Below are 72,089 nucleotides of genomic sequence, written 5' to 3'. Positions count from 1 at the left end.
AAAACAGTTTAATGCTTAAATATTGTAGTAGGCCTACTTTGTATTTAACCTTGAATTGAACTTGAAATCTTCTGTGTTTTTTTACAAATTAAAGTATGACCTATAGCTTAGTGTATCTTATTTGTTACAGTTTGTTAATTAGACTTTGGTCCACAGTTGACGTAGACTGTCCAATAAATTAGCTGAGTATTCTTAAGCCTACCACATTCAGGAGTTTTGCTAAGTAAAACAGAAAAAGTGACTCATGGAATGAGACACTTTTACAAAACGACTTTCCCACTCTAAGATCAGTCTCCTTTTAAAATAATGAAACAAAGCATTAACCATACTAAAAAGGACAAACTAAAATATGCTACTCATCAGCTAAAATGAGCTAAAGGCTTCCCGAAAAAACAAAGTAGACAAAATTGAATGGTTGATTTCATTCCATTGGTTGTTTACATAGCAATCATCAGACAATTATATTTGGGCTGCGATAGGGAAGAAATTTGATGAAATTGTAGAGTTGGGTTGAACTAAAAAGCGATCCTGTTTATTTGCTTTTCGTGCACTGTAACTAGACACATTAAAGTGATTCAATTGAAAGAGTTTTTGTAGTTAACAAATAAGCTGTTCTGGGCAGCCGTATAAGTGAATGTATCAACCCTGACACCTCTGCAGATATTACACATAATATAGTGATTACTGAAAATACAGTCTACATTATTTAGTTATAGTGATGAACATTTTATTACAATCAATTTTAGTTTAATCAGCATGAAATGGCAATCCCAAACATTTTAAATCTCTGATACCCTGTTTAAGTTTTGGTCCATAAATTTCCTTGATATGACCATTGTTGATAAATTAAATTGGCCTTTACGTATAAAATACCTTCAAGTACCATTAAGGTTAGCTTGGGAATGAGCCATCAAAATTCATTATGTTTTCTATAAAGTCTGCTAATTTTGTCTTACAATAGTTTTGTCAATAGTAAATTGTATACTTCTTAAGAGTTTGGAATGAAGCATCAACTACAAACCTGCCAAAATATTACCAGTTTAGGAAAAACTTTATTCATTTTATTCTACAACCATGCTGTCTAACTCATTAAAAAAGCTAAAATATTTTCAATCTAACAATTTTGCCGACTGTCTCTTAGCTTCCTTTGCTCACAAGAATAAACTAGATGGCATACCATACTATGGCACACACAACTATCAACTATCAGTGAGATCATCCAATTTTTACTGTCTTCATATGGCTACAGACACATCACATATATTTCAATACATATAATCTTCTTCTCTCCCAATTAATTCACCTTCTTTTCTTTAATTTTACAATTTTTGGGAACTGGTTTGGAGTGTCGATATAAAGTACCTGCTGAATTTGCTGACAGAGTGTCCTTGTTGTATCGAGTAATCAGCTGTCTACACAGATTTGGGCATTGATTAGCCATGGTGTTGTGTAATTAGCCTTTGTATTCTTTCACTTTTTGTTACATTAGATTACTTTGAGTGTAAGTAAAAAGAACAGGTAAATACCCTGAAAGCTTAGAAAATAAATAAATCAGCACTTTAACCTGTTGGTTTATTGATAGCTAACAACTCATCAAAGTCTTTCTAAAACGGTTATTTAGTCACCAGTGCACCATGAAGTTATGCCTGTGTTCCTTAAATACTTACATTGGTGAACTTCAGTGTTTCACATGGCTGCTTTAGCTCATTGATTAAACTGAATAATATGGAGGTGGCAGCAATAGGGAAATCTATAATACGTTTACCGAGTGCTTGAAGAAAGTTTTTTTTTTAATTTGAGCAGCAGATTGTAAATAGCCAATAAATAGGGTTTTACTTACAATTCAACACAATATAAACGCTTGTTTTTGCCTCCATAGTTGTCATTAGTACAGTAAGCAGACAACTTTTATGTCTGATTTCACTGTAGGTTATCAAACTTATGAACAATTCTTTGAACCAATAATTTATATCAGAACTTCAACCCTCTCTATTACCGCAGTAGTCATTCTTACCTTCTATCGAAGCCACAGAAACTCAAGCATGACTATTAGAGAATTCTCCCTCAATGCTGAACAAACTTTTGCATATCAAAAGATATTGAAGTTCCAACAGCCCAACCACTGGTGAATAATTAACCAATCTATATATATATTTCTTAAAGTATGTCCGTGTGTATGTCTGTCTGCATTCCGGCTATAGCTATTATTAGAATAACTGCAGCTGGACAACAATACTGACGCAATGTCACGGAGTACCGTCACAAGAAGCCTAGCAGCTTACTGGAATTTTCCATTGGCAATGTGCCAGGCTAATAGCTTGAAAGTTACAGTTGTTTGGCAAAGTGTTAAAACCTTTACAGTTGTTTTCATTATTCTCTTAATTTATTTAGACTACACAAAACACTTATCTTATGATATGTAGTTTGAAAGTTAGAATAGTAAATGTTGTTATATGTTAAATACAAATCAATTTTCTGTCCAATCAATCAAATCAACTTTCTTATTACCCGGGCAGCACCGGGTAGCACAGCTAGTCCTTGAATATATGTAATGAGTATTGAACAATACTCTTAATACTCTCAAACTACTAGATAATTCTCCTTCAACGTTTAAAAGAATTTTTACTACAGATAATCTTCTCGAAGTTCCAACAGAAGGGAATGATTATTTCATCTTTGAATATATTTAATTTTTACATATTTGAGCAATACTCAACGAATGAGGGGAATGTAGTCTCATATATATGTAAAGATTTTAATATAAACTGTAACACCTACCGTTTGGATAAAAAATCAAGATGACAATTGTAACTATAGCGATGTAGATTTGATCAATTAAATATGTAACAACTTTTCATGCATAGTTATCACTGGCTATAATCGTCTCACCTCATTTCTACAGCTAATAATTGATAACAGAAATTGTTTCTGATTGCTCATCACTAGCGCAACTTCAGTGATAGCAAACTACTTTGACTAGCATTCTTATCAAAACAAAGTTTGTGTATGTTCTACTGTAAACACTAAACATGCTTTAGTCATAGATTTTCTTGTGGGATTAAAATTATCTGAATTCACAAGATTCAGATAAATGTAAATCTTAAATAAATCTGAATCCACAAGATTATTTAATAGTATATTAAATAATCCTTATTTGAATATGCATATTAAATAAAGACTATTTGTATGGTACTACAATGTATAATTGTATAAATGAAATGATAATTGGCGCTTTTGGATTACCTACGCATAGCCTTGAAGGATATCTGTGATAAAATATTAAAAATATTTATAGGGAAATGGGTCACACAGTAAGCACATATCCATAAACTTGGAGCTATTCTATACATGGCATTTTCATAGATGTGTAATTGTCATAGTAATTACTGCTATCATAACCTTAAAAAGCTAAAGTATTTATGTAGATCTTAGGCTAATTTTATTTAATGTAACATCATTGATGTGACGTTGATATTGCTATTCATGTTTTAGCTGATTGCAACTAGTTGGTTTGTATACCACAAAATTACATGACTAGACAGTTTTGTGATAGGGTATTAGCTGGTCTTAGAATGTCTGCTTTATTTAAAATTAGAAATATTACGATTAGCAGATAAATACAAAAACTGTACCATATAAAGCAGATAAATACAATAACTGTACCATATAAAGCTAAGCACAGAAAAGGCTTGTAAATCTATTAGCAAATATTTGCAGCAAATTAATAGTTAAAAAGAGACAAAGCAAAATCAAAGACATATCAAATGACTACAGACATAGAAAATAGATTTAAAAGAAATTTCTAATAAGGTTTAACCAGCACAGATAGCCAATAGCTGGTAGTAGGAGAAATAGTGATAGATCATCATAGCCAATAATAGCTTTATGATTGTCTTTGTGCCACACACATTGCTCAGCTCTGCTGTAGTTCATATGTGGCCTAGTCACTAGTTAAAACCGGCAATAATCAGCATTCTACATGCATTTGTTTTTAGGCTCTATAAAATATATTTACTTCATTCTCTGAATTTATTAAATTATTCAATTCCTTCCGCAAGATTATATGAACTATGTACATCTTCCCTCTGGATTTATTGGATTATGTACTTATTCTCTCTGGATTTATTGGAGTATGTACCTCTTTTCTCTGTATTTATTGGATTATGTACCTCTTTCCTTTGGATTTATTGGATTACGTACCTCTTCTCTCTGGATTTATTGGAGCATGTACCTCTTTCCTCAGTATTCATTGAATTATGTACCTTTTCTCTTTCTGGATTTATTGGATTACGTACCTCTTCTCTCTGGATTTATTGGATTATGTATCTTTTTTCTCTGTATTATTTATTATTTACTTCTTTTGTATCGATCCATTGAATTATTTATCTTTGGATTGATACAATTGATAGATGGGGTAAGTTTGGGCCATCATTCTGTTTGTTTGTGGAAATGAACACACGCAGTTTATCTCTTATCGAACGGTCTTTCTATTGATCAACCCATGAAGAATCATTGTGGATTGTGTGAGCAAAGATGGTGCTCCTAAGGATCATAACCCGTTGCTCGCCATCTCCAGCAAGAATTGATTTCCTAAACTATTTAGTCTGGTTATCTTGATATCTAAGTGATTGATGATTATCCAGAGCTGCTATTTTTCAACCCTGGTATCATTAATAAATCGAGTGGCTTAAAGGATGACTTGCAATAAAGATCACTTTACAGTTATTTGGTATTAGAAGACTCACCATGTTTCACTCTGCTGTGTCGTAGGTGCAAAATATATGGAAATGCGATTACAAGCTTTTGAAAGCTCAAAAATGAACAGTTAATCGCAGCCATCATGAAAACGCTGTAGAATGGAATCCCTTTCCAAAACGGCTCAAATGGGGCGTAGTTGAACACGATGGCTTCTGTTTACACTTTCATGCAACCTCATTCGCAAAAATATTTTTACAAATATACTTCACGCATTCAATAAAACCATGTCTATTGTCCGTACGCGTCTATTTCATCATCATTGTAATGCTGCCACTTTGAGCCCTGATATCTCAAAACCTTCCGTAAAAACTTGTTTAATGTGTTAACCTTAGCTCGAAAGAGTGCATATAATCCTCTGATAAACATGACGAGCCTGTTGGTCACCTGTGATAGTCGAAAAATACTGCAGAAGTTGTTCGCACCATTTGGCAGGAAGCATGGGTGACATGATCAGATTACGACTAGATGATTAGACCAAACTGAAACGAAACTGTATAGTAGCAAGCATCTATATTTGAAAAGGGCTTTCCGATAAAACCCAAAGAGTTTGTCATTAATTAGTGCACTACGAGATGTTTTATATTGAACTTTTAATTTCACGTGATAACATCACGTGTAAAACAATAACCACAATGTTTGAGTACGTCATCGAAATAAAGAGATTCCAATCTACGGCGTTTTTGTAATGGCTGCTATTAAATGTTCATGTTTGAGCTTTTAAGAGCTTGTAATCACATTTTCACATATTTTGCGCCTACAACACAGCAGAGTAAGACATGGTGACTCTTTTGATCCCAAATAACTGTAATGTGAATTTTTTTGGAAGTAAACCTTTAGTAAAAGTTGTGCTTACCAAAAAGTGGTAGTTTGCATTGCCAATAAATGAAGATGCAATTTTTATTTTAACCGCCAAAGTGATAGTGTAACTATAAAGTCAACTCAAAGGCGTAATTATGATAATAATGAGACAATGTGGGAAAATTTGAGGGGACTAATAGAAGCTTTACATCATCAAATATTTGATACTCCTTTGGGAATCCAACCCACACCTGACTTATCACCAGCGAGATTTTGCCTGTTAATATTACTTATCATCTATGTAAGTTATTTATCATAAGAATAATACTGAAGCTTGTGATATATTACTCAGTAACCTTAACAGTTATAATGACTCATTGAGAACAGGCATGGGTTCAATAGTCGTAGAGATTCATGTGATACTCTACTCTAGTTCCGTTAGAGTACAATAATATTCGACAACGACTAACTCATATTTTACTAAAAATTGTTAGCTATGCACAGCACAATGCCTTGTAGACGATAGATTAGTCACTAACCTTTCTGTTAACTTTATAGATTTTTAATAGAAAAATGCAAAACTTATTATTTCAAACTTACTTGCTCTATAATTTTAGGTACGGATTTGCCAGCTTTGCTTGTATCTATCAGAGAAATACTGAGCAGCTAGTTTTACCAGGTGTATTACGCTATAATTCACCCTCAATTCATTCATTCATGAAGCTCATCTGTTTAGGTTTTAAGCAAGTCAGTCCAACATATTACTTCGCAAAAACTCCTACTCAGTTCTGCCATGAAATGTATTAACTCGTTTTTGGTCTCACTTTAAAATCGATACTCGAAACAGTTACTTTGGTGTTCAAAGAAGAAAGAATTTGTGTTATCAAGAAAAGGCTTTTCATGGAATGTCTTTGCTTAGCTATAAATCCCTCAAAAAATAAACATAAAGAAGCAACAGATTTATGGAAGAAGAGAGCTTCAAAAATAATACCTATGCGATCATTGAATTCCTTGCTCAGTTTACATAGAAAACTGTATTAAAAGTTTTCAAATCTTTGAAGCTAGTAAAACTACTAGTCGCACCTAACGGGATGTGGTAATACCGATTATTTAGTAGATTGTACTAGTTCCCAGTGTCCTAGTTTCCAGTTCCTATTTGACACACACTTCTATGCAAGAACTGTTATTGTTAATTCAACATATTCAGGATTTTTATTTTGTTATCGCAGTTTGTATTAATTGTATCATTACCAAATTCTTTTTTACTGTAATCGTAACAAAACAGACTTAATTTAGCTATTACGTACTCGCTAATTATTTCACAATGACATTTAAACCCTTTTATATTTGTTTTTCTTTTTAATTTATTTGACCTTCACAAACCATTTTTTTCATGATATGAAATTTGAAAGCTACAGTTGTTTGACAACGTTTTAAAACCTTTACAGCTGTTTTTATTTTCTCTCGCGCGTCAAGTTTTGATGTAATCAATTGTAACTTTCAATATCAAGACTACCATAATAAACACCCATCTATTAAATAGAGTCTGTCAATTAAATCATCTGGTTGTGCATCTGATGGTTCTTTTACGACAAAGGTTAAGTAAGAAAATCAGTTTACCCAAGCAAACAAGCGAGAATACAAAACATAATGGCAAGTTCTTGAGAGCAAAAATTCTTCAAGTTTGACAACATTGTCTAACTGCTTAGTGGAACCAAAGGCTGTCACTAGAATCACCTGGTTGTGTGTCTGATGTTACTTCCAAAGCTGTCATGATAGTCATTAAATGGATAGATCAGTTTACCTCAACAAACAAGAGGGAGGGTCAAACTAGACTATGCAAAATCTATGCTCACACAGTGAACATGAGAGAATATTGATTTTCATGAGTATTAACTAATTATACACCATAACATAAAAAACACATAAAAACCTTAACGGCGAAGCGTTTAAGATTGTTAAAGTTAACAATAACTTTCTCTAACTAATCAGTGAAACGAAGGCTGTCGCTAGAGTCACCTGGCTCCAAGTTTGATGTAACTTCCAAAGCTGTCATGAAAGTAATTAAACAGAAAGATCAGTGAGCCTAAACAAAGAAGCATGGTAAAAATTCATCGCTGTATATGAATTTTGTGTTCTCACAGTGACCATGACAGATGATCAACTTTCATGAATGAAACTTACTCAAATACCAAAAAATAGCGAGTCAACTCTCAATCTACAAGATGATAGCAAACATTAAAGTAGAAACAGAATGTTATTAACAGACTTTGATAAATTTACCTTGAAGAATATGAAACGTAAACCAGGCGTGATACAGGTAATCAGTTTAGAGCTTGTATATAGAGAACATGGATATAGGAAACTTGGCAGTAGAGAACAAGGCTATAGAGGACATGGCTAGAAAAGATGATTAGAGAAAATTTAGCTAAAGAAAAATGGTTTTAAAAGATATGGCTATAGAGAAAATGGTTATAAATAATATGGTTAAAGAGAACATGGTTATAAATAATACGGTTAGAGAGAACACAGGGAAATAAATGACCATTTTAGAGGGCACCGCTGTTGAGAACACGGTTATAGGGAATATATGTATATCTTGGCATATGCGAGCTCTAGATCCTTGATATCATTTTTGCAGGTTGTAAACGTTTTCCTTCATTGCTGAACTAGTTGTTAGGCCCTTCATTTTTGCCTTTTTATAATTCTCCATTCAATATACCCTACGGCAAAAATGAAACTGCCTGTTCTTGTTGTTGGTGTCCTTTTATAAGTTCTCAAAAAACTTCAACTTTTACTGTTCCTAATTATATGATCTGAACTTTTATTGTTTGATAGCATAATTTATAAAACTATGGTATTTTACTAAAACGACTTGATAAGCATGCAGTAAGTTAATAGCCTACATGTACGGTATATCATTCCTAACCGATTGATATTCATTTAGAAAGTTGTCATATAAAAGGAGTTGTCCTCTTTGTTCAACATAGAGTTTCTCTCTTAGATTTTCTCTCCGCCAAAATACACTAAAATAAGCTCCGCCTCAAAGTCGCAACGAACCAAACAATCACATATTTGTCATTGCTATAAAACGGGGATTAGATTTGAGAACAAATATTTTCGTAAAGTTAAGGTATGGAAATTGATACTCGACTACTAGGAAAACTAAATTAACATTTTTCGACTGGGTCATAGAGATTACATATATTTTTATGTTAAGTACATGGATTTGCTTTTGCATTATTCAAAAGTATTCACTTTTATTGCGGCCGCCATTATGGACGGCTTCGTATATATAAAAAAACATTTGTTGAAACTGCAAAAAGTTTAATGTCTGTTTTTGGGACGAATATAAATTTATTGGGCATTGTAGATAATTTTTTTATTTTGATTTGTGTCGAAATGAAGTTTAGATTTGCATCTTTTGGTCGGTCTTACGTGATATGCTTAATCAATCGCTACAGGTTATGGATATTAACGTTTAATCCATTACATATTAGTCTATGACTGTATGTATCCGAAATTTGAATTGTAGGTTCAGTGGCAACACTCAGTTTTTTTAGTTTTAAGTTAGCATCAATTACAAAATTTTATTTAAGTTCTACATAATCTCCAGATATAGTGAATGTGAGGCCGTACTAATGCCATGAACAGAACATCAAGTTTTTCAGTTAGCTCAGTCAATATTCAATTGGATACTTACAACGATACATATATTCATTTGTTATTGAGTAGCACCAGTGCCAAGTGAGGCAAGCACAAGTATCGCAAGCATGGGTGAACTAATTCAAATTAAAGCATTTTTTATAATGGCTATTGTGAAAACATTTTGTTGGTTGCTATTACACTTCCCTTTAGATAAGCTTACTAGTAGGTCGTGGGCTATGAAAAATTGTGCTCGCAGCCAAAATCGGTGATAAGTAGCCTAGCAGGCCCGAGTTATTGTGAAACAGAAATCCGAAAAGGTTCTGTAACAAAGCTTGAAAAGGTAGATGATGTTAAGTTTTGAATATTTTCAAAGAAACTTGAAAGCTAAAGAGATTTTTTGGCACTTTAAGAAGAAATAAAATATGCATAATTCCAAACTAAGGAATATTTTGAAACAGATTAAACAAGTATCAACGATTCTTTGAATGCTAAAAAATTCACACTAGGCTAAATCGAAAGTAGTTAATGAGAAGAAAACTCCAGAAACAGCCAATGTTCTTGTTCTCTTTCGAGTTTCGTGTTAGTATGCAAGTATTTATGGATTTGACTTGCTGATGACAAGTGTTGAAATGCCCTAGACATAAAATCACAAAGTTCAAGCATTTTACATTGATAGATAAAACTGAAACTACATATAATCCATTTAATTATATACTTACATACCCAACACCTTGAGATCCCATACTTGGATAGCCAACAGCTTAATAAGAACAGAATTATCAATGCTTGTATAACAACAACAAAACAAAAATTTCACATTAAACCATAACTGTCACGAACAACTTTCATCGTATTTACTAGGTAAATCAGACACGGTGATTCCGATTTTGTACTCAAAATAAAGATTAGTCCACTAACCTTCAAAGTCATTTAGGCTTTTTTAAAGCGTTTCAATATCCGTTTTGAAAACGACACAATCGGCATTACAAGCTCCGCCCATAAATATGTGACGAAACCTAGCTTTTTCAGGAACAGAAGTTAGGAATGTTTGGTCCGATTTAGAATAATAGAGATGGGTGTCTTAAAACCCATTATTATCTAAATCATTGTTAATCTAAAATAATTTCAGTTTTTTATGAAAGGTATATAAACTATTTAAAATTGCTCGTAGTTTGTTACATGACGTTTAAATGGGCTGAACGTCGAGAAAAATGAGCTTAAAAAGCGCGGTTTTATCACAAGCTAGCATTGTTATCGCGCTTTTTTAAATATGCCATGCTAAATAGCTTATCTACCTTTCAGAAAAAACTGATATTATTTTTAAGGCTGAATTTAGATATTAATGGATTTTAAAACACCCATCTCTATTATTCTTAATCGGTCTAAACATCCCTACGTAACTTCCGTTCCTAAAAAGCTAGGTTACGTCACGTATTTATGGGCGGAGCTTGTTATGCCGATCGTGTTGTTTTCGAGACCGATAATAAAACGATGTAAAAAGCCTTCATTAGTCTGAAAGTTAGTGGACTAATCTTTATTTTGAGTACAAAATCGGAATCAGTGTGTCTGATTTACCTAGTAAATATGATAAAAGTTGTTTGTGACAGTTATGGTTTAAACCTAAACTGGTAATGTTCAGATATGTTTTTATTCTGATTACCTACGTGCCTATCAACTCGGACGTAGTCTGTAACAGATAACCTATACATCTATACAGATGACTTGCATGGAAAACAGTGTTCTGGTATAAACAGGTCATATAAACTGATGTACAGTAAGGAGTGAGCATCTAAGGTGATCCTGATTATTTTTGTTAGTAACTTTATAATACCCCTGTTTACAGGACTTAGCATATACGCCACATTTGCACAGAGATTTTGTGTTTGGCCCACACTGATCTCATGGCAAGCTTGGCCAATCTTTCTGCAGTGGCTGTACTGTTTCCTGTTTTGCAGCCTATTACGTAGGTTCATACAGTTGTTTTTTCTTGTTTCATTTATACTTCAAAACCTACAGTTCTAAAACAATACAATTGATAGTAGAGCCATTGTAGAGCTTGAATTGCTTAATGGCGGTTGTAATATTGTACACATTTTTTATCGCTACACAGACGCAATTATCGTTAACCCTATCATTTTACTTTCAAAGTCAGAGACGGTTTTCAATTCTGTCATTCAATCCATAACATCTTGTCATAATGGGGAAAATCAGCTTGTTTTTTTCTGTTACTGTAGATATAACACAGAAAAGGGAACGTCAGCATAACCCAGAAAAACTAGTATACCAGTGCGCTCTTGGATTATGATGACCGTTATATGGTTTTTTCGCCTTACTGTATAAAACACGATGTTTTTTTGCCCACACCATACGACATTTTTTCTGTTACACAATATCAACCAAAATTTATTTTGAAGTTTAAATTTGGTAGTTGGTGTGCTGAATACGTTGAAATAACAAAGATGCCGATATGGTATGGGTTTGAAATCCCTCCCACAACGCATGAAAGAGATACGATGCTTGGTCTCTCTTAAGGCTGGTTCACACTATATTGCCGCATCTCAGCGTTGATGTCACAATAATTCGGTGATCGTCAATGATAACAATGTTCACACTATTATTGCAAACCCATCCGCGTTTGCATCAGCAAATACTCTGTGATGTAGTGTTCTCATTTTTCTTTTTAATTTTTTGCGAAGATACCCTGTGTTTTCGCGTACTGGAATCAAATACTAGTCCTGCAGCAACTATCATAAATGGAAATAAATGAATCGCACTATCCGCAACCGTGAATTACTATCGCCGAAATAGTTCACATTGTAAAGGTGGTCGTCGACACTTAGCAAAATATTCGAAAGGTTTTTGACAGCTGCAAAGATTCCTGACGTGTCCGCGTTGTTTCGTTGGTGCCATTGGTTTACGGTTCATATAATCGCCGATGAACGCCTAGAGCTGGGGTCTGCAACCTTTTCCACTCAAAGAGCCATTTGAACTCTTTTTCGCAGGAAAAAACGCAGTGGGAGCCACAAACCCCCTATGATATTTTAAATTAAAAAATATATATTTTACATGTAACGTTTTTGTTCAGCATTTAATGCTTTTATACCATGTTCACACCATAAAACGAAAAGGTGTGGCAATGATTTAACATAATGATTTAACTGCTTAGAAAACAAAATTACACTTTTGCAAAGAACAATAAAGTAGCTAATAATAACTTGAACGTAACTTGAAAATATTACAGTGTTTTAAAGGCTACTTTCAAGAAAGATTGTAACTTCATGTTTAATTCAGTCCTTTTGTTAAACAAAACGCCAAACTTAAATTTTAATTGCAGCAACTGTGTGCTGTCATTTGGCTTTAGATTCATCACAAGCAATTGAGGAGGCCACAGCTTTATTGATGTCTTCTATTTGCTACCTGGTGATGTTTTCTGCCATTTGCATGGTCCTGTTTTTGACCGTCTCTGCAGACAGGGTCATATCTTTGATTTTCTGCACAACTTCAGTCTTATTTTTAAAATACGTGGACAGATGCTCAAGAACGATTCATTCATATATTCTCCGTTGGTCAACGGCTTTCCATGCCTGACTATTTCTTGAGCGGCCACAAAACTAGCTTATGTACTTGTAGTTAAATTTGCGGACTTCACCCATTTCTTGAAAGGATTTTTCTTAAATTGCCTTATGCATCAGTTCTGAAACGGCCTCTTTTCTCTCAGCTCTCTCTGGATATTTTTGAGAAAAGGCTGCGTGTTTATTCTGAAAGTGTCTTTTAATAAAACGCCGAACTTAAATTCTAACTGCAGCAAATTTCATTTATGCAGCAATTTTCTGCTCAAATTAGACTTACGCACCAGTTTCGAAGCGGCCTTTTTTCTCTCATCTCCCTCTGAATATTTTTTAGCAAAGGCATCTTGTTTATTTTAAAAGTGTCTTGCGACATTTGATTTTTTGTTGTTTGCAACTTTCTCATTACATATTAAGTAAACTGGTGAACCAGTCTCATCAGAAGTGAAAGCAAATGAATCAATCTGCGTAAGATTAAATGTTCTATTTTCCTTCTTTTCTTAGTATTCGCCATAGTTTGTTTACCTGGGGTAAAAAAAACCAAGTGTCGTGCCGGCTGGTGTAACCTTGACGGTTTTATTGGCGCAAAAATTGTTATAAGGTGTACTACCTGTATTAGTGTTGTTGTTTGTCAGTAGTGTTGTTGACGATATTGCGGACCTAAGTGGCTGGCTAGCCTTACTAGATTTTTTATATAATGTCTTCTTATATAATATCAGAAGGTGTCTCGTAGCAATCTGATCCTCCACGAGAATTCGGTAGTACGTTTTTCTGTACTTTTATGTTAAAGTTGAAGCTAGGTGACCATCATGTGATAAGGTACTATAATAATATAGCATAAATAATAACGCATAACACGCGCCAATGTTTGATTTATCACATTAATTACAATTTTTTAAATTATATTACAGAATCTAGTGATAAAACTTGTATATTTTCATGAATTACTTGGCACATGGTAGAAAAATGAGAAGAATCCAAAGTCAGAGGAAGTTGCAGTGAGGGAATGAAAGAGCCGCATTCGGCTCCGGAGCCGCGGGTTGCTGACCCCTGGCCTAGAGGAAAATGATGACATTCAACGATATAGTGTGAATATACATACAGCTTTTAGTTCAGTGCATTTTGTTATTAGTTACTGAAAACGAACCCGGAAACATAAATATAATTTTAGCCGATGACAAAGTTGAAGTTTAGTAAAATCCATACTAAAACTTAACTTCAAGTATGTGTTTAGTAAGCTAAATTCATTTAAGTTAAGTTCAACGTTTACGCTATACGTTGGTCTCGAAAGTAAAAACTCCTTACCGTCTGTATTGCACATACATAGTACATTGTAATGTTACATTTTCTTGAAGATCATAACCACTATATACACAAAAGTTACCATAGGTAACTATAGTTACTAAAGTTAACATTATTTTGTTACTAATTTTTAATGATGATGATTTTTCCCAGGAGGTGTTTGCATTAGATAATTAATATGAGTTTTTATACCACTCTATACGATATTTTCGCCTTTTGATGCCAACACAAACTAATTAAAATCATATAATTGTATACAACTAACTTTTCATTGTAATCATTGCGAAACAGACTATATTTAGCCATTGCTTGCTAATGATTTCACATTTACATTTAAACACCTTTACAGTTTTATTTTTCTTCCTAATTTATTTCAGCAATTCACTTCTTTCATGGTATGAAATTTAAAAGTTACAGTTATTTGAAAAAGTTTGAAAAAATTTAGTTGTTTTATTTTCCTCGTAATTCATTTGAACTGCAAAAATGCATTTCTCATTTTATGAAGTTTGAAAGTTAGAATGGTAACTGTTGTATATGTTAAACAAAAATAAATGGTATTACTAAAGCCTTTTTTATTACTCGGGCAACGCCGGGCGTTCACCTAGTTTGAATATAAAGCATGAAAAAATGTAAGTTCGTCTAGCATATCAATTTTTATCATTCAAAATATGATTATTGATAGTTAAACTTACTAAAATTAATGACATTGAGTGCTCCAACAAAGAATGGTTTAGAATTTAAACTATAAGAAATTGTAACAACATTAGACATAAAACACTATACAAAAATACAAATTCCTGTTTGTATGCCCAAAGGGGTGAGTTTGGAAAGATCTTGAAACGGATTAGGCACTTTGCATGTATTTTTCTGTTCATATTACGTAAATTCCCTATAGTTTAAAGGTTCCTGACACGGATTATTCAGCATTCGTCAGAAAGACTGGTAACTGTACAATATAAGTATAAAACATTGAGGCTGCCAAGAGATATCAAAAGCATAGAAGTTTTGTTTTGACACTATCAAGTTTGATAGGAGTTTCAACAGGTTGACTTCAACCAATCACCATCAATGATCCTCAAATCAATCTATTTATCAAGACTATTTTATTGTAATAACACGTGTTTTCTTCAATGTTTGCTATCATCTGCTTGAATACAAGTTAAATTGCTATCTTTTTATTTATAAGTGAGTTTCCTTCATAAAGATCTGGTCCTCCAGGATCACCGTGATGTGGAAACATGAATTTGACCAAAATGTAGTCTTATGTTCTTTTTCTATTTAGATAAACTGATCTCTCCATATAATGTCTGTCGTGAAAGCTTTGCTAGTAACAGCAGACCCGGAAGCCAATGGTTTGAGTGACGGTCTCTGTCTAACCGGTTAGTTAGAAAGTTTTACCAAACTATGTACAGTCAAACATGGATAACTCACCCTCAGATAGCTCGAACACGTGGTTAACTCGAACAGTTTTGTTTGGTCCGTTCCCACGCAATGATAAATTGCTTCAGATAACTCGACCTCAACTTCGTTAACTCGAACAGTTTTTTTCCCAATGGCTACCGAGACAGTTGTTATCGCTTTAGAATATCACTTTATTTCAAGCCAAAAAGATAAACCGCAACTTTTAGTAGTTCGTAGGTGTCGTTATTACTATCATTGGCAAAATATTTTTTTAACGACTTTTCTAAAGGTTTAGTGAAATTTGATTTTTACCAAACATCCGCTTAGCGATGGTCCTTCGAAAGCAAGGAAAGGCGAGGTAACCGCATAAACTTCAAGAAAAATCGGCAAAATTGATCTTGGTCAAAACGCTCAAAAGAAAAAGATGTCTTTTCTTTTGAGCATTTCAACAGCGATCAAGTTTTGCCAATTTTAATCTGAAAACGTCCTGGCAGTCACATCACATGAAACAACAAACAAATCTCAGGCGATAGAAAAATCTCTATACTTTCTGATAAAAAATTTTTAAACTGTACATTAATTTGAAACGAGCCATTCATACTTTTGATTTATATTATAGTTTGTATATGTACATGTATCTACTAATAAATACATGGCCTTATGACAGTGCTCTGATAACCTGAACGCTCTGGTAACTCGAACACTTTCACTCGGTCCCGTGAAGTTTGAGTTATCCGTGTTTGACTGTATATGATAAGATTATTGCCCTTGGGATTTTTTGTAACATGTATTCGTGTCTTCCTTGTTACCTATTTATTCCTTAGTCATGTCATCTATAGCCACGTTATCTGTACCCATTTCCCATTTATCGATGTTTCCTATAGCCTTGGTTACTTTTGTCATTTTCTCTATTTCCGTTTCCTCTTCGGTCATCTCCCCTATAAGCCTGCCCATTGTTGTTACTCCCTTTATACTAGGGGGAACCTTTTTCAAGTCATGGACCGGATAATTTTTACGGTGTTGTTAAAGTTTAAAAGGTTAAAGTTAAATGTGGGTTTATCTAAATTTCGAATAAACAGCAATCTAAATCTATACAGTCAAGTCTCCTATAGCGTGTAACTCCTGTAATTTATATTTGAAATAATGTAAAGGATTTACGTAAAGTTTTTGCTTCGTAGTACATAAAGAATTCCATATAATGTCAAGTGTCCGGTTGGGCGAGTTCTCAAATTTGATTTGAATGGTAACCTATCTCGCTGCACTTGCGAAAGAAAAAATATATAGCGTTGTATCTATTATATATACAACTTCCAAAACATTCTAGTTCGTCGTGATTGTCAAATGTGTCAGCAAAACAGAGAATAGGGTAACTGCGCAATTGTTCATCAATACTTGAAGGTGAATGATTGGTGCAGGTGTTACAGCGTTGAAGTATCGCCGAAAGTTATCTTTTATCCTAACCTTGACCCTCCTGGATACAATTAGATGATGATCAGGTAGTACCGCTTTTTTTAAAGTAAAATATTGTTTGTTTTGCTTAAATTTAGACATAAAATATTTGTTAGTTTTAATTTGCAGAATAGTCTTTGCTGTTTGTAAAAAATAAACAAATTGCTGTAAATGAATGTCGAAGATGTACGCACCCCATCAACTTGTGTTGAAATTATCCCCGTCATGGCCTATAAAATTACTGTAGTTGGTCAGAACCAGAAGAAAAGTTGTCGATGCAAACCGATAGTGCTGCAATTACTGTAAAGCACATAAAATAAAAAGTTAAGTCTAGTTTTTCTTTTTTGTATGGCCAAAGGGGTGAGTTTGAAAAGATCTTATAACGGATTAGGCAATTTACATGTATTTTACCGTTTGTATAAAGTAGAATCCCTGTAACGTGAACGTTCCTGGAATGGATTATTTACACTGTAGGAGCGCCTACTGTATGTATAAATCTCAGTGTTTGCCTTTTTGTCAAACTCTGTGTCCAGTTATAGCTATTATAATCTAGCATTGGAGAATCCTCATGGCGCTAAGTTTGATCCATAGATATATATACCTAGATTGGCCAATAGGGAAAAAGCCTGTCATACCAAAATAGCACGACGCAAAGTCACTGTATTGTACCTCACGCTTGACTGCACTGCTGTTTACAATGAATCTAATGGGAAGAAGGTAACAAAATTACATTTATTTTCACATAAAAACCTTCTTGTATACATAATCCAGTAAACTAAAGCAATTCTGTGATAATATCTGATAACCACCATAGATTAAAACTATAAAAGCTATGAATTGTTGCACACAAATCATGAGCCATCATGGCTTTATTTGCAACACTCTCTTATCCCCATTCTCTCTTTTCCCCTTCTCCAAAGAATAAGTTAGAAGGGGAAAAGAGAGAAGGGGAATGGAGAGGGGAGGGGAAATAGCCCACCCACTCAAAGAGCCAGACCTTGGCTAGGTAAATAGACTAATATGCTGAACTAAACATGACTAAATATGATGAGTATGCAAGTATGTCTGAAGTCAAAAATGAGACAGAATGATGATTTTACAGCTGGCTAGGTCACCAAAGCTGAAGTGTAATGATTGTATCACTAGCATCGTGGATGTTACCAACGTTGATGTAAACCAAGCAACGAATTCCCTAATTACAGTTAAGAATCAGGGTGGTTTGACTTTGTCTTCGCCTGTGGTGATTGAGGTTTGCAACCACAGCGAGAAAGCGACAAGAGTGTTGCTTAGTAGTGCTGGATTGATGAAAAACTTTGCCAGGCTAGCACTAATTGCCACCACTAAGAAGCCAGTCACGAAAGGACAATACCAAGTTATTTGTACAATATGCATAAGCAAGTTAAAGGTTGACTTGCAACAAAATTCACATTACAGTTATTTGATATCATAAGATTCACCATGCCTTACTCTGTTGTGTTGTAGGTGTGAAATATATGAGAAGGTGATTACAAGCTCTTAAAAGCTAAAAACTTATACAGTCGTACTTCAACTTACGAGCTTAATGCGTTCCGAGACTGAGCTCGTATGTTGATATACTCGCATGTTGGTGCAATTTATTTATATATCGAACAATTAAATATATATTGCTTGGTTTCCATACTCTAAAAATGCAAATAAAACACTCAAAACAAGATATTGTAACAGAAAGAAGATGTTGGTTATTGTCATAATTTACCACATGCTTTCAAAAAGCAACAATCAAAAAATAATACAAGGAAATGTGATTATTTAAAATGTAAAATTAAATACATACAATAGCAGCTAATGCTAGCATTTACGAGAGAGGGAGATATAAGTTATCCTTCATTACAACAGTTGTCTTTGATAAATTTGAATTTTATCAATGTCTTAAAAGACAAACTCTAATGTTGGTATGGTATTGGCCTTCAATCTAGCTTTTTTCCCAATACCAGGTGATACTTGGTAGCTTTCACTAGTGAAGTGGTCTGAACAAAGTACAGAAGATTTACTTGGGGTCCACTGTTCTCGTCTCACTGCTTTAATCCAGGCATCCTTGCGATCAGCAGCAGTAGGAAAACTTAACAAGTAATAAAAGATACATACAATTAGTGGTGTTTTTTGCTCATTGGATTATTGACTTTTTGCCTTTGAGAAGTGTAGCATTAACCTTGTCAAATAATGGAAACTTTTAAGCCTGATTATAGCCAAAGATAACCATGCTCCAAGCCATGCTCATGTAGTATGTTCATGAATTCTCCCAACGATTAGCAGGGTGAATGTTTGTTATATTGTCCTACCTGTGGAAGCTTTTCTCTGGGCATTTTCTTGGATAATTGGAACATCCAAAAGCAACGCAGCAATTCTTACTAGTCCTCTCAGATGACTGTGAGCTTGATGAATAATGGTGAGATCGCTGCCAAAATAGCAATGAATATGAATTCCATTCTGACTTAGTGATTTATAGCAAGATGGTATCCAAATTAATGACTCAAGCATCACAAAGTAGCAGTATTACACAAGCAGCTCCTTGGGCAAAGTTAAGGAAACCTTCCAAGAGAGAGTCAATCAGTTAATGAATCAAACAAGTTGAAGTTGATAGTAACTTGACAAACAATGATGTCTGCTGATTTGATTGTCTTCAATAATTTTTTCAAAGTGTCAAATATGGGGAAAATATGTCCACTATTGGTATGAAAACTGTTCTAGTTTTTACTATAAAGCCTTACAGCTGATATTTAGGAGTTCCAAGCCTATCTTTGATATTAAAAGTAGTAAAAAACTCACCTTAGTAGCAGCTGACACACCCTTCTCAGCTTCAGCCATTGTAAACTAATGATGAATCTTGCGGTCAGTCAAGCGTAAGGTACAATATGATTACGTTGCGTCATGGCATTTAAGTCTGACAAGGCCACCAATGGGGCTAGCTATTATTGGCCAATCTAGGTATATATATCTATGGTTTGATCTCAGGACATCTAGATCTAGAGACTGCGAACTTAGACATTAAACTACACGGATTACAATGGATTCATTGTGCAAATAAATAGTCATTACATTGGTCCATTCCAGCGCTTGCTTGGGGTTAATAACTAGCACTGCTGACCATTATGCGTAACGATTGTTAAGTTGGCCCAACATGCTGGTATGGTTTTAATAAAGATGGTTTTAGTATAGATCTAGCTTTCCGGGTGAGTTCCTTAAATTCGTGAGGCAATTATTCTATTACCCTTGCAAAGCTGGGCATATAGCTCATCTCAGTTCGGAATGATTAGCTTATTAGTGTGATTGCTGGAGCTGCTTTTGTTTGACTAACTGTAGTTGTTATGTATCCGATGATGAAAGCGTTTTGCTGCTCAATATTACCGCCGTGGTCTCGCAATCGATATGGGAACCAGGCTTTAACCAGCCAGTGTAAGGAACTATTCAGACTTGCCTTGTTGCAAACCTTCACTAAAACAGTGTTTTAATATAATTATAACTGTGTTGATAGTAAATTGTCAATATATTATATTGTAGATATCGAGGTGAAAGTAGAATTTGATGCTTCATCAGTCAACAATGACAGCGATGAAGGTACCCAAATCTTTTCAAGTACCCATTCAGCTAGTATATACATGTATCTATATATTTTTCTCAAACTTGGTGTGTCTGTGTATGTCCCGCTATAGTTATTAAGATCTTGGGGAATTAAAAGTTCGCATTTGGCAGTTCTGCATTCTTCAGTCAGCATGGATTTGAACTCATGGAGATTGCAGCCGCAAATTTTAAATCCACACTCTCTACCACTGAGCTATACAAGGCACATTGATCGAAGACATGATCATATACCGTATGATAAAGCACGGTGGTGCTTGAAAACATAAGAAGATAATTTGGCGACTATATATATAATATATATATAAAGTATATATAATATATATAGCTATATATATACTTTATATAGATTATATATAGCTCGTAGCTATATATATATACATATATATATATAGGCACATGCTCGGCATTGTACTGGTATTAAACAACAGCTTATAAACAGTGGCAGGTAATGTAGTTGCTTGCCACTTGCCATTAACCTGGCACATTGCCAATGGCCAATTTTAGTAGGCGTAAGCGAGTATATGTATTGCTAAACTTACTAATAAGAGCCCTGAGAGCAAGCTTTAGTTACATAACGTAGTTACATAGTTGCCTAACGTAGAGCGCTATGCCTATTTTAACCCGGATAATGACTCATATTGCCCAATGTGATTGAGCTATGCGAGATGCAATAAATCATTGCATATCACGCAGCTTAATTGGTTATCGCCTGGTGATTGGGAGGTTCCGAGATCAAATTTTCCGCGATGCAAAGTTTTCATTGTTAGATACTGATAGCTATAGCTGGACAGACCAGATGACAGATGACAAACTGAGATTTATAGATGTAGTAACCGAGTTATCTTTCCGGAAATTTCATAAGAACTGCCCCACGGCATCTTATGGCAACTATCTGTTACAGCCTAATGAGCGCCAACAAAAACGTTGTTTTTGTTGGCGCTCATTAGTTGTGAGCGCGAAACAACGTTGCAGCTGCCGCTGGAAAGTTTTTGTTAAAAATCCTCTAAAAATATATATTATATGGCTATAATATGTCACATGCTATTAGCCTCCCTGCATGGCATCACTTTTGTGTCAGCACATTCACGTTCCTAAAGTCAGCGAGGCAACTTACTTGTTTCTTGGAAGGAAGTGAACTCTCATTGAGACTTAGATGTATCTGGCCTGTGAGCATTGAGCTGCACTGGATAAAGCTTCAATAGCCAATACAGGACTGTCTGTAACATGAGTATATATATATATTATATATATATATAATATATATTATATATAATTTATATATATTATATATATAATATTGAGATTTATATATATATATATATATAAATCTCAATATTAGTCGTTGGTCGTCAGTCCAGCTATAACGATTACAATGTAGGAATGAAAAGTGCGCTTCTTACTGGATTTAAACTCATGAAGACTGCAACCGCAAGTTTGTAGACAAGCGCATAACCACCAGGCTAGGCCATTCTTACAATTTTAAAGCCTGTTATATACTGTATATAACCTTTTCACGATTGCACAGGCTAAATTATTAATTAATACAGTGTGCCCACTGACTATGATACTATTAATTAATACAGTGTGCCCACTGATTATGATGCCCCTGTTATAAGATTCTTTTTGCCTTGCTCTATGAAACACAATGCTTTTTTTATTCTTGCCATACTGAAGCAAATTTATTTTCACACCATATCGACAAAAGTTTCTCTTGAAATTAAAATTCAATAGTTGGGCGTACTGGTTATGACGAAATAACAAAAATATTGATGTGGTATTCTTCTACATTGCTCGGTATTTCAGTTCAGTGTTATTCGTTAAAACGAATTCGAAAACAGATAAGTGATAACATTTTAGTTTGAAAGTTAAAGTTTAGTAAAATACATACTAAAGCTTCCTTCAAGTATTTGTTTAGTAAGCCAAAATCGTTTAAGTTAGATTCAGCGTTCATGTTATACGTCTGTCTCAAAGGTAAGAACCCCCCCACAGTACTTACTGCATTTTAATGTTGCTTTGTTGTACGTGTTGCATCATAATGTGCTATGCATTGTAAAGGCCTACATTAAAATGTTACAGTTTCTTGTAGATCATAACCACTAAATACACTAAAGTTACTGTAGGTAATTATAGTGTATTTAGTTAAGGTTAAGCTAAGGTTAACGTATATTGTTTTGTTAGTAATTTTTAATATGTTCAATATGTATATAAAATTTTGATGATTTTTACCAGGTGTTTGCATTAGATTATTACTATAGTTTCTATACCGTTCTATACGATATTAATATACCAACACTGGAACGAATTAAAATAATATAATTCATGAATAAATCATACCAAATAGTTTTTTGTTGTAATCGTAGCAAAACAGACTTTATTTAGCTATTACTTGTTAATTATTTCACATCTACACTTTTATTTTTTTCTCTTAATATGTTTCAACGAAACACTTTTTCACGATATGGAATTTAAAAGTTACAGTTATATGAAAAGTTTGAACACCTTTACAGTCATTTTGTTTTTTCTCGTAATCTATTTGAACTACACAAAACACTTTTCTCATGATATGAAGTTGGAAAGTTAGAATGATAACTGCTGTTATAATTATGTCAAACAGAAATAAATTTTCTGTGCAAATTTCTTTGTTACTTGGTTAACGCCGGGTAGTACAGCTAGTGCATGCATATATATAAAATTGTAATGAGAATTGATATATGCAAATTCTCATTACAATTCTCTCTATATGAACTCTCATATTGTAAGGGTATTACTTGTATTTATTGCAGGGCTAGTAGGAGTGAAAACTGAACCAGGATCTGATGATGCTGCTGATCCTCTTTACCCAACTGGTTAGTTTGAAATTTATCAGATAGTAGTGATACCTGGCATTGATAAGCTCTGATATCTGTTAGTTGACTAAATATGATAATCACCTTCCTCTATTGTCTTACTAACTGGTTTGTTAGTAAAGATAAATACTATATCTTACCAAAGTTACAGTGTAAGTTTTAAGGAGGAATTCTGAACTACGGTGCACCTTCAGAATACGATTTTGATTCATTCCAGGGTTGCCATTGTAGGGTGAAAAAATCGTATGTAGGGGTGTAAAAACCATAGTAGTTATATAATGCAAACACCCCCTGGTAAAAATCGTCAAAATTTTATACATGTGCTGTACATATTAAAATTAGTAACAAAATAGTATGTTAACCTTAGTAACTATAGTTACCTACAATAACTTTATTGTATTTAATATATTTAGTGGTTACAATCTGCAATAGAATGTAACATTATAATTTATCATGCGCATAAAGTACCACAGAGAGTTCTTACCTTCAAGACAGACTTACAGATAACATAAACTTTGAATTCACGTCAAATAAGTTTAGCTTGCTAAACATACGCATGCACACACACAGCATTATTTAAAAAGAAATCCTAAATAATGCTGTTTTGGTAATGAAGCGAATTTTGTTAGCAGGTTAAGGGAAGTTGTCTAACATTCTGTTTAAAGGGATCGCAACTTCAACTTTCTACTGGTTTTAAAGGGAAAATATTACCGTTTTACACACGAGAATTGATGAACTGAGAGAACATGGTCATCGTGTCTCTTTCAGGCGTTGTGAATGTATTTTCGACGAATTTTGTATTTTGAGGTACGTAATAAGCACATCGACAGCCAAATTTGAGCTTGGACGAAATTTTGTTGAATTCTTATGGTGAAATAAGATTCGTAGGGTGAGGTGAGAAAATCATCATTTTCCACATCGTAAGTGAAAAAAAATCGTATATCAGGGTAATCCTATCCTGAGGGCGCATTGTAGTTCTAGGATTTGTTTAACTACTACAGATCCGTGTGAGCTAATAAAACGAGAGTCATTTTCTGAAAGTTGTGACCTTTGATATCAGGTGGTATACTGACTTTCTAGTCCTAATAAATTATATAGCAGATATGTTCATGACATTTTATATAAATGAAATCATTCAATGTATCTAGAAATACAGAACCTAATGTGTTTCAAATCATTCACTGTATTTATGTATCCAAATTGTTCATTTTGCAGACATTGAACTGAATCAAGAACCAGAGAGGCGTTCAGTCAACATACACAGTGATGAAGGTGAATATAGCATAGGTTTAATGGAGATAATTATGGGATATCTATGTGGTTGCATTAGCAGTGCACTAGCAGTAGTAAGCATCTAACAACTGTGCAATATGCAGTATAATTGCATTGTGTACTTTGGCTACTGCCCAGTAACCTGTATACATGTAGTACAACCATTAATAATTCGTGGTAAGCACTTTAGTGGTTAGCACTATTGGCACAGTAGTGATCTTGCCTACTACACAATGTGCATCGTTGGATGCAGTGGGAGCATTGCTAGCACACATCTCACATTACTAGATGCAATAAGAGCCTTTGTGTTACACTAAACATACGTGCACATTTTTCATGAAAATTCATCACAGATACAAGTATTGTGTTGGCTCTGCAGCTGCAACACAATTACAAGATGTTAACGCTCTTCTGTCTTGGTATGAGTGAGCCAACCAATCACAATTAGCATGCTTTATATGGTTGAAATGAGGATCTAATATGGTTATAATTTATAATGTTAATGGGAAAGCTATAAAAAGACCCCAATTTTATAGGAATGGTAATAATGCCTGACTCCCTAATTCTAAATGATATGGGAGTTAGAACACAAATTCATGCGCTTGCTAATCAACATCTGACATTTTACACAATATGGTGCATATAGTGAGAGTTTATCCACAGTATCACCTTCAGCCCGATGAGCAGTTTCAGTACATGTACAATTCAGGTTTTGAATAAAACACACACACTGTATGCATGAATTGCTACTTTTCAGGAAATATCACTTGGAAACAAATGTGCAGTTGATCCCGGTGGAAAATTTTCAGTTGCAGCAGTAAATGTTTACTGTACATTAGATAGTTGTAAGGCACTTTAAAATTGCTGCATGCTGTAATGCAATAACACAGTGCAGTTCTAATGCATCACATCTTTAGTCTTGATCTATTGATCGCTTAGTGGAAAGCATGGTCATCTGGTGACTCTGCTTAAGGACAGGCACAGGATAGCTCAGCTAGTCTACCCTAGTAGTAAGATTGTTAGCTGATCTGGGCTTAGCATCTGGTCACCATGTCGCTTTCTTGCGATAGGTAGTCTGGCTATCGCATCTGGTGCTTCTTGGTTTTGAAGCAGAATTTCTGTATAGTTAGACCATAGCGTCTGGCTTCAATCAAACAGTCATAGAAGGGATAATCAGGTCGTAGTCTCTGGTGGCTATCCATTCTAATAGGTTTGGTGCTATTCTAGCAAGGACAATTCATGACAATTTGATGGATAGTTGACTCCAAAAATGTATGCGAGTTCTCTATTTGGTGTAGGCATCAATCACATGGTTTTTATTATTTGAGACATGAGATTAAAGTGCTCAAATGTAATCTCTCGATCACCATTTTTCTTCTGCATCACTTTTCTCCGAGATTAGCACAGAAATGTTTTTGCATTTATCTACTTCTGCTAAATGACAAAAGTTAAAAGTGTTGGTATATGGTTTGGTTTTTTTTCGGTCAAATAAGATTATCAGATCTTATTTTAGATGCATATTCTCTGAAAACATGCTTTAGCAAAATCGTTGGGTTGGTGTAACACTGCGTAGTGCAATTGATTGGTAGCAGTACAATAATGTTGAAGTTGTTGGAAGTTCGCAAGCGTGTGATTATCCATGTTCTACGACGCATTCTTTACTTGGCCACCAGACAAATTTCATGGGCTGAGGTTAAACGTCAGAATAACAAGTCATCATCTAGTAATTTGTGACTTGTGATTTATTTTCATCAACAAAAATTAGCTAAAGATTGACTTGCAACAAAATTCGCATTACAGTTATTTGATATGAAAAGATTCACCATGTCTTACTCTTCTGTGTTGTAGGTGCCAAATATGTGGGAATGTGATTACAAGCTCTTAAAAGCTAAAAAAACGAACAGTTATTCGCAGCCACACGAGACCGCCGTAGTTTGGATTCTGTTTCCAGAACGGCTCAATTGTGACGTAGTTGTGGGAGATGGTTTCTGTTAATACTTCCATGCAAATATACTTTACGCATTCAATAAAACCATGTCTATTATTCTTACGCGTCTGTTTTATTGTCATTGTAATGCTGTCACTTTTAGCAGTGATATCTTATAACTTACCGTAAAAATTCGTTTAATTTTTTAGCCTTACCTCGAAGGAGTACAGATCATTGTCTGATAATCATGACGAGTCTGTTGGTCACCTGTGATAATCAAAAAGTGCTGCAAAAATTATTTGCGAAGTATTGGGTCACATGATCAGATTACGACTTGCCAAAACAAAACTGTAAAGTAGCGAGCATCTATATTTGATACGGGGTCTTCGGTAAAACCCGAAGTGTTTGCCATAAACTAGTGTTACGATAAGTTTTATATTGAGCTTTTTATTGGCCTTTCTATTCATCACATGACAACACAATAAATAAATTTCATGACTACGTCAGAGAATTAAAGAAATTCCAATCTACGGCGGCATTTCGTTTTTGAGCTTTTAAGAGCTTGTAATCACATTTCCACAGATTTTGCTCCTACAACACAACAGAGTAAGACATGGTGAATCTTTTGATACCAAATAACTGTAATGTGAATTTTGTTGCAAGTTAACCTTTAAGCAAAAGAAAAAGCTGGAAGAGTGATGAAGCCCATAATACGCAATAGCATAGCTAGTCGTGGCGTTGAGCTTGTCGTCATCGTGTAATCAACGTCAACTCAAGTAGATTGCATAAATTTGCTGTTGCTCTAGTCGTTCATGGTGAACAGTTGCATGACAGTATTCTGTACACAGCTTACAGGATACAACTAGCTCTTGATTTCCAATTTGTTGCTTCCCTGTTCACCGTGACTTGATTCAAATCTTCTCCTGTATGACTCGATAAACAGACACTGTCTAGGTTCCTTTAAATTTATCTAGCTATAAAAGTACCTCAAATGCAATGAAATACAACAACCATTTAGATATCTCGAAGCAATCATCAGCAGTTCAGTACATTTAGTTCTGTTTAGGTTGACTAAACTGGAGTGAGCATCACTATCGAAATATTTCAAGATTTTAGAGAGCTCTGAAGAGTCTTCAGTAGCAGATAGCAAATTGTTGTGATTTCTCTTGGTAATTGATATTAGCCATTTTTTATGTTTCATGTCTCACTTGGGTACCCCTTTTGGTGATTTTAGCATATTGTATTAACATGTTTTTGCATTGAAACGCTGATCATTCTTTTGACCTGTTAATAACATTTTGAACAATAACTCCTTCAAAAAACAATGTTCGATTTCTCATTACACTCCAAGGTTTTGATGGAATTATCAATGTGGTGTCTCAATGCCAGTTTTTGTTATTGCCATAGCAGCACCCTGATGATGACTGCAACCTCCTTGCTGACTTATCTATAAACACTTGCTCATTGCCACTCATTAACCTCTTCGCTATCCAGCGCATCCGGCTGAAAATTGTCCAGCATACCTGGTCTGTCAGTTGACAATTTTATCTTTTGACATGGAGGCAATGTGGTATCCTAAAAATTTTTATGATGGGTTTTAAGATATCAGTGCTCAAAGTGACAGCATTACAATGACGATGAAATGGACGCGTAAGGACAATAAACATGGCTTTATTGAATGCGTGAAGTACATTTGTGAAAATATTGCTGACTTTATCTACAAACACTTGCTCATTGCCACTCATAAAGTCATGTTTTTCCTCGATGTCTTAACAGAAAATAGTTTTCCTATTTGATAATTGCTTTAGTTGTTTATAATCGATGCACTGCGTCCATATTTATCTGTTTTCACATGAAGACTATTAGCAAGCTGTAAGCTTCTTTTTACACTTTATTGTGTCGTTCTCCAATGCATGATGAACATGTCTTTCTCATAGATTTCCTTTTTTATTATGAATTTGCAGCTAGTCTGGTTTTGCCAAACTGCCATCTCCATGTGTTTATCGCTGGTTTTAACACTTGTATATTGTTAGAAGGCTCCAACTTTCTGGCAACACAACATCTGCAGCGATCATATTTATTTTGAATGTATTTATTATTGGATAGTGTAATATTTTTGATTTTTATTCATTTGAAAGAGAGTAGCATTTTGGGGAATCCTTTCAGAAAGATAAATATGGCAACAGGTTTCCTGCTTATTTGAGCTTTGGACATGTTTAGCTTATGATTTTTATGAAGAAGTTGCCAAAGCATGAAACACCATCTGATAGCTCAAACTGAAAGTTAACCATTGGCTTCAGACGATCAAATTGTATCTCTGCTGGTTTGTCACATGATGAAACTTACGCCTTCTGGTTCAAGTCAATTAGCTTCTACTGCGTTCGAACAAAATCTTGACGAAACACCTTTTCAACTTCATTTTTCCATTTTAAATTATTTTAGTGGCTTTCTCCCTAATCTTCATATTTAAGAATTCACTTATAAGGTTTATTAGATTTCACTAAGTTCATACTTATAAACCTCTTAGGTGTACTTTACTAACAATATGTACTAGCTGATTGCACTTGTACTAGCTGATTGCACTTGTACTAGCTGATTGCACCTGTACTAGCTGATTGTACTTGTACTAGCTGATTGTACTTGTACTAGCTGATTGTACTTGTACTAGCTGATTGCACTTGTACTAGCTGATTGTACTTGTACTAGCTGATTGTACTTGTACTAGCTGATTGTACTTGTACTAGCTGATTGTACTTGTACTAGCTGATTGCACTTGTACTAGCTGATTGTACTTGTACTAGCTGATTGTACTTGTACTAGCTGATTGTACTTGTACTAGCTGATTGTACTTGTACTAGCTGATTGTACTTGTACTAGCTGATTGCACTTGTACTAGCTGATTGTACTTGTACTAGCTGATTGTACTTGTACTAGCTGATTGTACTTGTACTAGCTGATTGCAAGTAGGCTACATTTCCGATGAACCAGTGCTGGTTATATCAAGTTGGCTTTCGTAGAGAGAGGTTGTGCTTTTTTTCCACTCTCTCACAGCTTTATGTTAATAACTAACTTTATCACAGCAACTACTTTACTTAGCATTCTGCTTCAATTGGATTGCTGATTATATTATTCTTGGATATTCTGTACTGCAAGTGGAGGAAGCGAGGGTGGTGATATCTCTATGAGCCACCCTCGAATCGGGTAAGTGCCTAGTACACTTTCCGATATGGGACCTAAAAAGGGAGCAGCTAAATCGACAGAGAATAGTGATCAGGAAGCCGGTCCAAAGCTTATTGACATTGACGAAAAATTAAACCTAATTCTTACTAAGCTTGGTAATATCGAATTTCGTCTCAATTTAATTGAGAGCAAACAGTCCGATTTTGAAAAGTCTCTCAATCACGTTCATCAAGAAAATGAGGGCATTCAACTCAAGCAGAGAGATTTATCCAAATCCATAGTAGAAATAGAATCTAAAATCGGTAAACTGGAAGGCTTAGAGTCTCGAATTGAAGCAGCAGAGTATGCTGAAAGAGCAAAATGTGTCGAGTTAAATGGGATTCCATATGATAAATCGGAAAATCTGAACCTTGCTTATCAGAAATTGCTAAGTTCCTTAAAATCTGATAAATTACCTACCACCATCGACAAGATATACCGCATTAGACAAAGCAAGCGCATCATCATAAAGTTCACCCAAACCAATCAGCGCAATGAGTTCTTCCAGCAATATCGAAAAAACATTCAATCCCTCTCAGCACTTGGTTTCAAAGAAACAGGAAGGATCTATATCAATGAAGTATTGAGTCGTGCTCAAAGCACACTTTTCTGGAAAACCCGGCAATTTAAAGTGGAATACAACTATAAATATGTGTGGACATCTAATCAAAGAATATATCTGCGTAAAACTCCTGACTCGGATGCCATCCCTATAAACTCTGAAGACGATTTAGAAACGCTAAAACTTCTTTAAATACTCCAGTGAACTTTTACTACTGAGCTTCCTGGCAAAATGGCAGATTCTGAATTGGATTTAGATCTAGATTGTCATGGATACTGTATTAATGATTTTTTGTTCAGCCAGAGTTTCTTCGCTGACAAACTTTCAATACTTAACGTGAACTGCCAGAGCCTTAGAAATAAATTTTTTCTTTTTGAACAATTTCTGGCATGTTGTAATGTTCCTTTTGATGTTATTTGTGTAACAGAAACATGGTTGAATGATGACGAGACAAAATTTTTTGAAATTTCAAATTACACTTTTTCAGGTGCGCAACGTGCTACACGCGGAGGTGGAGCTGGGATCTATGTGCGAGATGGCATTGGTGTGGAGGTGTTGCCGGCTGTGGACATTGCTGGGTCTGACACTCATTCTGTTGGACTGCATTTTGGTGTTTATGCTTCACCTATTATTCTAACTGTGATTTATCGGCAGCCCAGCGCAGGTGTTGCTGAATTTCTTGATGATCTTGAACGCCACATTTCTTCTTCTCACGCAAGTAATCACATCATTGCTGGTGATATCAACATTGATTATTTAGACAATTCAAGTGATGACTATGCCAACTTGTTAGCAACTTACTGTTTTTATAACACTATAACTATTGCAACCCACCATTTTAAGCCCTCAAACAAATGGACGTGCTTGGATCACATTTTGACAAACTTTGTTAGTCCGACAGTGACATCTGGAACTATAAGCGCAGACTTTAGTGACCACTTGCCCACATTTTCATTTTTTCACAAATTTAAAAATAATCAACCCATCTCCCGAAAAACTACTAATTCATATCCTGTAATTGATTATAAAAGTCTAAGAATCATGCTTGAAAACACTAATTGGGACAAAATCTTTTCAAATGATGTCGATTACTTCTATAACGCTTTTTTTGACAAATTATCTGATTGTTCCCAGAAATGTAAATACCAAAAATCAGTAAACACTAAATCTAATCAAACTTTCTTAAAGCCATGGATGACTGAAAACCTTTTGTTGAGCGTTAAAAAGAAATATCGTCTTCATAGAAAACTTCAATCTAACCCACTTAATTTAAAATTGAAGTGCCAATATAACAAACTTAGAAACGATGTTAGCAGGAATTTGAGGGACTCCAAATATAATTATTTTTCGCAAGCTTTCAATAGCTGCACCAGCTCAAAGCAAATTTGGCAGCTTGTAAACTATGAGCTTCTAGGAAAACAAAAGACAAATAGCCATAAACAGCCTTCTAAACTGATTTGTTATCTTAATCCTGATGAACTAGCCATAACGGATGTTGAAAAAGCTAATGAGCTCAATTCCTTTTTTAGTAATATTGGTAAAAGACTGGCCTTGAAATTTGTAAACTTAGTACCTCAACCCCCTATCCAAAATCAAGCATTGTGGCTTGAAAATAATGCTGGTGAAGCTTTTGAATTCCAATACATCGATATAACTGGTTTATTAAAAATTGTAGATACAATAAATTCAAACAAAGCCTCTGGCCTAGATCAAATTACTGCTAAATTTATGAAATCGGTTTCACAGAGTATTGCTTACCCTTTATGTAAGATTTTTAACAAATCACTAGAGACTGGGAAGGTACCTGATGCACTTAAAAAAGCTAAAATATTACCTTTGCACAAAGGGGGTTCTTTAAATGAATGCGGTAATTTTCGTCCAATTTCAATTCTACCAGTCTTTAGTAAAATATTGGAAAAACTTGTTAATCAACAAATTGTTGATTATTTAGAAAATAAATCACTTTTATATAAAAACCAATTTGGATTCAGAAGAGCTAGAGGCACATCTGATGCCATCTCAACTTTTACTAACCAAATTCTAGAATCGTTTGACCGAAGTGAATGTGTTATAGGAATTTTTATAGATTTCAGGAAGGCCTTTGATACGATCGATCACGCAATATTATTTAAAAAACTAGAGCAATTTAATTTTAGTGAGTTAACCATCAGATGGATACAAAGCTATTTAACCCGCCGAACCCAAACAACAAAAATTAATGATACTTTTTCTAACGCTGACAATTTGACTTGTGGCGTACCTCAGGGCTCGGTGCTAGGCCCGACTTTATTCTTAATTTACATAAATGATCTTTGTGATTGTTTAACTCATCTAACTCCTATATTGTATGCTGATGATACCAATTTGTTTATGAGTTCAAAGAACCTAAACGACGATTTACCTAAAGTCCAATCTGATCTTGAAAAACTAGCTGATTGGTGTCAAACAAACAAATTAACCATTAACTTTGACAAAACCTGTTTTACTGTTTTTAAAAATTACCAGAGCAAAATTAAATTTGATCAGCCTATTCTTTTTAATAACACTTTTATTAAAGCAATTGATGAAGTCAAATTTCTTGGAGTGTCAATTGATAAAAATTTGAACTGGTCTTCCCACGCTCGTAAGCTTTTATTAGATTTACGGCCTATATCAGGCATCTTTTACCGCATAAGTGCTTTCATTCCAAAAAAATTGCTGATTATGCTTTATTACACACTTATTCACTCCAAATTATGCTATTCAATAGAAACTTATGGCAATGCGTCCAAAATTCATCTTAGCAAAATAATACAGTTTCAAAAGAAAATTGTCAGAATCATTAACCGTAAGCCATTTGGATTTCCAACAAACGATTTATTTAAAACCTCTGATATTTTAACTATTGATAAATTGCATAAATATAAGTTGCTTATTCAAGCCCATAAATTATTTTACTCAAAATGTGATCCAGCACTACCATTTTATAATACTCGTCATCAATTACTTTCTCTTCCCGTACCTAATCATCTAACTTTAGCCGGTCAACGATCCTCAAACTTTGCAACACCTGCGCTGTGGAATCGACTACCTAATTCAATAAGATCAATAAAATGTCTCGGTAAATATAAGGTGGAACTGAGGCACCATCTCCAGTCTGGAGAGTGAGTGTTACGGTCTGGTTTTTGTGCTGCTGACTCGGGCTCGCGTACCACTGGCTTTGCCATTTCGCAATGGGCCCCATCATCATTTCTTACTTATTGTTATTTTTTCACGCATTGGTTAATTATATTTTGTCTCGAGTATTAATTCAATTGTGTAATCTTTAAAGGTGAAATAAAACACACACACACACACACACACACTTATTCAGTGAGGATGGATAGACTCGAGTGTCACACAAAATTTCTTAACACCAAAATACATGTATAGGTTGTTATTGTTATTTGTCCTTATCATGGATGTGATTGTTGTAGCATAATGTAAGATACATACAGAAATAGCAACATATTTAAATTTAATTCTCAAAACCCCCTTCAGGGTAAATGCTTTACCTCTGACATTTGGTCATGACAATATTAGCACAGTTAGACATTTGTAACACTCCGAAAATTCTATATTACTTGCAGGGTTTAAACGACATTTTTGTGACATGACAATATCTGCATATGTATGGTACTACCGAGCCTGTGTGCCAAAAAACTAACAAACTGTCAATTTGTATTATAGGTGAAATTCGTGGTAGCTTTACTCACCGAAGTACTCGGAGAGGACACAAGAAGATCCGTGTTGGAGATAAGCCATTTCAGTGTGCGATGTGCAATAGTAGGTTTGTTAGCCATAGTCATTTAACAAGGCACATGAGGACTCATACTGGGGAAAAACCATTTCAATGCGATATGTGTAGCAGTAGCTTTACTCAACGTAGTTGTCTAACAAGTCACATGAGGACTCATACTGGAGAAAAACCATTTCAATGCAAGACTTGCAGTAGTAGGTTTGCTCGTCGCAATAATTTAATAGAACACATGAGGACTCATACCGGAGAGAAGCCATACAAATGCAAGATTTGTGGTAGTTCCTTTGCTCAACACAGCGGTCTAACAGGACACTTGAGAAATCATACTGAGGTAAAACCACTGCAATGCACGATTTGCAACAGCAGCTTTGCTCGTCGCAGTAATCTAACAGTTCACCTGAGAACTCATTGTTGATTGAGAAGTAGCCATAGTTCAGAGTGTTAGTTTGTGGAAGGAAATCATGGATAATATGATGAATGATTCTATTTGCTTTCAAACACTACGAATGTCAGAAATCAGAAGGAAAAAAAGTAAAAAGCGTTTATAACCAATAAACACAGACATGAATGTTTTATAAACACGTGGTTTTTGTAACAGGCAAAGTGACAATTTCCGCTGTCTATTTACCATGGTTCATGAAAGAACAAAATGGAATAAAACGGATTGTAATATTGGGTAAAACACAAACATAATTATCTTCCCCTAAAAAATATATGCGCAACTCCAAAATGCATCACTCACAACTCGTGGTTGTACACATCTACACACTCCCTCAAACACAAATCTTGAGTTTACAAATGGTGGTTTAATGGTTTGGTATAGCGAGCGATTTCATAAGACAGACTGCCTAATTGTCGCAATGCTGATATAACTGCATGTTATGTATTTTTGTTTTCGTATGAAAGGATGACTGATATCTATGTGCGTTGTACGACTATGTGATACAGGACTGCCACTGTAGAGGGCTATGTCACTTGGATTGTCACAGTATATGACATTGTTTGTTGGCTGTTTCATTGCAAGTGACTTACACAGGGTGCAAAGATGGATGGCCTCTTTGGTTGCGTCAGATGAGAGTCGCCGCAGGTGCTACAGTCGGTTGTTTCTGAGTCTTCCAGCTTACTGGAGCACTGTTACCCAGAGTAAACATGTACCCGGTCGTCTATCTCCTATCGTCATTATCACCTGAAGACCGTTTTGTAGCAACCTATGAGGTGTTTTTTACTAGGGCTGTGTGTGAACGAGTAGTGACTGGTTCCTTTCAGGTATCTCAGTACACGTAATGTTGCAGTAACATGTGACGGTCCTAAATCTAGACACTGAGATACCTTGGATATTATCCAGCTTACGTCAGTCTGGAGAGGTTGAGTTAAATTAAACCATAACTGTCACGAACAACTTTTATCGTATTTTCTAGGTAAATCAGACACGCTGATTCCGATTTTGTACTCAAAATAAAGATTAGTCCACTAACCTTCAAAGTCATTTAAGCTTTTTTAAAGCGTTTCAATATCCGTTTCAAAAACAACACAATCGGCATTACAAGCTCCGCCCATAAATATGTGACGAAACCTAGCTTTTTCAGAAACGGAAGTTGGGAATGTTTAGTCCGATTTAGAATAATAGAGATGGGTGTCTTAAAACCCATTATTATCTAAATCCAGCCTGTAAAATAATTTCAGTTTTTTATGAAACGGACATAAACTATTTAAAATTGCTCGCAGCTTGTTACATGACGTTTAAATGGGCTGGACGCCGAGAAAAATGAGCTCAAAAAGCGCGGTTTTATCACGAGCTAGCGTTATTATTGCGCTTTTTAAATATGCAATGCTAAATAGCTTATCTACCTTTCAGAAAAGACTGATATTATTTTTAAGGCTGAATTTAGACATTAATGGATTTTAAAACACCCATCTCTATTATTCTAAATCGGTCTAAACATCCCTACGTAACTTCTGTTCCTAAAAAGCTAGGTTACGTCAAGTATTTATGGGCGGAGCTTGTTATGCCGATCGTGTTGTTTTCGAGACCGATATTAAAACGCTATAAAAAGTTCTTTATTACTCTGAAAGTTAGTGGCCTAATCTTTATTTTGATTACAAAATCGGAATCAGCATGTCTGATTTACCTAGTAAATATGATAAAAGTTGTTCGTGGCAGTTATGGTTTAAGTTCTCTACCAGCTGTCAATATGGAAAGCTTTTCACAGTTTTGTGTCGCTCGGCAGTAGCTCTCCTGAGATTTGTACTCTTATCTACGGGGATGTCGACTGGCTTGCAGTCTGACATATCGAAGCGTTGTAGTCTCTTTAATATATCGTTGTTGGGATATGACGTATGATCCTTCTCTCATTCGAATGATGTTGATTCCCAGGAACCAGCTTAGTGTGCCTCGATCGTCCATCTTGTATCTTTGACTGAGCATTTGCTTGACACTATTGATCCCGTCAGTTGATTTGTTGGCTACTAACATATTATCAACCCACAATAAGATGTAGACCATCTCATGGTCGATCGATTTTTAAACTCATCGATCACCGTGTATTCACACAAAGTCCTTAGATTTGAGAAGTTCGTTGAGAGCTGGGTGACTTTTGAATCGGAACTGTTTAAGATTTTTTTTAGATAACATGTAAGATGTTTGGTGGTATCTGACAACCCTGGTGGTTTCTGTAAATCAATGTTGATGTCAATCGGAGCGTTAAGATAAACGCCTTTTACATCTTGTAGCCTGCCTTACGCTTTCACGTTGGTTTCCATTTGCAGCTTTTTGTAGTAAAGTTCGGATGGAAGTGAAACATGTGCAGTATGTATCATGAATTTGTGTGAATTGGTGAATATCATGAATTGAGTCAATATGTATCATAGTAGTTTACTCCTTGTGTCTAGGTAAAGCCTTTCTCAACATGGCATGCTTTGTGCTGAACATGCTTAGCGTCTTTATCCTGTTTGGTGATGCACTGGCATCTACCTTTTGTCAATCTTTATCTACCCTCAGGTAGTAGTTTAACATCACAGGTGTTGTTTTGTTTGATGGTTTCAACTTCTCTGTCCATTACTTCAATCTAGTATTTTACTTCTGGGCTGTCGATGGCCTTTTTATACAGTAGGTCTCTGGTGTAGTGGACACAGAAGAAGATGCAACATCGATGGAGGCGGTGAGGAAGTAATCACATAGGGAAGAGGGTTTCTTCATGTTTCTTTGAAGTCTTCCATCACCAACTGTTGCTTGCGACACTATTGGGATATTTTGTGGAGTACTAGCCTCCGATGGCCGCTGGTCAGTCGGGCTAGCATCCTGAACACTATGCTTGGCTGAGTGATAGTTTGCCTGTGTGGTGACAGGTTGCTCTGATACTGCTCTTTCAGAATGCTAAGCAGTTTTGGTACGGAGAGGAACATCTGGTTATGGCGCTATAGTGTTAATACATGTGTGAGTTGATTTTTGTTGGATGTGATCATCTGTTTTTTTGTGTAGAAAATTTAGCTCGAACTGCCTGTGCTTATACCGAAGTATATGCCAAATTTATTGTGAGGGTTCAGTTTGTAATTGTATTTCTTATAGTAGAAGGGACAGGTGGCATGGAATTAGTAAATTTTGAGCATGTTTGGTTGGTGGTTGCAAAAGATCTCGCAAGCAGTTTTAGACGTACGTTGTTGGTATGCGGCTACGTAGGTAGGTTGCACATTTTACCATTTTTGCCATAGTGGTGTAATTAGATCTGCTTCTCTGAGTAGGCCTCTAGCTATCTCCATGAGTGTTCGCCATGGCCTCTCTGCCATTTTAGTATAGAGTGTGTGGGGCTGCTGTAGTGTGCCTAATTCCCTTCTTTAGTAGCACTGACTGAAAAGAGTGCCTAGTGTATTCACCACCATTATTTGAGTGTATCTCATATACTTGACCAATGAAGTGCCACCGCACTTACGAATTATTTGAGAGCTGCTGGTGCTTCATCCTGGTGTCTCAGGCAGTATATGAAGGGTATTGATGGATACTTGCCGATGATGTTGATTACGTACCGATAGCCATCGCATGAGAGTGGATCAATAGGACCCTGTATTTTGATGTGTACTCGTTTTAGGTGTCGTGATCGGTTGGTCATTTAGAGATTTTGGCCGCTTAATCATCTTACTTTCTTTACAAACAAAGCATGCTGGGAGAAGTTTATCTGATTTGTTGATATTCATACCGTTGACCGACCCAGATAGTTTGAGAATTTCATTATGATTCATGTGACCCAAATCTACATGCCACTCTTCTAGGGTTTTAGTTGTGCTTGTGTAGGCTTTGGTGTTGTCAGTCTGAAGGTAGTAGAGATTCAGGGATTAGAGATGTTAGGGTGTTTTTTGTTTTTGCTTTTAGGTAATTATCCCTTCTTAAAAAGACAAAACTCCATGAGACTTACCATCAGCATTAAGGATGTGATAATTTTGCGCTGCTGCGTGCTGTGACGATTTTGTTGCTCATATGGCTGTCTGATACTTCAATAAAATGACTATCGGGAGAGAATGTTGTGTCATACGATACAAAATAATCAGCGTCGTTGAGTATGTGTGCTGTGGAGCCAGAGTTCACATCAAGACGGTTAATCATAGAGTTGGTTTGAACACGGCGTGCCATGTTGATTTCCGCTAGTTTTTAATGAGAATGTATTGGGTGTTTTGTGTTCTAAAACTGTATTCACGAATGTTGATTTTTGGTCACATTTTTTTGTAAAACAGGCTTTGTCAGAATGGTATTTCTTACCACAATATGTACATTTGAGAGTTTGACATGTGGAACATGATTTGAATTGGTGTTTTGATTCGCCGCAAGCGGTGTAGTAGTTAGGCGCCATTGGTTTGTATGACCTACCCAGTTGCGATGAGTGTGTTGGTTTTGAGGCTCCCTGTGCAGACAGCACATTAGTATTGCTGCTCCATATTGCCTTTGTGGAGACCTAGTTTCGATGTTGTGCTTTGAACTCTGTCATTGTTTTGAATTTATTAAGCTGTCTGTATACAACATCGAATTTTAGGTATAATTTGCGTAAACCTTTCAACAATATTGCTAAGACATGGTTGTTTGATATTTGTTCACCTGTGGTGCATAAACCTGTAGATGCCCTCTCTCCTCTTATGCTGTAGTCAGTCATGACTTCATTTTTTAACATCACTAGCGTTGTGAGTTATTCATATAAGGTCAGGACACGTGGTTTCTCTGTGTTTCCATAATTTTGTCTCAATAGTTTGAGCGCTTCTCTTCCATTTTTGCTGGCATCATTCATGAGAGAACATTCATGTAATGCCTGCACTAGTTCTGCGTAGGCTTTTCTGTTCTTTTTATCTAAATGTGACTGTTCATCGTCTGTGCCGGTGGTCTTGGGAAGAGTTGCTTTGTGAAGTTCCTTGTCTTGAGTGTATAGAAAACTTGAAAATCTTATTTCCCAGATTTTGTATTTATTTACATCTCCATCATAATAAAGACGTGATCTGGGGCTGCAACCTGTGGATTGAGCAGTAGCCATGGCTCAGATTGTTAGTTTGTGAAAGGAAATTGTGGATACTATGATGAAAGATTCTATTTACTTTTAAACATCATGAATAACAGAACCAGAAAAGGATAAAAAATAACAAAGCATTTAGAACTACTAAACACATACACATGAACATTTTATAAACACGAATAGTATTTGTAACAAGCAAAGTGACATTTTCCATTGTCTATTAATTTATTAATTGTCTATTCTATTGTTGTGGCTCATGAAATAGCCAAATGAAATAAAACAGATTGTAATCTCGGGCTAAACACAAATATAGTTGCCTTCTCCTGAACAATTTATGCACAAATCCAAAATGCATCACTCATGATTTGTGGTCGCACATATCACGCCCCGACTGAAGAAAAACCATTTCAATGCAAGATTTGCAGTAGCAGCTTTGCTCAGTGCTGTTATTTAACTAGACACATGAGTATTCACACCGGATATAAGCCATTTTAGTGTAAGCCGTGCAGAAATATGTTGACTCTGTATAGTAATCTAACAACACACATGACGGCTCATGCCGGAGAACAACCATATCAATGCAAGGTTTGCAGTAGTAGTTTTGCTCAACGCCATTCTTCAACAAGACATATAGTCTCATTATTTGAGAGAAACATTTCATTTTAGGACATGTGACCATAGATCTTGGTATATACCTGTATTTGAAATCATACATATACTCTGATTTGGCGTTGTAAAGTTTCTGCAGGGAATTGTCTTGTGCATATGGTCTGTCGCATATCGACTATCACATCTGTTGCATATCTGCTATCACATTTGTTGCATAACAAATGACAGTTAAAATAATTATTTGAAAACTGTGGATTGTTATGTTTGTTCAACAAATAATAACTTTTTTTCATAAATACTATGTTTAATACATATTATGTTTGACAAATATATGTTGTTAAATAAATAACAAGCTTTGGTGCTGTCTGGTTGAAGCAAATTGAACATGTTTGACATCTGCTGCAGGCTTTAGCATAGTTCGATTGATTCTCTCAGCGAAAGCTTCTGAAGTCAAATATTTTTAGCAAAGCTTTAAGCTTTGTAGAGCATGAAATTATTAATATCTGCAATGCAATGATTCACACAACAGTTAGGTGTACGGAATTCTGTGGAACCGCTGTGATTCCTTTTAATTATATTTAAATTGCTTGGTTTTTGAACTACATTATTTAAAGACTGTTTGTCAAAATACCATGAAAAATATTTATGAAAGCAGAGCTTGCATTGATAGGTTTCAAACAGCTGAGAATAGCTTATTTTATGGGCACTGTACTCCACGAGGTTCAGTATTTGTGGAATCTGCTTTGGCCTTGCATTATAATCATTTTATAAGTTTAGTAACCATAGGATTATTGCATGGCTATTAAATGTAGGAAAATGTTTGAAAATGGCGGCCAACCGATACACTGTTGGGCATGTGGCTAAAAAACATGAGTAACCCTGTGACTCATACACTCACAGATAAAATAGTTTTATATGACAATAGCAAAAGAGCTCTTCATAGTTGGCAAAAAAGTTACGGTGAACCCTGGGTTACGGTGTCAATATTTTATGGTTTCTTCACCTTATGAAGTAGAACACGAAGTTTTTCTGGCCTCCTCGTTACGGTATTTTTTCTCCACCATATGCCATCAACAAAATTATCTTCGAACTGAAATTTTGAACAGCATCGCTCGACCTTTCTTGTTAAATTAGTTTGAAAAATGATTGAATAAGATTGGTTAAAAGTTAGAGTGAAAGCAAAGCGCCAAGCCGGCAACAATAGGTAATAAAATTAAGACGATTTCAAAATTAAAGTCAAGTTTAGTAAAATATTAAAGCTTAGCTTTATGTGTGTTTGTGCTTTGTAAACTAAATACATTTAAGTTAAATTCAACAGTCACTGTTAAATCTCTAACTGAATGATACCTTTATTTAAACGTTGCCTCCATCTGACCGCCACTTTGATCTTTATTAACCCACAATAGCACGTGATCAGTAGAAAAGTGTCCACAAAATCGTACTAATAATGACTCGGTTACATCAATAACAATTAATTCTTTTATTGTCAAATTCTAACGCTTGTTGTTTTTTTGTTAAAACTAATCTCTTTCCTTGTTTCTGCTCGTATCAAAGGCTGGTTTTTTAATGTCAAATCTTTCCAGTTTTTTCGTTAAAACTTGGCAAGCAACAAAAATAATGAGTAACTGTAGCAAACTAATTGCAGTTCCTTGTTCATCGAATTTTTAATACTTCGACATATGTGAAAAACGGTTTACGTTGGTACATGAACGACTAGTTTTAGGCTAAAAGTTGTGCTTAGCGCACATCCGGCTAAAAGCTTATCGTTATTTGTGCAAAATGCAACACTTGAAAGTTATGCTCCCCTGAAAAAATTGTTTGGACGCTAAAATCGATTAGTTCGGTGCAGAACAGTTGAGGCCAGAAAACATTGTGGAAAGTGTTGAACAGCCAAAACATGTTCATTCCATCGAAAGCAACAATCGGAACGCAATTGGCAGAGCAAATGATGCAAATATTTTTGTTTCAGAATTGTCAGTTTTTGTTTCTGTTAGTATTCTAAGCATGGTTCGTTTATGTCACATGTTCTTGAGTATATATTTGCACCATTTGATAGATTATTATTATTATTGTATAGCTTATAAGTTTGCAGATTTATAGTATATTATTTAATAGCATCCTTACAGTTATCTTAACCAGACTTACAATGAATTCACGCTCATAACTAGCTTCTCTTCTACTGCACCTAAAATGCCAGCTTGGTAGCCTCATTGACATATCAATGAGTACAATGAGCTTGAATGTAACGTTGTTAAATATAGTTATAAAATAAAAATGTGCCTTCAAATTTAAAATGAAATTTGAGAAATTGAAAGCTCCAACAAATTAAAAGCAGCAGATGTAAACTGGTAGAGATATTTCTTGGCTTTCCAATACATATTCATTTAAAGATTTACAACGATTTGGAGGTAAGTTAACAGATTTATTGCGTCCCAAAAGGTTAATGTCACTCCAATGGAAATTATAAGCGAAATTCGCTTCACCCGTAAAACTTAAATTTAGCTTCCCAAAATTCTGATGAGCTATTTGAAGATGACAACACCCGCCTCTATTTAACAACCACCTCTATTTGACCACCGCTATAGAAAAATGATTGAAAAATAGAGTGCCATGATGTTCAAATACAGGATTTACGGTATGCTATTTTTGCTGCTATACAATACCACAATGTCTATAATGAAATGATGTTGTAAGCTACATGTATATCTATAACATACTAGAAAAGTGTTGTAAATACTCATCTCACTGATGACTGGTTGATGATTTTGTGCATGCTGACTGCTACAACGCTTCGACAAGTTGCAAATCTGGCTGGCTCCTGTAATGTTGGTGATATGTCTCTGCATGTGCCTGTCACTGCAAATCATTTGCTTTGCTGAATATCCATTAGTAACTGCTGTAGTATGTTTATATCTTTCATATGAAGTAGTGATGGTCACTAATAATCAGGATTTAGTTAGATTTTTGTACTGCTTTCCATCCTTTGTCTTTTGCCAATTGAACAGTGTTATCCAGGGCAATTGTTGAAACTCAAAAAAAAACTGTCCTCAAGGCTTGTTGGTGCTTCTCTCACAGGCTTTTTAGTTTGGCATGTTAGTCGTTGTTGTATCAGCATCAATATATATTATCTGGTTCTTTAACAATATTGGGAATCTGCCATTATTATCTCCTACTCTTTGTTTTATGTTCTTTTGTGTAGCAATAAGCATTAATCTAACTCCTAACAGTCCTGTATTGCTTTATTTATCATTTTCTTGTCAGGCAGCGACCAGGTCAGCTGAACACAGCCGTCAGCCATTTTGTATAGTTGGGAGTTTATCAAATACCAAAACTACACGTCCTTTAATAACACCACAATGATGTAGTTTTCAATTTCATATATGAGTGTATATTATCCTATTTTGCATTCTTGCGGGGAACTAAGGTGTTTTCTTGGCATACAAGTTTGTTCTGCTGTTGTTGTGTTATGGAATGCAAGCTTTTATGCTTTTTCAACCTGATTATATATAACATAAATATAAATTATACTTTATATTATAATCATAATTATAAATTGTGTTAGCTGCGCTACCCGGCGTTGCCGGGTAGCAGTTCAACTTATAAACAGTGACAAGTAATGAGAGCTGCCTGCCACTTGCTATTACCTGGTAGATTGCCAATGGAAAATTTGAGTAAACTATCTACCGACAATCACTTACTTACGCAATCACCCTGCGTGGTATGCAAAGCCCGTTGGTATGTGCTCTCGTATAGTGACTTATATTGGCAAGCTATCAACTCATTCTCTGTGGGTAGTGCGTCGGACTGACGAATGGTAGGATCCGAAATCAAATCTTCTTTGGTACAGATTCTTTATTCCAAGGTTTTAATAGCTATAGCCGGAATGCAGACACACGACACAAAAATACTTTGAGAAATCTATATATAGATTATTGATTTTATTTAGATTTTTCCTCATCCCTGTAGGTGCAGAGCGACATACACTATTTCCTTATCTTGTGAAGCATGCTTATAGATGTATGAGGAGGCAATGGTATCATAAATTCACTATTTTTTAGCCTTGGAATATTATTATAATATTGTAGTTTTATCTGAATATTATAATAATTTGTATTAAAATATATAAGTATTATATATATAATATACATGTATATGATATATAATATATATTAATGTATATATAATATATATATAATACATTGTATATATTATATATAAATATCTACAGGAAATGGCTGCAACTTTTTTAGCTATACTAAAATTGTTAGTTTTTAAATTACCTTATACAAAACCGTTCATTCAAATCTTTATTCGTGAAAGCCGAGCATACGTTGATAGATTTAAAAAAACTGTTTTCTGACAATCGCTAATTTTTAAGTACAAAGTGCTCCACAAGATGTTTTGTGTAATTCTATAACCACCACTCAAAGGTTCATGTAGAATGTATAAATACAGTACAAACTTTATGGTATTTGTGGACTCTGGAAAGTAATCATGGGATCATTGGATAGGTGTTGCAATGGGCGTTTAACAAGCTGCATGCCGTAAACTCCAAGCCAATGCAAGACAGTTTTTTCTGAACCTCCTACTGAGGATTTGCATAGAAGAAGACGACTCTTACTATAGTAAATATCTCTGAAAAATGAAATATCATGAATATATTAGTATAAATAGATGTAATTTTAAAATAGTGGTGTTGTGAGCTACAACCACAATAGTTACGTAAAAATCCCATGTGCTCTGAGCATTCGTTGCATAGCATTATGAAGATTTCTGTAGCGTTTGAATTGCTTGTTCAAGGATTTCAGTAGATTGAAGGAGAAGCTTTGTTTTATATCTGCCTGTCACTCCAGATCTGCCATATATTCCACTCTTAAAGCATGTTGCGTTATCGTTCCAAATCTCTGTCAAATGCCAAAATCAGAAACAGTGACAAGAATGATCCCTCTCCGCTTGGCTAATATCAAAGCGCGCAATAAGAAATCGTAGTGTTCGGCCAGTAGCACTTATAGTGAATGCAGCTATAACACGCTGGCTGATGTCACAATGCTAAAATCAGAAACAGTGACAAGAATTTGATACTCTACTTTCCCTTGAGCAATCAAGCAGAGCTATAGTTAAAGCACACAGTATCATTATTGGTACTATCACTCAGCGCAAAGCAGTAACACACCCAGAAATGCAAAACTGAAAGTCTATATAGCAAACTTAGGGAAAATTCACAGTTGATTGGCTGCCAATAACTCGATCAACTGTTACCACAATAATATATTTCGAACACAAAAACGATAATATTTGTTACTAACTAATCACGTAATACGAGTATTAGCAACTTTCTGAGTAGTTAGAGAGTAACGCGCAAGTCTTAAAACATGGTAATAAATGGTTAACATAAAAGTTTACTATTATGAAACACAATATTATAGAACAACGGACAACAGCTAAGCGAGCTCATTATAATTAGCTTTTTAAATTTGAATAAATCACGATAAATCCAAAGAATGCATCACAAACTTCATTACGAACGCTGGCAGCCTATAATTACAAGTACCTACCAATTTATTGTCATTTCATTCCCTCCCATCTCGGCCTTTCTCAGGGCTACTATTTCCATCTCGAGAGCTTCAATCCGCGATGACAATGATGGAAACTCCATGTCGTAACTATTGCCAGCCTTTTTTTATTACACTTTGTATACTTCATTCCTCACCTCTCCTAGCTTGTCTTTTCTCTACAGTCATACTGTAATAATAATTACAACACCACTGACTGTTGTTTTCGAATTTTTGTTGCTAAATGTTGCATACTGTAAATTTTACCTTCTTTGCATTTGGGTGGCATGTTTCTTAAAGGCTTATTTGAAATGGCATAGGTTAGTTGCACCAGTAGTGTCTTATATACAGGTGTAGTTAGTATATACACCTGCTGGCCTACATAACTATTACTGTAGTTTATTCCTAAACTGATTTAAATGAACAAAAAATTGTAGTTTAGTTCATGTATTGAAATTAACAAAAGATCCCTTATTACAATCGAAAGAGATTTACTTCAAATAAAATGGCATCCATAGACAGGTGCGGCAGTCAATACACCTATCTATGTTCATTGAATCATTTTTACAAATAAATTTTTTTTATCATTTCCACTGACAGAAAGTTAGTAGGCCTAACTTTTCTTGTGACTTGTTAAATTCTTGATAACTAATATTTGAAACACTAATAATATTTTATAGAATATTAACAATAATTATTTACTAGTAACAGTCGGAATCCGAGATTAGGAGATGATATTTTAATTTAGTAGACTATTGTACTATTTATATTAATTAACAATGTAACTATTATTAATATTATTATATATTTATAAACACTGTTACAATATTTGTTTAGATAAAATGTAAATAGCAAATTAAAATCAGATAAACAATGAATATAACATAATACATACATTAAAAATAAATATAAAATACTCATTATAATATATTTAAAAATATATTAAAAATTATATTTAAATATTCAATTTCAGGTAAAATTAACAAATAGAATTTAGAAGCATTAATAAGTTTTAAATCTCTGCTCTGCTATATTTTTATTTACCGAGAAAATAACAAGTCAAAAGAATATCTCAAAAACGCATTACTTATTTAAGGTGAAATAGTGAACATAGTACATAGTGAACAACATATTATATAAAAACATTATTTTAATTAAAAATTTACCACCAATCTTGGTATTTGTTCACATCGTAAATCACTCTATGGAAATTTAGTAATACACTAGAGTGACGACTGTGACAATCATCGGCTCATACATACCCTAATCAGCATTATTTTACTTGAAAAAAGGTAAAGCCAGTCCATGTTATTGAAACCACGAAGGAGCAGCTTGCAATGATCTCTTCTGCAATTTTCTGTATATTATATTTGGCCAATGAAGTGAAAATCTTGTTTCTTTGTTGAAGACGAAAAATGGAATAATTTTACATTAGCGCTGCTGGCGTGATAATCATAGTTGAATAAGAGTACCACGTTTATGAAGCAAACCTTTTTGCAATGCTGGTGTTGCAATCAATTATTATTGTGAAAATGCATTCTCCTTTAAAGGTTTATTTGCAACAAAATTCACATCACAGTTATTTGGTATCAAAAGGTTCACCATGTCTTACTCTGCTGTGTTGTACGTGCAAAATATGTGGAAATGTGATTACAAGCTCTTAAAAGCTAAAAAACAAACAGTTAATTGCAGCCATCATGAAAACGCCATAGTTTGGAATCTCTGTATTTTGATGACGTTCTCAAACATTTTGGTTATTGTTTTGAATTAAAAGGCCAATAAAAAGCTCAATATAAAACGACTTGTAGCACTAGTTTATGACAAACACTTCGGGTTCTACAGAAAAGCCCGTATAAAATATAGATGCTCGCAACTTTACAGTTTTGCTTCGGCTTGGTCTAATCGTCTAGCCGTCATCTGATCATGTGACCCATACTTCCTGCCAAACAGTGCGAATAATTTCTGCAGCATTTTTCGACTATCACAGGAGCCCAACAGTCTCATCATGTTTATCAGAGGATAATATACACTCCTTCGAGCTAAAGTTAAAAAATTAAACAAATTTTTACGGTAGGTTTTGAGATAATGGTGCTCAAAATAACAGCATTACAATAATGATAAAACAGGCGCGTAAGGACAATAGCCATGGTTTTATAAAATGTGTGAAGTATATTTGTGAAAATATTTCGACGAATGAGGTTGCATGAAAGTGTAACAGGAGCCATCGTGTTCTTGTACATCCTATTTGAGCCATTTTGGAAATGGATTCCGATCTACGGCGTTTTCGTGATGGCCGCGATTAACTGTTCGTTTTTGAGCTTTTAAAAGCTTGTAATCACATTTCCACATATTTTGCACCTACAACACAGCAGAGTAAGACATAGTGAATTTTTTGATACCAAATAACTGTCAAGTGAATTTTGTTGCAAGTCAATCTTTAAGAAAATTTTGGTATTTGTATTTTATCTTTAAACAGAGAACAACAAAGGTAAAAAGCGGATAATACTTTCGAACGCATTTCTATCGCTACCTCACGACTAGTGAAATGTTTAATTCAATTTTATTTTTATGTTAGTTTTTACTATGTATGATGGAATAAATGTCGGGAAAATGAAAAAAATTGTCGTAAAATTCCATGGCAAAGTATATTTTCAGTCAGATTTTAATGGGAGGTTCCAAAATCTGGTGGTGTTCATAATAAAAATATTCTCCATTTTTTTAGTTTTAAATGCTGCAATAACTATAACAGATAACCACTGCTAATAGACTTGACGTTTTACCAATGCTCATGTTGAAATATAGCTTCAGTAACAACACTTTCAACAATTATATCGGTGTTAGGATTTGTGTAGGGCATAAGTATGTGCTATTTTAAAAAGTCCATGAAACTTTCAGATAAAAAATGTGAAATGGTACTAATGCTATGCACAGAGTACCAGGTTTTGCAGTTATGGTAGTTCAGTCAATGGTTACCGTAAAACCTCTAATTGAATGTCACCTCTATTTGAACGCCACCTCTATTTGACCGCCACTACGAGAAAAAGATCGAAAAATAGGGCACCACCTTCTGTTTGACTGCCACTTTGACTATCTTTGATTTTTATGAACCCATAATATCAAGTGATCAGTAGTTTTGCTTTGGCAAAAAATTGTTTGGATGCTAATATCGACTAATTCAGCAGTGCAGAAGAACAGTTGAGGCCAGAAAACATTGTGAAAGGTATTCGACAACTAAAAGATATTGGTTCCATCAAAAGCAACAATCAGAACACGGTTATCCGAGCAAACAATGGAATTTTTTTTAAAACATTAGTTTTTGTTTCTGCGTGTAATATAAGTATGGGTCGTTTATGTCACTTGTTCATAAATACATATTTGAATCATTTGATAGATTATTATTATTATATAACTTAAAAATATGCAGATTTATAGCATGTTATTTAATAGCATCCTTGTGGCTATCATAACACGGCTTATGATGGAGTGATGCTCATAACTCCACTTCTATTGCACATAAAAAGCTAGTTTTGGCTGCAAACTGTAGCAAACATAGCAATGAGCTTTTATCCAACAATCCTAAATATAGATATAAAATAAAAAATATGTCTTCAAATTTAGAATGAAATAAAAGTTGAAAATGCCAACAAATTCCAAAGAAGGACACAGGCTATAATATCATCGTAGGTCAATTGCAAGCAATAAATAGACATTAACTGGTAGAGATATTTCTTGGTTTCTCGATTTATTAAGAGATTTTTGACAAGTTGGAGGAATGTTAGCAGATTTATTGCATTCAAAAGGTTTAATATTGCTCTACCGAAAAAACAGAACAAAATATAGGCGACAATCGCTTTGCCCATAATAGAGCTAAATTTATCTTCCGAAAATTCTGACATGCCATTTGAAAAATATACCACCAGCATCTATTTGACCACCGCCTCCAATTGACCGCCACTGCAGAGGAAAATTTGAAAAATAGATGGCATTCTATTAGAGGTTTTACGGTAATTAGATACTTATAACGTTACGGGTATGCATGTGTGATTGAACAGCATTAGTGTTCTTGAACAACAATGGCAAGCATGAGTAAACTACTCCAAAATTACGTAGAACAAGTTCATTTTGATAACGTCTGTTATAAAAAAATCCTAAATTGCTATTACACATTTTTTCAAATGGGCTTACAAGTAACTACATCAACAAAAAATAGAAATCGCGCCATCAACCAAGTTTGAAACTCTGGGAATATGTTGGAGCTGACTACAAAAGTTTAATGATTTAATTTAAGTTTAATGAATTAATTTTATGTTAAAATTACAAAATAAATAGAAAATAGTGGATTAGATAAAAATGGATAAAAAGAAAATTACTACAGAGGAAGAGGCAAAAGAAAACTTTTTTATGAAGAATGTAGCTATGGAGAAAATATAAGGTTGACTTGCAACAAAATTCCCATTACAGTTATTTGGTATCAAAAGATTCACCATGTCTTACTCTGTTGTGTTGTAGGTGCAAAATATGTGGAAATGTGATTACAAGCTCTTAAAAGCTCAAAAATGAAAAGCCGCCGTACATTGGAATCTGTTTATTTCTCTGACGTAGTCATTCCATTTGGTTATTGTCTTGTCACGTGATGTTCTCCCGTGAATTGAAAGGCCAATAAAAAGCTCAATATAAACTTATCGTAGCACTAGTTTATGACAAACACTTTGGGTTTTACCGAAGACCCCGCATCAAATATAGATGTTCGCTACTTTACAGTTTTGTTTCGGCTTGAACTAATCGTCAAGTCGTAATCTGATCATGTGACCCAATACTGCGAAAATAATTTTTGCAGCACTTTTTGATTATCACAGGTGACCAGCAGGCGCGTCATGATTATCAGACAATGATATGTACTCCTTCGAAGTAAGGTTAAAAAATTAAATGAATTTTTACGGTAAGTTATAAGATATCAGTGCTAAAAGTGACAGCATTACAATGACGATAAAACAGACGCGTAAGAACAATAGACATGGTTTTATTGAATGCGTGAAGTACATTTGTGAAAATATTTCGACGAATAAGGTTGCATGAAAGTGTAAACAGAAACCATCTACCACAACTACGTCACATTTGAGCCGTTTTGGAAAGAGAATCCCAACTACGGCGGTCTCGTGTGGCTGCAATTAACTGTTCGTTTTTTAGCTTCTAAGAGTTTGTAATCACATTCCCACATATTTTGCACCTACAACACAACAGAGTAAGACATGGTGAATCTTTTGATATCAAATAACTGTAATGTGAATTTGTTGCAAGTCAACCTTTAAAGAGAACATGGTTATAGACAACTTGTTCATAGAAAACTTAGTTATAAAGTGGCTATAGTGAACTTGGTTGTAAAGCATATGGCCATACAGCACATAGTTATTAAGAACATGTTTATGTAGACATGCTTATAGATAATGTAGTGATACAGAACTTGTTTTTGGGAGCATGACAATCGAGAAAATGGTTATGAAGAACCAGGTTATAGAAAACTTGGTTATAAAAAACCTAGTCTTGAAGAATGTGGTTTTATAGAGCAAGGTTACAGAGCGCAAGGCTATGGTGACCATGGTCTTCAAGGACATGGTTTCAGAAGACATTTAAAGAATGAAAAACATTATGCCAAAGCCTTTGAATTTGTTAAAGCTTGATAACTTTGTCTAACTGACCAGTAAGAAGCCACTACCAAAGCTGTCATGACAGTTGTTAAAAGAAAAGACTAGAATACCTAAACAAACAGAAACAGAATGATGAAATGAAATACATGTTCATACAGTGACCATGGCAGACAATCAGATGATAGCTTACATTAAGGTGAAAAAGGAATGTTACTAATATATATTGATAATTTAACTTAAGAATATAAGTAAGAACATGTAACACCAACCAGGGGTGTTACCTGTAAATACATAAATATTCATCACTCCAATGTGCGTTGTTTTTAGATAGGTTACACAAAAGACACAGATGAGGAGGTCATGTTTATAGAGGATATACCCATAGATATACCCATAGATGCTATGGTAATGATGATAGGGCTCTGCATAGAACATATCTCTAGAGAATGTTATTATAGAGAACATGGCTATAGAAAATGTGGTAGTAAAAAACTCCATTGTAAAAAACATGGTAGTAGAGATAATGGTTATAGAGAAGAACATGTTGATAATATGGTTATAGATGCTTTGGCTATAGAAACACGGCCAAAGAGAACATGGCTATAGAGTGTATGGCTATTGTTAGGAACAACATAGTTTTAGAGGATACTTGCAGGGGACATGATAGACAAATAACCAAGTACTTGAGGGTAGTAATTGTTAAAGTTAGATAACACTGTCTAACTTACTGGTAGAAAGGAAGCTGTCACTAGAATCACCTGGCTGTGCATCCGATGTTACTAACAGAGATGTCATGTCTGTTGCTGAATAGAAAGATCAGGGTGCTTAAACAAACAAGCAGGATAGGAATAGACTGTGTTATATAAAATCTGTATTTCCGCAGTAACCATGACAACACTCAGTTTTCATGAGTGAAATCCTCTTAATTACTATAGCATAGCCTTCTACGAGGGAACATGGTCATAAAGATATTGGTATTCAGAACATGTAACTCAATAACCCCCTTATCTCTTCAACAGTAGTCCTATCAGAGATAAAACTGAGTCTTTTTCTAGCAGACCTCTTGTGGTAATATACCCAGCTGTATTACATGACCAACAATATGCAACTTGAATAAATACTGGGGTGAACATGAAAACTAAAGAGATGGAGGGTGGATTCAATTCTCATCATAATCAAGCCAGAGGCGAGATTTAATGAAGGGCAACTCCAAAAAACTCGTGTCATTCAAGTCATCATCAATAAATTACGTTAATATTTTGCAGCTAGATGCCTAAAAATTGTAGGATTTCCCTCTTAGTTCATTACCCATTTGTGGAACCAAGTTGATGGATTGTAAAACGTGGGACACCTTCAGCAAGCACATAACGCTCACCTTCAACCACTTCTGCTGCAACCTCACTCTAACCGGCGTTTGAGTCAGATCGCATGGCTCTATGGCACAGACAGCTGATGTCCCCCTGTTGGATCTCTGGCCCTTTGTGGAGCACCAACAACTGGTGATACAAATGGAAAAAGGATGGCGTGCATTGCAACATGGAATAATTTGACGATTGACAAGGAAATTGTTGATGGAGCCGCTACAAGCAAAAAAAAACTGTTGGAAGTTGGATGTCTGGGGAAACCAGCAAAACATTTCTTGGGTGCAGCACATGGCACAGGCATACAAAAATATTAGAGTCATACCAACTGCTTCAATAATTGATCACTCACTAATACTGGATACAACCATTATTATTAATTTGTTTCAAAACAACTAGAATAAAGGAAGAAATGCATTGCAACATAGAATAATGTGACCAGTTGACAAGGAATTTGTTGATAAAACAATTACAGATAAACGAAAATTTGTTTGATCTTTGGGTAAATCAGCAGAAAATTTTCTGGGTACAACACATGACACAGCTAAAAAAAATTGGAGTTACACCCCAACTGCTTTAATATCTGATCACTCACCCATACTGAATACTGTCATTGTTACTACTAGTGCTGACAATGCCATGTATGTATATGATAATAAATAATGTAACATATTTATTACATACTAACACATCAAAGTAATTCAATCTAACCAGACCAGTTATAGAAGTCTGTTCTGCTCAACAACACCAACCCTAGATCAACTTCCATGTAACTGACTGTAGGTTGACATGTCAGTCCAGTGTCTGACTATGGGAGTGACTGTGAGTACCAACCTACCAAGTTACACATGAAGAGATGAAGAGCTAGAATATTTCTTACTTACACATTTTGGGTCGACCGAGTTTGATTCAGAGGAGCTTTCTGAGTAATCGTCATCAAACTGGTTGACCTCAAAATCTCTGCCACCAGATGCTAAATGGGCTAAAATGCCTTTTTCATAATATATATTCTGAAGCGCAATTATGATTGGTGCATCAGACAAATTTGTCGTTGCAAAACGAGCAAATACTTGGATAAGGAAAACAATTATAACTAAAAGCGTTTATCCTTGTTGTCTAACGCCTATTCGCCAATAATAAAAACCATAGAACAACATCCTAAGGACCATCTGAGCAGCTTGGTAAAATGAAACAGGTTGATACTACCGTACCGGCAGAATTGGATTGGTCAGTACTAGGGCTAACATTTAATCAGACCAACAAGATACACAATGGAGCTGAATTTCAACTACAGAATCTAGGAATAATTCAATAAACCCAAAAAAGAAACCTCAACTGTTGTGTGAACTATTACGCGGTGGTTGTGAAAAAGATTTCAAGTACTATGAGGACAAAAGTTTAGCGAACATATTTTAGAACAGACCCAACAAAGAAATTGGAAGAATCGGCTCAAGAATGTATGTCCAAAAACCTGTAGTCATCAGTCATGTTTAATTTGGTTCAAGCAGACAGAACCAAAGCTTATCATTGATTGGACATCTTATTTTAATCAAACATAATACTGACTTTATTTTATATAAATGATTAACTGAATCATCATTAAATATGCAACAGACGTGATTGCACTACAAAGAGACAATTCCCAGCAGCAAATTTACAAGATTAAATCAGTCTAGGCAGCAATTCAAATACATACCATATGACCTCTAAGTGAACGCCATAATACTCTAATTTTCAACCCCTTTCTCATAATGGCGGTCGAGAGGTTCTAATAGAGGTGGCGTTCAATTAGAGGTTTAACGGTATTTACATATACAATGATGTATCTGACAGTAGAATGGCTTATCTGAACTATGAGTATTAGCCTATTTTGTTCAATGACAGCTTTGAAAAAGGTACTGCTACAAAACTTGCATTGGAATGGTTTTGCTCCAGTTTGAGTCTTGATTGTCATGCTAGAGGACTAAGATGAGTAAACCTACTACTGCACATCTTAAATTAAAATGACTTCTCTTTATTGTGTGTCTTCATATGTCTTGGTAGACTTCTACGCGCAGTAAAGCTACTATTGCATATTTTACAATGAACCGGTTTTTGTTCAGTATGAGTCTCCATGTGATTTGTTAGTGTAACTCGATGAGCAAAGCTACGACTGCAAATATTGCAATGGAAAGGTTTTTCTCCGGTATGAGCCCTCATGTGTTCTGTTAGACTACTGCCTTGAGTGAAGTTACTGCTGCAAATCATACATTGGAATGGTTTTTCGCCAGTATGAGTCCTCATGTGTATTTTTAAATGACCACGTTGCGCAAAGCTAATACTGCAAATCTTGCATTGAAATGGTTTCTCTCCAGTATGAGTCCTTATGTGACTTTTTAAATTATGGTGGCGAGCAAAGCTAATACCACAAATCTTGCATTGAAATGGCTTTTCTCCGGTATGAGTCCTCATGTGACTATTCAGATTATTGCGGTGAGCAAAGCTAATACCACAAATCTTGCATTGAAATGGCTTTTCTCCAGTATGAGTCCTCATGTGACTTTTTAAATAATTGTGGCGAACAAAGCTAATACCACAAATCTTGCAATGGAATGGCTTTTCTCCGGTATGGGTCCTTATGTGACTCGTCAGATTATTGCGGTGAGCAAAGCTACTACTGCACTTGGTACACTGAAATGGCTTCTCCCCAAAGTGAGTCTTCGTGTGTCTTCTTTGGGTACTGAGTCGAGTAAACTTATGAGAATATTCACCTATAATACAAGTTAACAGTTTGAGAGTTTGGGCTTGATAGTACCACATGCAAGCAAGTATTAGTATGTTTCGAAAATGCCGTTTAAACTTTGCGAAGAATATGAGATTTTTTGGAGTTTTCATCTCAAATATACTTAATAGGCGTAACAATACGAATATGAGGTGCAAGGCAAGGGGCACATATCAAAATGTGCTATCATTGTCAAAACCAACCATCTGATGTAAAGCATATAGCAAGAAGGATTTTATGGGTGAGTAAATTTAAATATGTCTCTCTTTTTGTATGCATCTTACAACATTTGCGACATCCACAGTTTTGATACAATCAGATAACAATAGCAATGTCTACATGTATTTTTTGTGTGAAAAGTTGACTTGCAACAAAATTTACATTACAGTTATTTGGTATCAAAGGATTCACCATGTCTTACTCTGCTGTGTTGTATATGCAAAATATGTGGAAATGTGATTACAAACTCTTAAAAGCTAAAACCGCAGCTATCATAAAAACAGCTGTAGGTTGGAATCCCTTTCCAAAACGGCTCAAATGTGATGTAGTTGAACACGATGGCTTCTGTTTACACTTTTATGCAACCTCGTTCGTCAAAATATTTTAACAAATATACTTTACACATTCAATAAAACCATGTCTATTGTCCTTACGCGTTTATTTCATCATCATTGTAATGCTGTCACTTTGAGCACTGATATCTCAAAACCTACTGTAAAAATTCGTTTAATTTTTTAACCTTAGCTCGAAGGAGTGCATATCATCCTCTGATAAACATGATGAGCCTGTTGGTCACCTGTGATAGTCGAAAAATGCTGCAGAAATTGCTCGCGCTATTTGGCAGGAAGTATGGGTCACATGACCAGAATACGACTAGATGATTAGACCAAACTGAAACTAAACTGTAAAGTGGCGAGCATCTATATTTGAAAAGTGTTTTCCGGTAGAACCCAAAATGTTTGTCATAAACTAGTGCTCAGAAACGTTTTATATTGAGCCTTTAATTTCAGGTGATAACATCATGTGTAAAAACAATAACCAAAATGTTTTAGTATGTCATAGAAATAAAGAGATTCTAAACCACAGCTTTTCGTGATGGTTGCTATTAACTGTTCGTTTTTTAGCTTTCAAGAGCTCGTAATCACATTTCCACATATTTTGCACCTACAACACAGCAGAGTAAGACATGGTGAACCTCTTGATACCAAATAACTGTAATGTAAAATTTCTTGCAAGCCAACCTTTAAGAGATTTTAAGTGACACTCGAGTCTATCGATCCTTATTGAATAAGTTGATATAATCAGCACTGGTTCATCAGAAGTATACTTGCAATCAGATGGTACATATTGTTATTAAAGTAAACCTGGGGGTTTGTAAGTAAGTAGAGTGGAACCTCGGTTCTGGAACGCTTCGATTCTCGACTAATTCAGTTTTTGACCAAAAAATTTGAGATTTGTTCATCTAGGATCTCGAACATAAATTCGGTTATCAACCAAATCAGAGCATGCACTTTGGAATTAAATGTTCAGAACAGCTCCAAAAACAGCATAGAAACATTCGTTAACAAAGGGAGAAGTGAGTTACGCTTCATAAATTCTTTACAAAAAGGAAGGAACTATCTGGGACGACGTCCTTCTACGGAAGAGATCTGCTAGGGAGACAACTACTCCAGTCGAGTTACCCTAAATCATTTAGGAGGATTCTTTTTAAAAGATGTGAAGTAAAAGTGCCATTGATGTTTATATTTTCTTTTTTCACACGATTTTTGGTGTAACTGATCTGTGGCATTCTTTGATGTTTCATTATCGATTTCTGCAATTTTTGGTATTGTATCTTAACCTAGGCTGTTTTCGATGTCTTAAGAGCAAAACATGAAATGTTTATTTTTTTTTTTTCATCAACATAGATAAAAAATATTTTATTAAAAATAAACACGATCTATATCTACCCATTTTTATTTATAGTATGTAGTATACAGTACAGTTTATGGCGTAAAATGTTAAAAAAATACTTTACCGAAGTTGTTTTCTCGACTTAGAACGGACTGAAATTTACTAATGGGAATACTTGTCTCGGATCTCGAACAACGCGGTTTTCGAACAACTTTCTGGAACGGATAATGTTTGAGAACTGAGGTTCCACTGTACTTAGTAAATTCTAATACGAAGAGTGGAAAGAAAACCACTAAAATAACTTGCTGACTTTTAAGCTATTTGATATCATGTCTCATATGAAAAAAATGTGGTCGATGCCCAGGAACTACATCAGGAACTCTAAAACTTTCAAGATACACTTGCCAAATGTCTTGCTCACAAGAGTATTGTCCAGTGATTTAGTTGGCCTTCGTATCAAATTGCAATGTTTTCAAGCCTGGGAGACGACATTCTGTTCAAAGCCAACTACACTCCAAAATGCGATGTATTGTCCTTGTTAACACACTAACTGATATTTAGCCCAATATCGCGCCGCACCGATCTGCGGTGGAACTCGCCCAGCAAGTTGATGCTTAGTGAGAATGCTAGACTTGCTCAATCAGAACTTTATCGGCACACAAAGTGCATTTTCATTGGTTGTTTTTGTGAATGCACTGTTCTGGCTGCTAATTTTTCCGTGTCAATGTTTAACACCATACAACAACAACATTTTGCTATTTTGTTACAATTGAAACATCATCAAAATGAACACAGAATCGTTCGATTTAATAAGAGCACACCCAGTTCTATACGACACAATACAAGAATTACAATACACATTTGAAACCAGTTTTTGGAGTCAATTGTTGCACAGGTTGACCATCTTGAGAATGGTAAATATTTATTATATTAAAAATTAAAAACTACTAGTAATAAAGTAAATTATATATAAAAATCGGTAAATATTATCGTTAATTTTTTTCTTGTCTTTTTGTACTACGCAGTTCGTAAAAGTGAGATACGCTTAACAAGAGCAGAAATTGTTCACATCGTTGTCTAGAAAGCGCCATATTTACTTAAACTTATAAACAACTCCGAAGAAACTGGTGATACGGAATTTTATTGGATGTTTGGGAGCCTGTATTATCGCTCGCTATTGAATTGCGCGTGTTTGAGCACGTGTCAGCGATATCCCCGCGCTCCTCATTACGCACACGGTAAAATTGCCTAGTGTGTTTGCGCCTGTATGGTAGCACAATATCTACTGTAATGGATGACCACTAAAATCTAGGACCTGTTTATCCCTGTCATGGCTGCTTGATTACAACCAGATACTATGGCCCAGCTCTACAAAATTCTGCTTCTAAACAAAGAACCACCTGCAGCTATGGCTGGTCTCCCTGTCTCCAGATAGCGACATGAACACCAGATTCTATGGCCAGACCAAGCGGGCTAAGCTATCTTTCAGGTCCATCTTCAAAGCAAGTATCATCAGATGCTAAGACCGAACTATTCACTGCATGATCACTAGGTTATGAATATGCTAATACCATATCTACCTTCATCACTGTGTGTGCTGACTGATGAACTCTCTGATTCTAGATTGAGTTCAATGTCTACAATATAAACAATGTAGATTAGTAGATACACTGAATATCTGCAACTCATCAAGTTTCAGATTTCTCGATACGTTGAATGATTTCATTTATATAAAATGTCATGAACTATAGAAATTATATATGACTAAAAACTCAGTGTACCTCCTGCAATTAACTGTCACAACTTTAAAAAAAATGACTTGCGTATTATTAGTTCTCACGGATCTGTAGTAGTTAATCAAATCCTACAACTAGTACAGAATTTCTTCACAGTACTTACACTTACACTGTAACTTTGGTAAGATTTAGTACTTTATATTTACTAACAAACCAGTTGGTAAGACAATAGAGAAAGGTGATTATCATATTCATTCAACTCAGACATCAGAGCTTATCAGCAGCAGTTATCACTATTATCTGACAAATCTCAAACTAACCAGTTGGGTAGAGATTATCAGGACCACCATCATATGCTGGTTCTGTTTTTACTTCTACAACTCCTACAATAATTATGAGAGTTTGTCAGAAACAATGAGAAGCTTCTTGTATAGACAATAAGTTGCCATGGTTACTATGCAAAAATCCTTCCACCATAATTACCTTCATCGCTGTTTGTGTTGACTGATGAATCATCAGGTTCTAGTTTAACCTCAATATCTACAATATAATATAGTAGTTGATTGCCCGGCATTTCCTGGGTAATAAAAACATATTTGCACAAAAAACCTACTTTATCTACCATATAACAACAGTTGTCATTCTAACTTTCGAACTTCATACCATGAGAAAAGTGTTTTGTGCAGTTCAAATAAATTAAGAATAAATAAAAATATAAATAAATCAAGAGAAAAAATAAAACAAATGTAAAGGTATTTAAAAGTAAATATAAAATAATTAGCAAGTAAGGGCTAAATAAAGTCTGTTTTGCTATGATTAATGACAATGAAAAATGATTAGGTATATAATTATATGATTTAAATTTGTTTCAGTGTTGGCATCATAAGGCAAAAATAATGTATAGAGTGTTATAGAAACACATAATGATTATCTAATGCAAACACCACCTGGCAAAACTCATCAAAATTTCATATACGTACTGTACGTATTAAAAATTAGTCACAAGACAATATGTTAACCTTAGTAACTATAGTTACCTACAGCAACTTTAGTGCATTTCGTGGTTATGATCTACAAGAAACTCTAAGGTTACAATGTACTACATGCATTACGCACCGTGGGGAGTTCTTACCTTTGAAACAGACGTATAACATAAATTTGAATATAACTCAAATGAATTTAGCTTACTAACACACACTGAAAGCTAAACTTTAGTATGTATTTTACTTAACTTTAATTTTGCCATAGGCTGAATTTTCTATCACTCATCTGTTTTCGGATGCATTCTTACTCTAACTCGTAACGAATAACGCTGAACTGAGATAGCGAGCATCTTATATCTTTTTTCAGGCGTTGCGAAAGGGATTTCAGCAAATAGCATATTAGCATATTTGTCGTAATCAGTAACCGACTACCAAATTTTAATTTCGGAGAAATTTGTTAATAATGTATGGAGGAAAAAATTCACCTTAGTATAGCGAGGATGAAAAAGCATCGTGTTTTATGGGGTAAGGCGAAAAAAATCTAGTAACAGGGGCATTGTAACTCCTGGGCGCAATTTATTAAATAATAATTTAGCGTATGCAATTGCAAAAATGATTAAACAGCAAATGGAAAAAAGATGGGTGTAATTACTGTGATAAGAACGGCTTAGCCTTGTGGTTATGCGCACTCATTAGCAGACTTACGATTTGATTGTCGCAAGTTCCAATCCAGTATGAGGTTGATTTTTCGTTGCTAAAACTTTACCCCTATAGTTGGACAGGCAAACGATGACAAACTGAGATTCATATACCATAAAACCTTTCTTTGAACGACCTGGCGCTGTATTGTTCAACCCTTCCCTTAGAGTGGCGCTTTAATAGAGTTAATAGAGGTGACATTCAAATAAAGGGTGGCGTGGTATTTTTCAAACATCTCATCAGAATGTTGACAAAATAAATTTAATCCATTCACGGGTGAATTGAATGTTGACTATACTTCGCACTCTCCCATGGGCGGTGCAACATTAACCCTTTGGAGGCAAGAAATTTGCTAACTTGTACCTCCAACTTGTCATAGATCTTTAAAAAAATATGCGCTTAAGAAAGCTGATGCACGTCTCTATCAGTTGATATCTGTTGTTTGCAATTAACCAACGATGATCTTATAGCCTGCATTACAATTTGTTGAAACTCTTAAATTTTTATTTAATTTTAAAGTTTAAAGCATATTTTCATTTCATAAGTATATTTAATAAGGTTGCATGAAATCTTATTGCACTCATCGTTAAGTTTGTTGCAGTTTGCAGCCAAAATTGGCTTTCTATGTACAATAGAACAGAAGTTACCAGTGTTGATCCAATGTGAGCCGAGTTCAGATTACCGCAATCGCGCTATCGAATAATACGCTATAAATCTGCAAATTTGTAAGTTGTATGGTAATAATCTAGCAAATGCTACAAATGTATAATGAAAAACAAGTGAGAAAACCAAACCACAATTATAATACATACAAAAACAAAAATTAACATTTTTGAAACAAAAATATTTGCATCGTTTGCTCGGAGGGTGGCGTTCTGATTCCTGCTTTCGTATGAAACCATTTCATCATTTCCTAGCTGCTCAATACCCTCCAGTGTCTGCTGACCTGAAGTCTTTTTCTGCACTGCTGAACTAGTCGATATTAGCGCCTAAACATTTTTAGCGGAGCAAAACCTTTACCTATCTGAAAACTTGTCACAAAAATAATGATAAACTTTTAGCCGGATGCTTGCTTAGCAAAAGTTATCCAAAGCATCATAATTGCTAAAATGTTTTTACATACGTGGATGTATCAAGACCACATTAAACAAAAAACTACTATTAGCCTGATACGGTTACTAAATATTTCCATGGCGTTAAAATCAAAAAGTTTAAGGAAAAACTTTAGAGTATGAAAACAGACTTTGATGCGAACAGAAACAATGAATGAATCAATTGTTATTGGTGTAACGAGACACTATTGGCATATTTTTTGTTGACACTTTTCTACTGATCACTTGCTAATTTGCTATTATAGTTTCGTAAAGATTAAGAATGTCAATTAGTGGCCGTCAAATAGAAATAGCGTTCAATTAGAGGGTAGCGCTTTATTTTTCAACCTTTTTCCCGTAGTGGCACTCAAATAGATATGGCGTTTAAATGAAGGTGGCGCTCAAATACAGGTTTTAGGGTAGTTATTGTAGACAGGGCAACCACAGAAACAATAATAGCAGGCAGGCTTATAGAAGACATAGCTGAAAAGGAAATAGAAACAGACAAAATGACAAAAGGAAGCAAGGCTGTAGACGACATGAGTAAGTAGGAAATGGGTAAGTAACGCATGAATATATATTGCACAGAATCTCAAGGGCAAAAATCCATATCGTATACATTGTTTGGTAGAACTCATCAACTAACCAGTTGGATAGAGGCTGTCACGCAAATCATCTGGTTCTGGGTCCGATTTTACTAGCAAAGCTTTCATGGCAGACATTCTATAAATGGAGAGTTCATTTTATCTTAATAAAACAATAGCATAAAATTACATTAGGTAAAATTAATGTTTCCAGAACACAGTGACTGTGGAGGACTAGCTTTTTATGAATGAAAATCCCTTTTAAATAAGAGAACAATCTAACTTGCATTCAGTCGGATGATAGCAAGCATTAAAATAGCAACTTATTACTACAAAAAGATAATCTTCATAAATAGATTCCCGGTAATTTGGGGATCGGTGATGGTGATAGGTTGGACACAAGCTGTTGAAACTACAACCAAATATTAGAGTGGCAAAATCAAATTTCTATGCCTTTGCAGCCTCAGTGTTTTATACTTGGATGGTTACAGTTACCAGCCTTTCTGACTAATGCTGAATAATCCGTGCCAGGAACGTTTACGCTATAGGGAATCTGTAATATGAACAGAAAAATACATTTCAAGTGCCTAATCAGTTTCAAGATCTTTCCAAACTCACCTCTTTGGGCATCCATAAAGGAAAAACTAGACTTAACTTGTTAATTGTTGACTACAGCACTATTGGTTTGCATCTACAACTTTTCTCCTTTTTCTGATCAACTTCACTGGTTATATAGGCTATTTTAGATGTTCATTTACCATTTGCTTAGTTTTTTTAAACAGCAAAGTGTATTATAAAAAGTTAAACTTATAACAAATACTTCATAAGTCTACAATAAAGCAAGACCAACAGTTTTTTTCTTATGAAAAAGCGCAACTACCTGTACGTCGGCTATCTGTATCCAGAGATCAAGGTTAGGATAAAATATAACTTTCGCCGATACTTCAACTTGTGACATTCAGATTGGTAGACTGATGCTGTAATACCTGCACTAATCGATCGCCTTTAAGTATTTATGAACAATTGCGCAGCTACCTATTCTGTTTTGTCGACACATTTGACAATTTATCACGACGAACTAGAATGTCATGGAAGTTGTATATCTATACGTAATAGATATAACGCTATACACATTTCATTTTTCCTCTCACAAGTGCGGCGAATTAGATTACCATTCAAATCGAGTTTGAAAACTTAACTGACTTGACACTCTACATTATATGAAATTTTTTTACATAGTACGAAGCATTAAAACTTCACATAAATTCTTTACGTTATCTGGAGTTTATGTTATAGGAGGCATATGTTATAGGATTGACTACAGTAATTGAATGAAGATCTGTAGTTTCAGTTTTATTTTTTCAAGTATAACAATTGAATTTTGTGATTTTATGTCTAGAACATTTCAAAACTCATCATTAGCAAGTGAAGTCCATGAATGCTCTCATACTAACAAGAAACGGAACCAGAAAATTAGCTACTTCTGGAATTTCTTTTTAATCCACTAATTTCTACTTCAGGTGAACTTTTCAATCTTTAGATAATTTTATAGTGAGCTCTTAGATAGCCACTAGTTTAAAAATATGCACATTTTATTTTTCTTCAAAATGCAAAATATCTCTCTAGATTTAGAATTTCTTTAATAATTATCAAACCATCATCTACCTTGTCAGTCTTTTTGCTCATAGTAGAATTTGTTCCAAGACATTTTTTGAGTTTTTCTTAGTTTTTCCAAAACATTTTTTGAGTTTTTCATGATAATTACAGCCTGACACCATATCACCTAATCTAGCTGCTGGTGCAACCCCAAACTTCTTTTATAGCTGATGCAGCACCTTTAAAGGAAGCTGTAATAGCAATCAACAAAACGCTTTTACAACCATAATAAAAATTACTTTAAATTGGAGTAGTCTACTCATGCTTGCCATACTTAACCATACAATAACCATCATAAAAATAGTTTTATTTGGATTAGTTCACACATGCTCGCCATACTTGTTCAAGGACACTAGTGATGCTCAATCAAAAATGCATATATGTATTATCATAAGTATCTAATTGACTATCAACTGAGATAACTGTAAAACTTAGTACAGTCAAACATGGATAACTCGCCCACGGATAGCTCGAACACATGGTTAATTCGAACGGTTTCTTTGGTTCGTTCCCACGTAATGATAAATTGCTATAGATAACTCGAACTCAACACTGTTAACTCGAACTGCTTTTTGCCCAACGGCTACCGAAACAGTTGTTATCGCTTTAGAAAATCACTTTATTCCATGCCATAGAGGTAAACCTCAACTTTTCGTAATTCATAAGCGTCGTTAATATCACCATCGGCAAAATATTTTTGTCAACGACTTTTCTAAAGGTTTGGTGAAATTTGATTTATACCAAACATCCGCTTAGCGATCGCCCTTCGGAAGCGAGGTAAAGTGAGGTAATCTTTGCATAAACTTCAAGAAAAATCGGCAAAATTGATCGTGGGTAAAACGCTCAAAAGAAAAAGATGTCTTTTCTTTTGAGCATTTCAACAACGATCAAGTTTTGCCAATGTCAATCTAAAAAACGTCCTGGCAATAACATCACCTCAAACAACGAACCAATCTCAAGTGATAGAAAAATCTCTATACTTTTTGATAAAAACGTTTTAAACTTTACATTAGAAGCATTTAATTTGAAACAAGCCATTTGTGCTTTTGATTTATATTATAGTTTGTATATGTACATGTACTACTAATAAATAAGTAAATACATGGACTTGTGACAGTGCTCTGATAACTTGGACGCTCTGACAATTCGAACACTTTCGCTCAGTCCCGTTAAGTTCGAGTTATTCATGTTTGACTGTACTTTGTTCACGACATCAGTACAGCGTCACATTCTTTGTATCTGGAGGTTTTATAGAACTGTTATAAAATAGCACAAATTTGTTATTGATACTAACCTACAGCCAACAAATTTGTTAGTATTGTCATTAATCCTACAGTTTTAAATACACATTGTAAAACATAAGCCTATTATGAGCAGCTGCCCATCATGTTAAAAGTCATAGCATTTAAAAACTAAAAAAACAGCTATTACCTGATTTGTTAAATGTTTTGTTAAAAGGTTTACATATAAATACAAAAGCAGTGCAGAGTATATATTTGCTGCAATAAACCACATTTTTAAATTTCTGATATGTACACTGATATATGGATGAAACGCTAATACACGTGATCTGCAAAACTTGATAAGCCCAATCAATAATATGGAAGGGCGAGTGGGTGACCAAAAAATCTAAACTTAATTTCGACACAGATAAAAGTAAAAAAACTATTTACACTGTCAACAAAAATCAATCTTTTCCCAAAAAGAAAAAAAACTATTAAGTGTCAGCAAATGTTTTTATATTACGTACAAAGGGTCACTAATGACAAACATTTCCAATAAATCGTTAATACTTATGAGTAATACAATCATACCTGCCAACTCTCACGCATTGGGCGTGAGACTCACGCAATCACCCCAAAGAAAAAATGAAAATGCGTGAGAAATGCGTGTGATTTTTGCCCCAATTTCCACAATTTTATATATACGATCATTGATACACCAATTGCCCCAAAACCAACTCTCACGCATTGCCCCACTCTTGGGTTCGCAGGTCTGAATGCAATAGCAAGTCGTGTATTTTGCATTAGTAAAATATACGTAAGCTTTATGACCTGGTAAAAAGAAGAATGTTAATTGAGTTTTCCAATTTGTTAAGTACCAACTTCCTTTCCCTAATTTCTCAAAAAAATTATACATGTGCCAAAATCTATTCAGGGTTTCAAAGCACGTTTCACGGCAATTTCGCACAAGTGATAGTTTGGTTCGTTACGGCTTTAGGGCGGAGCTTAGTTTAGCTTATTTTAGCGGAGAGCACAACTCATAGTTGAACAAAGCAGATCACTCCTTTTGTATGGCATTTCTTACTAAATGTATATTGATTGGCTTGGCAAGAGATATTAGCTTATCCCATGCTTGCCAAGTCTTTTTAGTAAAGTACCTTAGTTTTTATATAACATGCTATCAAACTATGAAGATTTACCTAATTTAACTAGGTACAGTTAAAGTTTAGGTTTTTGTAAAACTTTTTGTACAGCCTCAACAATAACAGACAGTTGCATTTTTGCAATAGATAAAGTGGATAAAAAGGAAAAGGCCAAAATTAAAAGCCAGACAGCCAGTTTATTAATAAAGCTTTAGCGTAAAGTCTCCAGAGAAAAATGTTTACAATCTGAAAAGTGTTTTCATGGTTCTTATGCCCGCAACCGCACATGTATATTTGAAAAAGGACAACTCCTATCAAAAGTATTATGTTTTAATCGTTTTGTTAAAATTCACTCTATTTATAAATTATTTTTATTGTAACATCAAATGAGTATAAAAAACCAAGCATGCCTGGTTTTATGCATATTAAGTAATTTTAAAATTAAAAAATAACCAAATAACTGCTATTTGCATTGTAAATAGTTAAGTATTTTCACTGCAGTCAACCAGTAATAAATCAATTGGTGCTGACCTAGAGTTCTAAAACAAGCTGGTCTTTGTATCTTAGCAATTCCTCTGTACTGTTGAAAGGAAGAGTGCTAAGCTTTATTATATCGAACTAACGTCTCTAATAGTCTCTAATATCAAAAACTTTACTATTATAAAACATTCATATCATTACTCCATGTTGTAAACTGCCTTGTATGTTATTCGCAGCCACAGTAGATGCTCTTATAACATAACTTTTACATTCCGGGATGTTTACATTGAAAGAATTTTTTGCTATACAGTCAAGTACATTGTACATGTAAATTGCCTGGTCCGTTTCAAGATGGTCCCAAACTCATTATTTTAGCCCTTCAAATAAAAACAAACTAATCCTATTTAAACTATCCTAAACTATTTAATGACTGCATAGCAGTCATTAAATATTAAGTGTTATTATTTGTTTGTATTAGCAACTTTTATCATTCTCTAATCACTGTCTTTTGGTTTAGTGTTTATGATTACGACAATTCAACGATAAGCGGAGCACACAGCTGCAAGGTTAATTTAAATCAATGTGATTTTGCTTTTGTTAGTTAGCAAGGTCAAAGGTCAATATGTCAAGGTCTATGCCGCAAAGAGAAAAATCAAAAATGTAAATTTCTAAAATAAAGTTAAACAAAAATATATTTACTATTATAAGAGCAGTGTTTGTCTGTCCATCCATTTTTCAAAGCCAGGTTTAGAGTTTAGGGTAAAAGGTTGGACTGCAATTCTTGACTTTCAGATCAGCACACTAACACATATACTAATCAACCGCCTTCAAGTATTTCTGAATACTTGTGCAGATACTTATTCTCTTACTTTATCTGTACATCTGACGATCTTTCACGGCAGACTTGATTGCGATACTACTAATACATATAATAGCAATACCCCGATACGTCATTTTATTTCTCAAGTAGTCAGGCACGGTGAGGGAGAATGGGATCGCAAGTTGTCAAGCACGGTGGGGGAGAATGGGATCTCAAGTAGTCAAGCACGGTGGGGGAGAATGGGATCTCAAGTAGTCAAGCACGGTGAGGGAGAATGGGATCTCAAGTAGTCAGGCACGGTGAGGGAGAATGGGATCTCAAGTAGTCAAGCACGGTGGGGGAGAATGGGATCTCAAGTAGTCAAGCACGGTGAGGGAGAATGGGATCTCAAGTAGTCAGGCACGGTGAGGGAGAATGGGATCTCAAGTAGTCAGGCACGGTGGGGGAGAATGGGATCTCAAGTAGTCAAGCACGGTGGGGGAGAATGGGATCTCAAGTAGTCAAGCACGGTGAGGGAGAATGGGATCTCAAGTAGTCAAGCATGGTGGGGGAGAATGGGATCTCAAGTAGTCAAGCATGGTGAGGGAGAATGGGATAAATTTAAGGCTAATTATGGGACTCTTGCTATTCAAGTTAAATATAAAGATTTGCATCAACTTGACAGATTTGTTGTATGCAACTTTTGATACAAATCTGACATTTTATATAAGGACTTTATGTGAAGAATTTACATTAAGAGAGGCTTACATTATTGGGGTGTCTACTGTATTATTGAAGGGGTGTCTACTGTATTATTGAAAGGGTGTCTACTGTATTATTATAATAGGGGTGTCTACTGTATTATAGGGGTGTTTACTGTATTATTAAAGGGGGTATACTGTATTATTGGAAGGGTGTAGGCTGTATTATTATAGGGGTGTCTACTGTATTATTAAAGATGTTAAACTGTATTATTGAAGGGGTGTCTACTGTATTATTATAGGGATGCCTACTGTATTATTATAGGGGTGTCTACTGTATTATTAAAGGGGTGTCCACTGTATTACTGAAACTACACCCAGCCAGTCTAATGCGCTGTGAAAGACCATCATATGTAATAAGTATGTGCACAGTTATTCCGCTATGCCGTAAGGTGATTGAGTGGTTCAGATGGTAAAGCTGGAATCTTGTGTGAGGCAATTTTTTCTCTTCAACGACCATCCATTGCTACAAACTAATGAACAGTATTATATATATTATTACAATGTAATTATTATATAAAAGTAGATCTTATTATAGTGAAAATTAATAACTAATTTAGTACACCTGATTTCAAAAGACATTTGTCTGACAAATTTGATGTTAACATAAATAGTTGACTAGTTACTATTTAATCAAATAGTATATAACAAAAACATTGTATTTCTTACAAGGTGTGATTATAGTGAATGTTAAGATAATGAATATATTGCTATCTACATAGCATTAGTCTCTTTCAACCCAGAATTAATTATGGATATATCTGTCAGATAAGTTCTGGAAGAAAACAGGAGGACCTATTTTGCCAAGGAAACCAGAAAATACTATGACCTATGATGACAACAATACACACAGAAACGAGTTTAATGACCTATTCATCCTAGACACAAAGCACAGACCATCTAAAGGATGGCAGATGCTAACTGGACCGGAAAACCACAAATCACTGTATGTAATCAATTGCCGTTTGAATATATGTCAGATAAGTTCTGGAAGAAAACAGGAGGACCTATTTTGCCAAGGAAACCAGGAAACCCCCCTGCATGTAACGACCATAAAACAAGTAGAGTTTTGTAGCAAGACACAGTTTACAAGATAATTAATAAAGGACTACTTAGGTGTGTCGAGGGAGAATGGTTGTTTTTGATGATGATTTGTAATCATACACCATCAATATATTGTGCAAAATTAGATATAGCTCAAAAACTATTAGTAGTAAAATCTGGGAAATTGATTTTTCAGTAATCTTTATCTGAAAAGGCTACTAGTCAGCTAACTTACATAAAGCAAAATAATATTTACTCCAAGTTTATTCGTCTTTATTATCATGCCGCTGCTATAATAGTTGAAGCAGATTATGTTAGCAAAATACCATCCTCCTTATAGTTAGATCGTCCTCCCTATAGGTATGCATTAATAGTGATGAGCTGATATTACATGTATGTTAGCAAAAGATCATCCTCCCTATAGTTATGCGTTATTAGTGATGAGCTGATTATACATGTATGTTAGCAAAAGATTGTCCTCTCTATAGTTATGCATTATTAGTGATGAGCTGATATTACATGTATGTTAGCAAGATTGTCCTCCCTATAGTTATTCATTATTAGTGATGAGCTGAGATTATGTTAGCAAAAGATCATCTTCCTTATAGTTATGCATTATTAGTGATGAGCTGATATTATATGTATGTTAGCAAAAGATCATCCTCCCTATATTATGCATTATTAGTGATGAGCTGAGATTATGTTAGCAAAAGATCGTCCTCCTTATAGTTATGCATTATTAGTGATGAGCTGATATTACATGTATGTTAGCAAAAGATCGTCCTCCCTATAGTTATGCATTATTAGTGATGAGCTGAGATTATGTTAGCAAAAGATCATCTTCCTTAAAGTTATGCATTATTAGTGATGAGCTGACATTATATGTATGTTAGCAAAGGATCGTCCTCCCTATAGTTATGCATTATTAGTGATGAGCTGATATTACATTTATGTTAGCAAAAGATCATCCTCTCTATAGTTATGCATTATTAGTGATGAGCTGATATTATGTTAGCAAAAAATCGTCCTCCTTATAGTTATTTATTATTAGTGATGAGCTCAGATTATGTTAGCAAAAGATCGTCTTCCCCATATTTATATAATAGAATTCACAGTGATTGTCAGCCTTCTAAAATCAATTTGAAGTTGTTAGCATATAAAAAGCCATACCAAGGTGTCTTGTGCTCAGAATTCTTGTATTGCGAGCACAACTATGCAAGTATAATATGGCAAACCTAATAACAAACATTCAAAGATAAATTAAGGTACAAAATGACTTAAACTTTAGTAGGTTTATGTGGTAGTCATAAACGTTAAGTAGCAAGGTAGTACTTGGCTTATAAGCGTGTTGGATAGCCATGACAGCCATCGCCATTTGCTTTCTCTATTTGAAAGTTACCTCTAACTGACCACTATAACTATAAAAGAAAAGATTGAAAAATAGAGCGCCGAGGCATTCAATTCGAGGTTTTGAGGTATATACAAGGAACTCAATAGATTTTACGATAGCACGCCTTCATTTTTTAAACTCACATTCCGGCGTTTGTTTATCAACATATTTCGCCCATATATTCTCCCCATTCACTGTCTGCTCTGTGCCAGGTGCTGCTACACCTTTCTTACCAGGTTCAGCTATCCAAACAAAGTGATGCCATTGACATTCTATTACAATTCACATTCTCAATCTACATTCTACATCTTTTACCAAACTGGGAGAATAAAATTTATCTCTAGTGGAAGGCCTGCTCTAAACTCAAGGTATCACAACACCCTACCCAACTTTGCTGGCTCCTCTGACTATTGTAATGATAATATTAATAATAGAAAGGGGAGTAAATCTATTTCAGCTAGCAATAGAAAAAAGAGCTGCATTATTGATTTCACATGAGAGTCAAAATCTCTTTCTTTTTTCCTCTAGCCTTCTCTCAACCTAAAAACCCCTGGCTAGTTAAGGGTGACCACTCTACACTCCGCTACCCCTACAAATTCTAGAACCTTCTAAATAATAGAACCAGCAATGCAACTGACAATAATGATGTGATTATTATAAAGTCAAATCTTCAAGCCATAAATCATGAGCATGGAGAAGTTAATTAATTGTTACTTGCATGTTGGTCGGTTAAGGCTGTTTCGCATTGTTTTACTGTCTCTCCAGGTTAATATCAAGTTCTACGATGAACATCGATGATAAAAATGTTCACACTATCACACACCCATCAGCATTTGCATCAGTAAATACTCCGCGATGCTCTCTTCTCTTTTAACTTCTTTAGAAGAAACCTCTTTGTTTTCCCGTGCTTGAATCAAAGACTAGCCCCGCAGCAACTGTCATAAACAGAAATGAATCAAGGTATCTGTGACTATGAATTACTATCACCAAAATGGTTTACATTGTGCAGGCTGTCATCGGTGCTCGGCAAAATATCGGGAGTGTTTGACA

At 34.9% G+C, this 72,089-nt stretch overlaps 3 protein-coding genes across 3 annotated transcripts; 1 reads left to right on the top strand and 2 right to left on the bottom strand.

The window, feature by feature from the left end:
* Nucleotides 1-18,772: 18,772 nt before the first annotated feature.
* Nucleotides 18,773-19,814, bottom strand: LOC137387311 (THAP domain-containing protein 2-like). Its single transcript, XM_068073690.1, has 3 exons — nt 19,728-19,814; nt 19,241-19,356; nt 18,773-19,020 (listed from the first exon to the last, which is right to left on the bottom strand). The coding sequence occupies exons 1-3, from the start codon at nt 19,764-19,766 to the stop codon at nt 18,831-18,833; spliced, it is 345 nt and encodes a 114-aa protein (XP_067929791.1). The 5' UTR covers nt 19,767-19,814; the 3' UTR covers nt 18,773-18,830.
* A 9,997-nt stretch (nt 19,815-29,811) lies between these two features.
* LOC137388050 (uncharacterized) lies at nt 29,812-30,558 on the top strand. The gene has a single exon (XM_068074567.1). The coding sequence runs from the start codon at nt 29,812-29,814 to the stop codon at nt 30,556-30,558; it is 747 nt and encodes a 248-aa protein (XP_067930668.1).
* Nucleotides 30,559-54,418: 23,860 nt separating this feature from the next.
* Nucleotides 54,419-55,332, bottom strand: LOC137387308 (gastrula zinc finger protein XlCGF57.1-like). The gene has a single exon (XM_068073687.1). The coding sequence runs from the start codon at nt 55,330-55,332 to the stop codon at nt 54,796-54,798; it is 537 nt and encodes a 178-aa protein (XP_067929788.1). The 3' UTR covers nt 54,419-54,795.
* Nucleotides 55,333-72,089: the final 16,757 nt, after the last annotated feature.

Source organism: Watersipora subatra, chromosome 2 (assembly GCF_963576615.1).
Source record: "Watersipora subatra chromosome 2, tzWatSuba1.1, whole genome shotgun sequence".
In the NCBI taxonomy this organism is placed as follows: Eukaryota; Metazoa; Bryozoa; class Gymnolaemata; order Cheilostomatida; family Watersiporidae; genus Watersipora; species Watersipora subatra.
Note: the sequence above shows the minus strand (reverse complement) of the source record. Positions and strands in the feature narration are given on the sequence as shown.

Excerpts from the sequence above, each read along its gene's own strand:
- LOC137387311 (XM_068073690.1), bottom strand. The coding sequence starts at position 19,766 with ATGGCTGAAGCTGAGAAGGGTGTGTCAGCTGCTACTAAG. Across the intron at positions 19,357-19,727 it reads GTGTGTCAGCTGCTACTAAG|CGATCTCACCATTATTCATC; the intron begins GTGAGTTTTTTA and ends CTATTTTGGCAG. Across the intron at positions 19,021-19,240 it reads CCAGAGAAAAGCTTCCACAG|TTTTCCTACTGCTGCTGATC; the intron begins GTAGGACAATAT and ends TTACTTGTTAAG.
- LOC137388050 (XM_068074567.1), top strand. The coding sequence starts at position 29,812 with ATGGGACCTAAAAAGGGAGCAGCTAAATCGACAGAGAATAGTGATCAG.
- LOC137387308 (XM_068073687.1), bottom strand. The coding sequence starts at position 55,332 with ATGAGGACTCATACTGGAGAAAAGCCATTTCAATGCAAGATTTGTGGT.